Source organism: Vulpes vulpes, chromosome 8 (assembly GCF_048418805.1).
Source record: "Vulpes vulpes isolate BD-2025 chromosome 8, VulVul3, whole genome shotgun sequence".
Classification (NCBI taxonomy): Eukaryota; Metazoa; Chordata; class Mammalia; order Carnivora; family Canidae; genus Vulpes; species Vulpes vulpes.
In genome coordinates, this window is record NC_132787.1 from 2,245,568 (window position 1) to 2,299,553 (window position 53,986).

Genomic DNA, 53,986 nt, shown 5'->3' on the forward strand with positions numbered 1-53,986 from the left:
GCAGGGTGATGTTGGAGCCCAGAGCCGGCACAGCACCCGCTGAGAGGGACCTCCTGCACCCTGAGGCCCCAAGTCAATATTTATTATTATTATTATTTTTAATTCATGATAGTCACAGAGAGAGAGAGAGAGAGAGAGAGGCAGAGACACAGGCAGAGGGAGAAGCAGGCTCCATGCACCGGGAGCCCGACGTGGGATTCGATCCCGGGTCTCCAGGATCGTGCCCTGGGCCAAAGGCAGGCGCCAAACCGCTGCGCCACCCAGGGATCCCCCCAAGTCAATATTTTAAACGGTGCCCCACCCAGTCCTCCCTGAAGCCAGCCACCTTCCTTATCGGGCCCTGCCCCTCCGTGGTGGGCATGCTGGAGGCAGCCAGCCAGGGGCCCCACCGATAGCCTCCTGATACTTCCACACCCCAGGTGTTTGCTCAGGGAAAGGCAGGAAAACTCTAGAAAGAATTCTTTTCCTTCCCCATCTTTGTTTCCAGATTGCTGCGTGCCTACTGCGTGATCAGGACGTTCAGCATCCAGGAGACGCCCAGTATGGGAGCCCGACAGCCAGTTCTCATTGAGACAACGCTGAGGAAGGATGGACGCTAACATTTCTTTTTTTTTTTTTTTTTTAATATTTTATTTATTTATTCATAGAGACAGAGTGAGAGAGAGAGAGAGAGAGAGAGGCAGAGACACAGGCAGAGGGAGAAGCAGGCTCCACGCAGGGAGCCCGACGCAGGACTCGATCCCGGGACCCCAGGATCACACCCCGGGCTGCAGGTGGTGCTAAACCGCTGAGCCACCGGGGCTGCCCGACGCTAACATTTCTTAAATACCTACTTGATCCGCAGACGTGGCGCTTCGTCACATTCCAACCTTCCGACGACCCTGTGGGGCAGACATTACAATCCCCGTTTTAGGCACCTTGCGTAGGGTCGCATCATGTGCCGTGATGCAGGTGCTGTGCCAGGCTTGGGCTAGGGCTTTTGGGCCATGCTAGGTTTTTATCACGTGTACACGCGACCTGCACAGCTGAGAATTTTTAAGCTCGTTTTTTTGTTTTTGGATAGATGACGCCCCCGCACACAATTCTAAGTGCAAAGGGCCTCCTTCCTCACCAGTTACCTGGTTTCTCTCCCAGAGGGTAACGGATGTTACCTGTGTTTTGTAATTCATCTCAGGTAGAGTTTCTGTATGCAGCATCCCTCAGGGACGGACGTGTGTACAGGTGTATGTTCACAAAGGGCGTTGTGTGTGTGCGGGGCTGTGTGTCATGCTTGGCGTTCACTCAACAGCTGTTCCTCTCACACCAGTATGTAAATGGCTGCTTTTTGCTTTTTCTTCTTCCCTTTTTTTAAAAAAAAGATTTTATTTATTCATGAGGCAGAGACCCAGGCAGAGGGAGAAGCAGGCTCCATGCAGGGAGCCCGATGCGGGACTCGATCCCGGGTCCCCAGGATCAGGCCCTGAGCTGAAGGCAGCACTAGACCACTGAGCCACCCAGGTGTCCCTGATTCCTGCTTTTTCAAAGCATTTTAATATTCTTCTTATGGATGAGCCACTCTCATCTGCATTGCGCTGCTCTCTGTAGGATGGTGGAAACTCCTAGGTGTGCGCGGGAAGCGCCGTGTTCCAAGAAGACAGAACTGGTGTGCAAGAGCCCGGTGTGCAAGAGCCCGCAGGGAGGAAATGGGATGGGACCCAGGCTCTGAAAAGCCCGCGCCACCCGCTCACCGAGACCACGGGGAGGGGCCCCCGGGGAGGGGGGGCCTGAAGTGCAGGCGAGGCAGAGCTGGCCCCAGACTGTGGGCCAGGCCAGGCCGTGGGGCCTGCTCCGCGTGCCCCGGCGCGGCGTGCTGCTAAGTAGGAGAGCGAGCAAGTCCTCCTCGTACCTTTACAAGTGCGCCCTAGCAGGGGACCCACGGGACTCTTCTGTGATGCAGGAAATGTTCTCTGTCACGGGCAGGTAAGCGGAAGCCTGCAGGCGCTCTCTGCCTTTCACCGCTTGTGCCCCAGCAAGAAAGGGACGAAGGCTTTGTTCTCGAGAGCGCCCGAGCCTGCTGGCTCCGCCACTCCTGCCCCGGGACAGGCCCTCCAGCCGCGGGCTGCAGCCCCGAGGGAAGCTCCCGAAACACAAGGGGGACCCTGTGCGTGCAGTGGCCAGGCGGGGGAGGGCCCTGTTGGCAGGAGGAGGAAGGGATGCTGGGCAGCCGGGCAGCCGGGCAGGTAGCTACCACCCGCCAGGACAGGCAGAGAAGCAGCCCCCCGCCCCCCCCCCCCTTCCACCTTGCTCATCCCCAGGCCCCCCTTCCCCTCCTCACGGGCCGCTATTCCCAGCAGCCTCCCCGCTTCCCCCCGCCCTACACTATCGGCTGTCTGGCCCTCGTCCTGAGCTTACGTTAGCATCCCCGACGAGGGTGACCGCGGGTCATCCTAGCCCCGGTCACCCTGGGCAGGCAGAGCAAAACCTTAAAATGACAATGTATGAAGAGGGGCCCGCGAATGCTTGGAAACTCATTATTTTGTTCCTAGAGGGGGGAGAGCTGATTTATCAGGAACAGTCAAACATGGGCCTGTTATACCCATAGATTGTATAGAAAACTAAAATTTGGTCCCATAAGAAAACAAGTTTCTGGGGACACCCGGGCGGCTCAATGGTTTAGCGCTGCCTTCAGCTCAGGGCGTGATCCTGGGGTCCCGGGATCAAGTCCCACGTCGGGCTCCCGGCATGGAGCCTGCTTCTCCCTCTGCCTGTGTCTCTGCTTCTCTCTCTCTCTCTGTCTCGTGAATAAATAAATAAAATCTTAAAGAAAAAAAGAAGAAAGAAGAAAGAAAGAAAGAAAGAAAGAGAGTAAGAAAGAAAGAAAACAAGTGTCTTTTCTACTGTCTATCAAAGATTTAAATGTCCATATACTTTGACTCAGCAACTCCAGGAATTACCCCACGTACCCAAGGTTATTAACTCCAACTTTGTTGTCACAACAGAAGATCAAAGAGACCTACCGTGAGGATTGGTTATATACACTGTGGCACTTTACAATGGAATTAATATCAAAACCTTAATTAAAATATCGTTTTTAATATGGGGCACCTGGCTGGCTCAGTCGGTAGAGCATGGGACTCGATCTCAGGGCGGCGAGTCCAGGCCCCACATTGCTGGCTTACATGCCTCCCCACTCTCCTTGGTCGGGGTCGTCGGGCTGCGCGGCTGCCAACATACCTTCTGGCCCTGCCATTTATCCTCTGGATGTTTGGGGGAGTCACGGAAGCCCCGAATGCTGAGCTAAGAAAGTTGTACTTGATCTTAGCAGCGTCACTGGAGATTTTCCCTGGTGGGGGGCAAGGGAGTGAACTGGGGGGGGTACAGTGCTCCAGGAAGGCGAACCTGGCGTCTCCTGATCGGGACCGAGGCTAAGCCGGGGTGGGTGCTGGGTGAGGGTCAGAAGCGTGTCCCCATGGGACTGTGGGCGGGCTGCCCGCCTGGGGCCACCAAGGCCGCCCCGGGGCTTGAGGCTGGAGCACCGTGGAGCACGTGAGGGGCTTCTGGGGACCCTAAGCGGGGCTGCTGGCTCCTTCCCACGGGAGCCCTCTCCCTGTCTTCCCTTGGGCACCCGCTGCCCCCAGGCCCGGAGCCCCTCGGCCCCACCGACGCCCTTTCTACTTTCTTCCTCTCCTGCGGGTCCAGGTGCGCCGCACCTGCACCTGCACCTGCTTCCCCGCGGGCCCTGCGAGGAAGGGTCTGTCTCACTGTCTCACTGTACAGGTGAGCGGGGAGGTCTGAGGCCCCGCAAGGCGAGGCCACTCTCGGGGTTGCCTGGAGAAAGAGGCCCTAAGCCTGCGGCTTTTCCCACATCATCTGACCTGCCCGGCCCCTGCCCCCCCGAGCCTGGGGGAGAGGTTGGCATCGGAGGAGAGAACCGAGGAGTGGGCCAGGCTGGTGGCGGGGGCACAGGAGGGCTCGCCCGCCCTGGGCGCCTGGATGCGGGCTTCGCGCGCCCCCTGGAGGGCACAGCCCATCACGTCCCCACGGTCCCGCGCTCCTGGCTTCTGGATGGTTCCCTGACCCTACCTCTGCTTCCGGCTACTGGTCTACCTGTGGGGCCCATTGCAACGGTGGGAATGTCAGCAACGTGGAGGTTTTTGTTTTTTGGGTTTGGGAGGTTAAAATTCAAATGCCAACAGGGGCCAGGCAGCTAAGGTAAAAACAGAGAAGTTGGTGTGCAGTGAGAAGTTGTAGACACTCACATGCCGTTTGCACATAAAAAAATTATGAAGGGACATACTTTCCCTTCATAATTACACTTTCCCGTTTTTTTTTTTTTTTTTTTTGAAACAAGCCAGCCTTTCATCCTCCCACTGCAGACTGAAGGATCGGCACAGGGGTAGTTTACTTTTTTAATTTTCTTTCCTCTGTCTCATCTTTTCTCATTTTTCTCACTCTTTTCTCTATTTTATCTTTATCAGAAGATGGCACTGGTATAGAAACGACGTTCGGCCCTTGGCCTCATTGTAGGGGCAGTAAAAGGACGTGGTGAGTGCAACGGCAAACCAGAATCACTTAGAATGCCTGGGCCCGAGGCACACCTGCCAGGTGTTTTAACAACCCTGCTCTGTTACCCTCTGGCTCTGCCCCTGCACCCCAGTTGAGGAGCCCAAGGGGCCGAGGGAGTGTGCCCACCCACAAAGCCTGTGTCTCCCCGTCCTGCCCAGTAGGCCCTAAGCTCACTTTGAGGAGCCGCTTGGGCTTCTTCCCTGGGCCCTACCTCCTTTGCACCTAGTCCTGGCTGGGGGATGGCGGATTTGGGGCCAGGGGGTCTCTAGAGCTGCCCTGTCCAATCAGGCAGCCAGTAGCCACGTGTGGCCGAGAACTCTGAATGTGGCTGGTCTGAACTGAGACGTGCTGTGACTATACGACACACCAGCTCTTGAAGGTGGCAGGAGAAAGGACGAATGTAAAATACAAATAATTTTAACAACTGATTACACGTTGAAATAATATTTTGCATATATTGGGTTAAATAAATAGGCTATTCAAATTAATTCGATCTGTTTCTTTTTCCTTTATGAGTGTGGCTACTGGGAAACAGAAAGTTCTATATGTGGCTCGCATTTGGGGCTCACAGTATATTGCTGTTGGGTTGGCACAAACAGCCCTTGGAAGAAGAGATATCCTGGTATTCAGGGAGGCTCCTGCGGGTGTGGGATGAAGTATGGGATGGAGCTGGGAGAGAAGGGGAAGGGAGCTGTGGGTCTCCCTTTTTTTTTTTTTAAAGATTTTATTTATTTATTCATGAGAGACACACACACAGAGGCAGAGACACGGCAGAGGGAGAAGCAGGCTCCATGCAGGGAGCCCGATGTGGGACTCGATCCTGGGACTGCAGGGTCATGTCCTGGGCCAAAGGTAGACGCTCAACCGCTGAGCCATCCAGGCGTCCCTGTGGGTCTCCTTTTGCACCCTTCTGTGCCTGCCCAAATATTGGGGCCTGGCCCAGGGCAGCCTCTTTACTCAGCTCCCGCCTGCTTGCAGGTATGCAAGGTCTAGAACTTTCATCCAGAGTTTCCGGAACTTTCAACTTTGCAACAGAAATGGGAAGTCTGAGTTTTTACAGGAAATTTCCTGATTTTTAAGGGTTGACAGCTACTTCAAATGTCCAGAAAAATTCCTCTCCTGGCCAAGACCACGTAAGCCAGGGAAAACGTATCATTGGGCTCTGGTTCAAAGCAGGGAGACTGAGGTCAGAGAGACAAAGCTTGCATCGCTTTCCACAGCAAAGGAGCGCACACCACGGTGCAAGGGACTGAGGGAAGGGGACAGATGGAGCTGTAAAACCTCCAACACCAGCGTCCACCCCCGGTTGCCAGGATCTGAGAGTCCAGGATCGGTGTCAGGGGCCAGTGCAGGGGTGGGAACCCCGGGGACACAGAAAGCCTTGGCTTTTCATCTCTCCCTGAAGCCTGCTCAGCAGGTGTGGACCTCCGGACACCAGACACCGGGCGGCCACTAGGGCTGGGCTGTGGCTTGAGGGGAGGTTGGATTTGAGCGACTAGAAGTACCTCAGATGCCCACTGGGGGACAGCAGAGGAGCAGGGAAGAAGCGGGTCCGCGCGCCCTTCGGAGCAGAGGACCTGGCGCTGCATCCTCCCTATCCCAGGAGCCAGACCAGGGAGGCCCCTGGGTTGCGGGGTCCCCACAGGCCCACAGGGTGCTCCCGTGCAAATCAGAGGGAGCTCCCATCCTCCCGGGGGACGCGGCCCTGGGTACGGCTTGGGGAGTGGAGCTTGGGGTGCGTTTAAGCCTCCATCCACCTGTGCTGTGCACACCTGACAACCCAGGGGCCAGTGCCGGGGGCGGGGAGCTGGGGGCTGCGGGCACCCAGGAGCTGAGTGGGGCAGCCCTGCTCCTGCCGGGGTGTGTCGCCGGCTCCAGGGCCCTGGAAGTTTGAGTTCCCGTGGAGGGCGCCAGGCTGCCAGGGGCCGTCAGCGGGCTCCCGTCCTTCCAGCAGGTGGCGGGCTCCCGGCTCCAGCAGCCAGGCCTGGGGTGGGGGGAGGACCATGCTGAGGAAGGGCCCCAGGTGAGGCTGGGCGCAGGACCGGAGGGTGTGCCCCGCAGGCGTGGTGGGGGTGTTCTTGGCCCTGGAAGAAGGGACACCTGCCTCATGAGAACACAGTCGGCACCAGCACGGGCCCGGCCCTGTGTTGTCTTGGAGGCTCAGAGAGGGAGGTCACGGAGTGTCGACCTGGGGTGTCCGTGCTCCCAGGCGGGGCTCCTGCTTTCGCAGCACTCCTTCGGGCTGGTTCTGATCATGTCACGCCCTGGCTAAACCCCTTCCTCGGCGGGGTGGGGGGGGGTGGGAACCAAGCCCCTGAACCTGGCCCTCGAGGCCCTGCCTGACCTGGCTGGAGACCACCTCGCAGGCAGCCTCGCCCCCCACCATTGCTACACCCCCTGCCTCCGCCGCAGGTTCCCAGAGCCCCCGGGTCTTCGCGTGCCCTCCCTGCCCCTCCCCGCAGCGTGGGCCTCCCGTCTGGCCCGTCTGTCAGTCCCCCTCGGCCCCTCCGAGCCTGGGCTCCCCGACTGCCCTGCCCTGCACCGCAGGGCTCTTTCCACTGGGTTGCATCTTCCCCAAGGGAAGGTGGAGCTGGCGGGGCCACGTCTGCCCGGAATGCGTGGTGCGCCCCGGGGCCTGGCACAGAGCGAGTGGTCGGAAGGATCTGCTGTTTGGACGAAAGGGAGGCCTGCCCACGTCCCTCGCCCCGCCAGCCGCGGCCTTGCCGGCATAGAGGGAAAACGGCGGGGGGGGGGGGGGGGGGCTGGCGTGTGCACGCGTGTGTGTGCGTGTGCTTGGGTGAGCCCGCTCGTATGTGCTGGGCACGCATGCCCAGGCCTCGGGCAGCAGCGATAAGGAGCAATTCGCAGGGGAGGTTGTGCGTGCACAGGCTCAGACAGGCGCCGACAGGCATGGGCAGACTGGATCCACCTGGAAGGACGCACTCTGAACTCGGGGGGGTTGCAGGGGGATTTTCTTTGCAAACAGTATTTGCATTGAAGTAAGGACACCAGCATGCAGCAGCGCTCATGTCTTAAGTCCCCAGCTTGGTGAGTCTTCACAAACCGCACACATCCCACACCCAGCGCCCGGATCAGGAGAAGAGCAGGGCCAGCCCCCAAAGGCCTCAGTGGGAGCTTTTAAATGCCTGTGGCTTGACTCTCAGGCCAAGAGAGGGGGAAAGGGGGGTGCGGAGACGAGAGAGTCTGGGGCCTTCCGACCTCTGTGTATCTCCCCCGCAGGGTCTGGGCCTCCCCAGTGTTGCCTTCGGAGCTCTGCTGCTTTTGGGACCCCGGCCCGTCCTGTCCTGTCCCTCTCCTCTCCCAGCAGCCCTGCGCCAGGCCCTTGCAGGCCCCCTCCTTGGGCAGCAGGCCCACGGCCTATGCTTCCCTGTGCACCTCAGGTGCCAGAGATGCCTATGGTCGTGTGTGCAAAGCAGCCACTGGCCAATTCTGCTTTTCGTCCTCACGCCTGGGGGGCCGCTGTGAGAGGGCCCCGCTTCTGGGGCGACCCCTCCCAGCCTTCTAGCCAGGCTTACCACGGCGGCACATAGGAACCGAGCAGGGATAACACGGAGCCCCCCATCCCCCCATGTCTTGGCACTGCGAACACAGGGGTGTGCACGCAGATACCTGCACCCCCAGAGCTGGCTCTCTCAGGGCCTAGCTGGTGCGACCGTTGGGACCATGATCAACAGCTACGGGTGTCGTGCAAGTCTACGTGACCGCCACGTGCAGGGCACTGTTCCTCTGGCCCTGCGTGACGCCGTGTGCCTGCGACGGGGCTGCGTGGCGGGCAGGGCTCGGGCATAGGGTGTGATGTGCTGGTAGTAGAAGCCCAGGTGGTGGCATGTGCAGGGCCGCGTGTGTGTGGGGTCGTGACAAAGAGCGCTGGTTGTGCGTGTGCTTGAAAGCCGGGATGTGGGGACAGCTGTCTGTGGGTGAGGGGACCGTGTAGCTCTGGGCGTGTTTGCTCACCGCAATCAGGAAGCTCCCGGTTACTGGGGGATCCGGGGTTGGGGAGGAGGGGCCAGTCTGCAGAAGGAGAAGGGGCCGGGGCTCTGCGGTGGAGGCTCTGTATGGGCTGCGCCTTCCCCCAGGGTCTGGCCAGCAGGCCCCTCCGCTAAGCCCCAGCTCTGGGGTCGGCGCCCTGCCTGCTGCCTGCAGGAGCGGGCTGGGTGGAGCCCAGGCTGGGGCCCAGATGCTGATGTGGCAGGCCCAGGAGGAGGGAGCGGCGGCCGGGGGCCAGGGCACCCTGCCCTGTGCTGAGCTGGCCGCTGGCGCTGGGAGCGGGTGGGGCCCCACCCGAGCAGGCCGGGGCAGGCAAGGCAGGGTCTGTCTCAGGCCAGGGAGAGGATGGAGCTGATGGGGCACGCCTGGGCCTTGCTCTGCCAAGACGGAAGGTGGACGGACCGTGGTCTCTGCTGGGGAATTCCTTTTGTGGCGGGGTGTGTGTGTGTGTGTGTGTGTGTGTGTGTGTGTGTGCCTGTGTGTGCACACACTCCTATTGCATGTGTGTCTGATTTGCATACGTCTTCATGTGTTCCCCTCTGGCTGTAGACGTGTATCCGTGAGCCTGTGCGAGGGCCATGGTGGTGTGTGTGTGTGTGTGTGTGTGTGTGTGTGTGTGTGTGTGTGACTGGCACCCAAGCATGCTTGTGCGACCGTCTCCTTGGCTGTGTTTGCGGGAAGGCTTTGTGCCCGCATGCCTCCTGCGTGTGCCCCCCTGTTGCAAAGCCTGCATGGCTTCTGTATGTCAGGTTTCGGGAAGACACCTGTGTGAGTCAGTGCGAGCTTTCTCCGAGGCCTGTGCGTATGCACACGTGTGCCCGTGTGTGTATGTGATTCAATCTGGTTCTAGGTGCAGGCGGCAGAGGGGCAATGGTTGGCAGTGCCCTGTCCGGGGGTGCTGGGTGGGGAGTAGAGGGGTCTGGGCTTCCTGGGTTGGGGTTTGGCCAGGCCCTGGAACCAATTTGCTTCTGCAACAAATCCACATGCCATTCCTGCTCCCCCATCACCCGCGTTCTAGGGGTTTGGACAGTGTGTGCACAGCGACCTACAACCCATTTACCACTCTGTGTAACCGCGTCACTCACTAAGTGTGTTTCCCCTAAGTGCCATGTGTGTAGCACGTGAAATATGCGTGTGTAAGTGTGACACATACTCCTGTGTGTCTACGTGCAACACCCCCCCCAACATTAGGCACGTGCATTCGTGTGCATGGGACAGTCGCTGTGCATGTGTGCCTGGGTCCCAGGAAGTGCATGGAGCTCGCGGACGGTGTGCCTCCTCGGCCCTCTCTCTGCTGGGGCCCCGGCGCATGCATTCTGTTGCCTCCTCCGAGGCCCCCATGTCCTGACACTCAGCTGGGACGAGGAAGCCTGGGTGACGTTGAGGACTGGGCCTTTCCGGGGTCAGTGATTTCCCCCCACATTTGCTATCGCAGAAAGGGGCCAAGTGGAGGCTGCTGCCAGCTTGGGCGTTCGAGGAGCAGCCACCTCCAGGCGGGAGAGCATCTGTTTTAAAGAGAGACAAGAGGGCAAAGAGGGCAGCCCAGGTGGCTCAGTGGTTTAGCGCCGCGTTGGGCCCAGGGCCTGATCCTGGAGTCCCGGGATTGAGTCCCACGTCGGGCTCCCTGCATGGAGCCTCCTTCTCCCTCTGCCTATGTCCTTGCCTCTCTCTCTCTCTCTCTCTCTCTGTGTGTCTCTCATAAATAAATAAAATCTTAAAAAAAAAAAAAAAAAAGCCAGACAAGACCTGGGGTTAAATTCAGACTCTCGAAAGCTATACGGTGACTTGCTAATGCCTCAGTTTCTCCTCTGCTTATTTTTGGAGTTGCTGTGAGAAGCAATGGATGAGATGAACATACAGCCCCTAGCACAGGGCTTGGCACCCAGTCGTCTTTGGACCCGGGTCCTTTTCTGTTCAAGGGATGGCTTTAAGATCACTGAGATGTTGCAGGTAAGGCCCAGGGGTTGGAGGGGTGCCTGGAGCCCCAGGCACAGGGTAGCACCTGGTCTCTGACCTGCAGGGGCCCTGCAGTGCGGAGGTGGGCAGAGCCTGAGCTGGAGAACTCTGCAAATGGAGCCCCTGACAGAGGGTTCTGGGCCTTTCTGAGCCTAGGCCTTGAAACTGTTTCTGAAGAGAAGCAGGGAGGTGGCGTCCAGGAAGCATTTGGAGGGTATGGGGGTGGTGACGCAGCGCAGAGATGATCTTGAAACGGGGGCCAGAATGACACCCCAAGTGGACCAACATGCACACTTAAAAAAAAAAGGCCGGAGTGCATTAGCTGGACCTGCAAAGATCCAGGAGAGGGAGCCGCAGAGACGCTTCCAGAAGGCTAGGACCAGCTTCCCATGCAGAGGGACGGAAGTCCCCGCCACCCCAAGCACAGAGACTGGGATCCCCCAGGAAAATGGACACCAGCCTGGTCCCCTCCAAGCTGCCCCTCCGCCCTCCCGCCCTCCCTCCCTGCTGAGTCAGGCTGTCCCAGCGCAGCGGGCGGGTCTGGGCTGGAAGCAACTGGCAGCCGGCCAGCCCGGGCGGGGGTGGGGGTGGGGGGTGAGTCACCCGAGGGCCCCAGGCTGCCGTGGGAGCGCGGGGCCCAGCCAATCGGTGGCCGCCACCCGGCCTGGAGCCCTGGCCCCGCCCCGCCGCGCCCGGCTTCCCAGGCCCGGGAGGGGGGCTCTGACCCGCACCCACCCTGAGGTCTGGGCTTCCCAGGCCCCAGGGGACTCCTGATCTGCACCCACCCTGCACCCCGGCTTCCCAGTCCCTGGTGGGGGGGACCCCTGACCCGCACTCACCCCACGCCCCAGCTTCCCAGCCCCCGGGGAGCCCCTGACCGGCACCCACCCTGCATCCGGGCTTCCCAGCCCCCAGGGGACCCCTGACCCGCACCCACCCCGTGGTCCAGGCCCCCCAGGGAGGAGAGTTCTCTGCTGGGTGGGCTGCCCTGCCCGGGGCTGCCTGCTGTGCTGTGCCCCTGGCTGCTGAGGGGCAGGGGGGCCCTGCGGGGAGGGGGTGTGTCTCTGCAGGGTGCTCAGCACCCCGGGAAGGGGCCAGACTGCCGGCGTTTCCCGGCTAAGGGGCCGAGCTGGCTGTGCACAGGCATTTCCTGAACCGAGTTCCTGGCCCTCAGTCGGGCACGCTGGTGTCTTCAGAAAATGCAGGCACCTTCTCTGGAGGGTCCTGGTTCCCAAGGCTCTGGTGACACCAGCTCCTGAGCCTGGCCTGGCCGGGCCCCGGCCTGGGCACAGACGCGCCTGCGGACCTGCAGAGACCCACCCGGGCAGACGCCCGGACCCGCACAGCTGGGCCTGCAGATGCCATGCCCGGAGCCTCGCAGGTGCATGAGACACGCACACAGACCTCTGCAGGGTGTCCCCGCTCTGTGCCTCACCAGTCATCTAACTTCGGGTTGGTCATCCAATCTCTCCGTTTCCTTATCTGTAAGATAGAGACAGCAAGACTGCCTTCCCTAAAGGTCGTTGGGGGAATTAAAGGCAGTAACAGCTGGAAAGTGCCTGGAACACTGCACTAACTGCATACAGGGCAGCTGCGATGATCGCCCGGCCCCACAGGGTATGTCCATACAAACGCACTCGTGGGCACACACCAAAGCACACAGACACGCCAGACCCCAGACATCAATACACACACAAGCACCAGGTGTGTTTGCACACGGATACACAGACACAAACAGCACCCCCAAGGAAAACAGCAACCCCCACAACAACCATAAAAGCCAGTTTTACTGCTCTGGGTGTGATGGGAACAGTCAGCCCAGCTGGGTGGGGGGCGGAGGCCTCCGCGTCGGGCGGCGCCTGCTCTGCTCCAGCTCCCACTCAGCCCCAGGGAGAGGACGCTTTCATTCTTCCAACACGCCCCTCTCTGCCCCCCCCAGAGCAGTCACCCCATCCTTTTTCCACTGTCGTCTGAAACCAAACCCCACCTTTTCGTCACAGCCTGAGTCCCAGGGTGGGGCCCCCAAGGACTTGGGCTCTGTGTGGTTGGTGGTTGGTGGTTGGTGGTCGGGCTCTACGATGGCCTGGCTCTCTGGGGTGGGCCTGGGGGTTGTCAGGGGTGGCGCCGTCCCCACACTTCTCTGGGCTGGTGGATTCTGGAGGGTAGTGGTTGTGGGGATTTGGCTGCTGGGCCCGGGAAGCAGCCAGCGGGGACCACCTGCAGCTGGGGAGATCCCCCTGGGACCTGGACAGATTCAGACAGCCTCTCTCTACTTTTTATTTTATTTGTATTGTGGCAAGAACTCTTCCCTGACCTTCAACCCCCACCCCTGGGGACATTGGAAAATGGGTCTTTTTCTTTTTTTTTTTTTTAAGATTTTATTTATTTATCCATGAGAGACACACACAGAGAGACACAGGCAGAGATACAAGCAGGCTCCATGCAGGGAGCCCGATGTGGGACTCGATCCTGGGTCTCCAGGATCAGGCCCTGGTCTGAAGCCGGCGTTAAACCGCTGAGCCACTGGGTTTGCCTGGAAAATGGGTTTTTAGTCTCAGGAACGGCTGAAAGGAATCCCTGGCCCCAGCTTGGGAGGGGGGATCCTTTTGTGTGGAGCCATGGCCCCACCAGCCTGGTTCCCCACCTAGTGCTTTGCCACTGCCCTGGAGTTCTCCTCGTTAACACGTTTGGATACTGGATCACTCCAGGGCCACAGGCCATTAGAGCTGGCAGGGACCCCCAAGGTTACTGAGTCGCAACCTGAGATGGAGGGTCCCACGTCTGAGTTTGCACAGTGATTCTGCAGAAGTAGCAGCGGATGGAACTCAGGGCTCCTGCCTCCTCATCCAGAGGAGCCCCATTCCTCAGTGCTCCCATCTCCCCTACCCCTCGTGTCCATTTTCACAGTGAGCAAGTCTGAGCCGCTCTCCTGGGCCCCTGGTCCTAGGAGCTGGGGTTGGAGACTGGAGGAGTGAGGGCCCTGGAACTGGGCCTGATGGGGGAGGAGGGTGTCAGATCCAGGGACCAGGGGGCACGAGCCACAAATGGGACCTGAACACACCTGCTGGACTGGAAGGGTCTCGGCCTCTGGGAGGTTTATCATGCAGGTGCCTGGAGGAGGATTTTGGAGGAGAAGAGGGACATGGACAGGTCTAGGGGGTGGTCTCCAGACGGGGCCGTTGGAGGTGGTGCTGGACGTCTTCAGGGAAGATGGATGAGGCTTGTTCTAGCCCCTTTAAGGAGGAAAGGTACTGCTTCCACTCTGGGGACTAGATTTTGGGGATTGGCTACGAGTGACCAGGTGACTCTCTGCTTCCAATGGTTGGCACGACTTAAAATGGCCAAAGAAAGGCCTGAATGTCTTACCCAGGCCTGGACCTGGGTGTAATGCCCTATAGTGTAACCTTCGGGGCAGGGACACTGGCCACTCTGGGGGCTTGGTCTCGCTGGGGGAGCTGGGGGGGCGGCAGGAGACGACAGGCCCAGCAACGCCTTGCCAACCTCCACACCCCTGTTCCAGAAGAAGCCAGTCCCAGCCTCTCAGAGGCCAGCTGGCCCTCGAGTGTGTGGCCCTGCCCCGCCGATGGGTCCTCAGAGGACTGAGAAAGCCTCTCAGATGCCCAGGTGTTCACCAGACCCCTTCCTTTCCTGCTCGCAGATTTCCTGCCCCCTTCTGCCCCCGGGGCCTGGATGAGCCAGAAGGGTGGGGCTCTCAGTTGGCAAGCCCCTATTTTGCTGGCTGGGAGTTTTTCAGGGTGCTAATTAAAAGGAGCCACCCAGAGAGAATGACTTCACTTGTTCACACACACACCCTTCTGCCCTGCCCTCTCTTCTGCCCCCATTCACACGCCCAGCCAAGGCAGGGGCGGCGGGCAGAGGAGCCCAGCGGCGAAAGCAGGGGCTGTGAGTGTGCGTAGATGTCAACACGCAAACTGCAGGCTCAGGGCATTTTTGACATTTTTTTTTGAGAGTCAAATGTTGCAGTCACTGCGTTTCTCGGTGGTTCCCCTCCCAGCTGAACTGAATGGGGAGGGATCTAGGTGTTGCTCAGAGGCCCCGAAATAGCCCCACGGAGCGGGGGACACCCCTGCTCGACCTCAATCCAGCCGGCTGCGGGCCCTCCTTGGTGGCTTCGTCCCCCGGGGCCTGAGGCCTCAGCTGGCCGGAGAGGCCTTGGTGACTCTGCCCTTCGTATCGGCTGAGGTTCTCCCCACTTCTTCACGATTCTCTGTGTTCCCTGAATTCTTCCACCAGTAATACCACCGCCCCTTCTGTGGCCGGGCTGCAGGATGGGGGTGTGGTGGCGAGGTGGGCACTGGTGCAGATCCAGTGGTATCTGGGGGGACGGGTGTTGCCCAGAGCGCAGAGCTGCCAAATATTTCTGCTTTGGTGCTTGCTACAGCCCTCCCTGAGCCCTTGGTCTTGGCTAATTGGGGGCGGGAGGTGAGGTTCCAGGTTCTTTTTTTTTTTTTTTAAAAAAGATTTTATTTACTTATCCATGTGAGACGCACAGAGAGAGGCAGGGATGCAGGCAGAGGGAGAAGCAGGCTCCCTGCGGGGATCAGGATGCTGGATTTGATCCCAGGACCCCGGGGTTAACGCCCTGAGCTGAAGGCAGATGCTCAACCGCTGGGCCACCCAGGGGTCCCTAGTTTCCAGATTCTAGTAAGACCTGGTAGGGGACGACCCTCAGACTCCACCGGGGGAGGAGTGGGGCACCCAGGAGGCAGGGCGCTCCGGGAGGGGAGGAGGGAGGGGAGGAGCAGGCGCCCGCGTCCTCCCCCTCTATTCTGGGAACTCCCTGCAGGGGTCGCCCTAAGCCAGGCTTCCTGGTCGCGGTGGGAGAACAGGTCCTCCTGGGGAGGCGGGTCCCATCTCAGCCCTGGGTGGCCCACAGGGCCACCTTGTCCCTCTAGGGTCCGCCAACCCTCGGGAGTCCAGAAAGGGCCAGAGGAAGGGCCAGAGGCTCCGAAGCGACGGAGGGACAAGTGTCCATGGCTAGACAAAGTGCATGCAAATGACATGCAAAGGAGCCTGGCTGGCCTGCGGGGCCTGAGCCAGAGGCTGTTTGGGCCCAGACCCCTCTTCTGTGTCCCAGGGGTGTGGAGAGAAGTTGCCCGCCTGCTTTCCACCGGCTGTGGGTGCTAGGAGCCCTCCTGCTGTTGCACCTCCAAGGAACTGACTGTGCCAGGCACGAGCTAAGTGCTTAGTTGTCACCACCCTGCTCGCCCCCCCCCCCCCCCCCCCCCGCCCCGGCCCCCACCTGGCAGGGACCCTCATCCTTGTTTACGCGTGGCCCCTGCGGGGTTGGAGTACTCTTTCCCGTCTATCCCTTTTTCTTCACAAATCACCAGCTACCAAATGGGCCTTGCAAAGGAGGTGATAGGACCCCACCCCCACCCTCTGGAGAGCGGAGTCCTCCTGGGAGGTCCCTGAGAAGGGGGGCTGGGGTGGGGGGCTCTGGTTTGCAGTTTGCCACAGAAAGACTGCTGGGAGTCAAGCCTGGGAGGGGCCTCTAAAGAAGTCACCTGATGGTCCCACCCCTCCCCGACCCACTGGGTCCCAGCCTGGGGAGCTTCGGGTGGGGCTGGACGCAGGTTCCCCGGGGCACTTGGCTGGGCCTGGGGACAGGGGGTGAGGCCAGGTGAGGTGCATCCTCCCCCACCGCCACCCCGCACCAGCAAGGAAGCTGCGCCAGGCCCCGTGGGCACCCCAGACCCCAGTCCTCCCCCATGTTCTCCTCCTCCTCCGCTTCCTCGGTGGCCCCCGTGGCTGTCCCCCCTTCCCGCCTGCCCCTCTGGGCGCTTGGGCCGCTTACTCCGGAGCCCTCTGAGTTCTCTTCCCCACAAGCCCAGGGCTCAGGCGCGCCTCCCGGTTGCTGGGAATGGGGCGGCTAGAGGAATGAAGCCCTGGCGCATTCCAGACTTGGAGAGCGCTCAGTTGCTCAACGCCCCGGCTCTCCGGGGGGGCGACACCCCTGGCCCGGCAGGGCTCAAGAGGCAGATGGCCCAGGCCTCCGTGGGGACACTGACAGCACAGGGAGACAGGTGCTGTGGGGGCTCAAACCCCAGGCCCCAATTTTTACCGTCTCTGTTCCCTCTGCCCCGCCCAGCCAGGTGTCACAGAGGCCGGACTCCCCCTTCTCATCCCTTCTTTCCTCCTCTTACAGTCTCTGCCCCTTGCTTCTTGAGCTCCCTCCACGCCCCCATCCCCTGGAAGTCTGTGCCAGCGGCCCCAGCCCACCATCCCCCCGACCGGTCCATCTAGTCTGAGCATGTTCCTTTCTTCGGATTCCCCGGCCCCCCTGGTGGGGGAGGAAGAACAGAGGTGCCCATCCTGGCTGAGGACAGACAGGACGGTGCAGGCACAGACCTAAGAAAGGGTCCAGACCTTATAGGCAGACCTGGGATCGAATCCCGGCTCTGTGTGATCTAGGACAACTTACTTAACCTGAGCGAGCCTCAGTTTCCCCATCCATAAAATGGGGGTTAATTAGAGGTCCCATGTGTAAAGCGCCTGGCATGGAGTGGTTGCGCATTAAGTGCTGGTTATTGTTAATATGTACAATGCGGCTAACAATCGAGACAGCTTCCGGGTTGAGAGGTCTTGTCTGGAACCCGCAAACGAAAGGACGTCCAGCCTCTGCGTCCAAGAGGCCCTGCTCTCTGAGATACCCTCCCCACCCAGTCCTCTACGCTGGTTTCGCCTTCTCAGGAGCTGCAGGGTGGGGTGGGGCGCCTGCGCCTGGGAGGGGGTTGGCTGTGGGCTTTGAAGTTGATCCCCCCGCTGCACCCCCAGCTCCCCTCCGGCAGGGAGTTGCCAGCTGCCCCTGGGTAAGGCCTGCCTGGGCAGGTAGGCAAGTGCTCCCCCAGCGTGCAGGGGGGCTTAAGCCTCGTGTCCAAGGCTGGGAGCTGCCCCAGGCGCCCTCCGGGGGGCTCGGGAGAGCGGGAGGGGTGTGGGTGCCGGAGGTGGAGGGCGGCGAGGTGTGGGTCCCCGCCAGGAGCGCTCGGGGCAGGGCGGGGGGTGCAGGGTGGGGACGGCTGGCGCTCGGCTCCTTCCTGAGTTTCGATCAGTGGGGCGGGTTTAAGGCCGGGCCCTGGTGAGCTGGCAGGTTTCTCTAGGAAACTCAAAAGCTTTAGAGGAGGAAAAACATCAAGGCTGTTCTCCCCCCACCTGCACCGGGGATCTTTGCCTGTGGCAGCCCCCTCCCCGGGAGGTGTGTGCGGGCGCGGGCCGGGGAGCACGGACCTGCACACACAACCTTCCTGCACACCCGCACCCTTACGCATTCACAACATACAAGCCGGGACACGTTCACACCTTGTCCCCCCCCAGCCCCGTGCACACGTCCTTCTCGGGTACACGTTCACGGGGCCACGCATCTGCACACCCACCCTTATGTGCACAGCGGGCCCACATTCACGGATGCACCGCGCTTCCACTGCCTGTCCACGTGACTCGTGCACACACACCCACTCCCTCGTGGGCATCTGATCTCTGCGCATCCCACTCGTTACCCCGCATCCCCCTGGCAGCGCCCACAGCATACTCCCCACGTGTACCCACGCACGTTCACATCCGAGTCCCGGCTCTCCGGGTCTCTTGCCCCCCGCGCTCAGATGACGGCGGGGCAGGAGCAGGGCCAGGAAAGTCAGCCTCCAGTAGGCCGGGCCTGGCTGGCGCCGCGGGCCTGGGGAGGTGGTGGTACTAAGAGCTGGTACACAGTACTCTGTGCCAAGTGCTGTTCTGGGCACTGCCCGTATCGTCTTGTTTGACATGCACAGCAACCCTAGGAAATAGGAATTATCTCTCCCTTATTGCAACTGTGGACATGGAGACACGGGGAGGTCAGGTCACTTGCCTGAGGCCACCAAGCCAGGGGGTAGTGGAGGCAGAGTCGGAAGCACCCCCTGCAGGTCCTCTCTCCCCATCCTCAGCCTCACTCTGCCCAAGGACCCCAGGACCCCAGGAGCTAGCTTCCCCGGAGCGTGCGGACCGTGGATCTCCCCAGCTTGGCCCCGGGGGCCAGTGGGGGCTTCACAAATCCAGAAACACACTCAGGAGTCCCTGGTGTTCCCGTCCCCGTGGGAGGCCTGTTTGGGGGCTCTCGCCTGTGAGGCCGTCAGGTGCCAGGGAAGGGTGGTCGGGAAGGCACCGCAGGCAGGTCCTGACCAACCCAGCCCCTCCGGGTCAGGAGTTGGGGCAGCGCAGGGGGGGCCCCAGGTCCCCTCCGGGTGTGAGAGCTGTGGCAGCTGCCTGCAGGGGGAGTCGAGAGCGGAGAAGCCAGACTCCAGGCGGAGGACTTGGGGAAAAGCCCTGAGAACCGGGGCAAGGGAATACGCTGAGCCACTTAGAATAATCTCGTCTGCACTTACTGATGCCGACAGGGTGGAACTGGTTGTACGTGCGTGTGTGTAATCTGATCCCACGCCTGGGAAATACATATTTACATGCGTGGGTGGTGCTTGCACCGGAGCAGCGTGTAGCGCTGTGCCAGAAGCGTGAACATGCGCGTTACACACGTGTGCATCGTTATAAGACGCACGTTCCATAAGGGCTTGGATATTTATCTGTTTCTTTCTTTCTTTCTTTCTTTTTTTTTTTAAAGATTTTATTTATTTAGTCACAAGAGACACAGGGAGAGGGAGAGGCAGAGACACAGGCAGACGTGGGACTCGATCCCGGGTCTCCAGGATCACACCCTGGGCCAAAGGCGGCGCTAAACCGCTGAGCCACCCGGGCTGCCCTATTTATCTGTTTCATCGGCTACTTTATCCCTGGTGCTAGGACCATACCTGGCCCAGAGAAAGCATCCAATTCCAATAAATACCAGTTGAATGAATAACGAAAAGATATTTACACGCAGAAAAGTCTGGAAGGTCATGCACCAAACTGTTGATAGTGACTATTCCAGGTTGTCGTTTTTGGAAAGAGCTATACTGTCCCTATTTTATTTTATTCCCTATGTGTTAAATTTTTCAACAATGAATTTGTATTATTTGAACAAAGAAAAGGAAGTGCCGCAAGCCTTAGAATCGTCTTCCTCTACATCCTGGAATCATCAGCCTAGACTTAAAAAAAGCGAGACCGCAGGTGGGATCTGTGTGTCCTTCCCCGTCCACTGTCCACGTCTTCCCCCAACATCTTCCTGCTGGACTTCTGCTCTCTCTGCCCCCTCCCTGCCCACAAGCTCCTGCTGGCACAGCTCCCTGGGCTCTCATGCCATCGTGGAGATCATGGATGGGCCAAGTCGGGGGCCAGGAGAGGGCCGTGGGGAGCGCAGGTGGCCTCCCCCCTTTCCAGGCCAGGTCAGCGAGCAGGTGCCTTCCGAGGCCTCGAGAAACTGGGCCCGATGTTGCAGCAGGAAGGAGGGGGGTGAGGCCTGAGAACTTCCAGAACGCAGGTGAGGGGGACGGGTCACAGAGCCGGCTCCTTCCCTGGAGGGCCGCAGATGCGCTCCCTTAGGTGGAGGGGATTATTCCCCGTAGCTGAAGCACCTCGCTGAGACGCGCCCCGTAAACGTTATGGGTGGGTGACAGCCCTCATGAGCTTGCTGGGATGGGGGAGGCGGGTGGGCGGGTGGGGATTTGGGGTCCTCTTCCATGGGCCTCTATCCTAGTCTCGTGGCTCGTTATGATGCGGGGCGAAATGTGTCCAGGCTTAGGGGTTCTAGTCCTACCCTTGCTCCCCCCCCACAACCCGCACCCAGTTTCTCGGGTTGCTGAGGAAGGGTGTCGACCAAGATGACCTCTTAGGTGGCTCTGCTCTGACATTCGGGTCACGCTCCGTTGTGCGTCACCGTGGTCTTCCCTGGAATAGCCGGTCTCCGAGGGCAGGTGCACAGTGTGCCGTCGGGCCCCCGGCCCCGCCCGCCCTCAGCATGCTGCTGTCCCGGGCTCTGCCACCCTTGTTCTCTCCCCGCACCTGCCTGCGGGTTCCTGTCCTTGCCACTGTCAGGACTCAGTGGTTCACCGGAGGAGGGGGCCCCTGGTTCTCCCCTTTGGGCTCCTGTAGGGCGGAGCATGCATCTGGGAGCTTAGAGGGGAGACTAGATGTTAGGAGAATTTCCTGACCCTTAGGGTAGATCGGGAGAGCGCCTTACCCTTTGCCTTCCCCCTTCTCAAACCTGCTTTCCTGGTCTCTCTCTTCTGGAAAAGCCTCCCGGAGGAAAGCTCTCGTTTTCCCATCCTCGAGTCCCGACAGCTTATGCTGCTCCTGGTTCTGGGCATCTTTGTCGGGTTTGTACATGTTCAGGTGCGGGACCACTTCTTACATCAGAGGGTTTCTTAGACTTTTTTGGACAATGCGCTCTAGGAAGAAGTTCATTTTATTTTATTTTTAAAAGATTTTAAGTAATCTCTACACCCGTGTCGCGGGGCTGGAACTTACAGCCCCGAGAGCAAGAGTCGCATGTTCCCCCAACCGAGCCGGCCGGGCGCCCCAGAAGCTCATCCCACATCGCAGCTCTGCACACACGCACATGGGCACACGCCTACGGAACGGAACGTCACCTCGCTCCGGTGACACAGGCCGAGAATTCCGGCTGGGACCCATTCGGTGTGTTTCACGACTTACTGCTGGGTTGTAACTTGCGGTTTTGAAAATACTGTTCTCCCAGACTGAAGGTCCTTGGGGATGGGGGCAGAGGGTCAACCCCCACCCCACCCCACCCCACCCCACCCTACCCCCAGGCACAGCTCTTCAGATGCCTCCCCAGGCCCGAGGAAGGATGCTGGAGAGGGGGGATGAGGGTCAGGGAGCTCGTCCAGGTGACCCCCCTGCCAGTCCCGGAGGTCCTGCGGGGCCTTCCCTTCCCTTCCGAGCATGGGAGGAATCCTGCGCACTTTCCCCTAGAAATTACCCTATGGGCCTTTCACCCTCTGGGGTGTCGGGAGGCTGTCCTTAGCAACGTGCCTCACAAATATTTGCCGTCTGGGGAGCAGCTGCTAGCAACGGGGCACCCAGCTGGCTGAACCTGATTGGGTCAGAGGGGCCGTGCTGCGTGCCGAGCCCTGGCTGAGCAAGTCTGGACTCTCAGCTGCGCTTTTCTGGTCTGAACACTTCCCTCTTCTCCCAGCCCAGCCCAGCCCAGCCTCGCTTCCCTCTCCCAGGCGCCCTCGCTTGGCTCCCAGATAAGTGTTCGTGGCTCCCACGTCCTGGAGAGTCTCTTTTCACAGAAAGACTCCTACAACCACCCCCCCCCCGATCCCCCCCACGTCCCTCGCATCCCCCCCAGCCGGTGTGTGCTGGTGCCAGGTCTGCGGACTCGGGGGAGCTGACCGTGGCCCTCTCATCCCAGCTCCGCAGTCAGGGGCAGCTTGAAAGCAGCCGGGTGGGGTATAGATACACCCCGGAATGGGGCCGTGTCCTCTAATCGTGCAGGGATTCGGCTGTTCCACGGCAGGGCAGGCTGCCTGGCCGCGCCCGAGTGCTCCCCCCCCACCGGCTCTCCCCTGCACCTGGCTCCTGGAGCTCCGCTGGATGGGGAGGCACGTGCTGGACGAGGGGCTCCGGGGGGCTCCGGGGGGGCTCTGGGGGGCTCCGGGGGGCTCCGGGGGGCTCTGGGGGGCCGCGGGCTCCTGGACAACCCACATTCTCGTCCTGGCCCGGCCACGTACTGTCGTTGAGATCCCGAGCACTGGCTTTCGTGTCTGCGCCCGAGCATCAGTGACCCTGATACCCACTTCTCAGGTTGTGACAAGGAGATGAAGCAAAGGCTGGGCAGAGGCACAGTGAGGGCGCCCGGAGGGCCCCCGGTAGACGTTCTAAGAGTGCTTCGTAGGGACGCCTGGTGCCTCAGTGCTTGAGCGTCTGCCGTCGTCTCAGGGCGTGATCCTGGGGTCCTGGGATCGAGTCCCGCGTCGGGCTCCCTGCAGCGAGCCTGCTTCTCCCTCTGCCCGGGTCTCTGCCTCTCTCTCTGTGTCTCTCATGAATAATAAAAAAATTAAAAGTGCTTCGTAAAACACGATCATGTTTTACACGTTGGAATTTAGTGTCATCCTTCACTGCTTCTCTCAACTTGGACCTTGGGGACAGACGTTTAGGTTCAGAACTCCCAGGCAAAGCTTTGCAAACCCCTGCTCTCCCAGGCCTCTGTCTTGGGATTGCTCCCTGTGGGTTTTGGGGGCTCATTACCTGGGCTCGGAGGGGCTGCAGAGGCAGCAGCTCGCCCCACCCTTTTCTTGTTGCCATCAGCTCATTCTTTTATGAATGAATAAATAAAATCTTAAAAAAAAGGAGAGAGAATGTAATGAAAAAAATGTGACTAAGTGGCATTTGGGTAAAAAAAATAGACCGTGCGGACAGGACAGGCTTGAGTGAAAGGTTAGGGAATCACAGCTGTGACCGGGGGTGAACTAAGGGTGAGGCAGGGAGGGAGGGAGGGGGAAGCCACAAGAAACCACCCCAGCCTGGCACTTTCCTGAAGGGGAGCCCAGGTGGGCAGGGGCTGCAGAGCATGACGTGGGGCTGATGGTAGCTACCCCGGAGCTGGGGACACTGAGGACGGCCATAACCCATGGAGCCATGTGCACTTTGGCTGCTGCATGAATTGAGATCCCTTGATGCACCTTTGTATACAGGGACACGTCAGTCCGCCAGTGGAGGCCTAGCATTCGAACCCCCAAACTGTTTCAGCGTTCTCTCCATCACCATACGATTACTTATTTATTGATCATTCATCTTATTTATTTATTTAAAGATTTTATTTATTTATTCATGAGAGACACAGAGAGAGAGAGAGAGGCAGAGACACAGGCAGAGGGAGAAGCAACCTCTATACAAGAAGCCTGATGCGGGGACTCGATCCCGGGACCCCAGGATCATGCCCTGAGCTGAAGGCAGGCACTCACCACTGAGCCACCCAGGCGTCCCACATGTAATCATTTAAAATTTTTAATATTTATTTAAAATGTCCCAGAATCATCTTATTTGTTTATTTATTTAAGTAAGCTCTCCGCCCCACATGGGGCTTGGACTCGCTGCCCCCGAGAGTAGGAGTCATCTGCTCTAGCCACTGAGCCAGCCAGGTGCCCCTGATTTATTATTATTATTTTTTTAAGCAGAAGGAAACATGTTACGGCAGCATTAGAGAACCTGGTGATTCAAGAAGTTCCCTGGGTGTGACTGTCGTGGAGAAGAATTCATCTCTTACCACAAATACCTGTTGATGCCTGGTGGATGCCTGACCCTGAGCCCGATAGAGTGGTGGACAAGCTATAACCGGGGGCTTAGAGGGCTGCTCCGTGGGGCAGTGGCCTGGGCTGGGTGGTGGTCCTGGCTTCAGCCTAACCAGCTGTGTGGGTGGCCTTGAGCAAGTCACTCAGATCACAGGCTTAGAGGTCACCTGGTGCAATGTCTTAGGTTACCCAAGGGTGCACGGTCTCTGCACCCCGCCCTACACCCTATGGGACCTCGGAACCCTCAAGTGTAAAATGGGAGCACTGGACAGATGACCTTGAGGCTCACTCTGGCTTTAATGTTCTATAACATTACAAATAGGAAGAAGTTCCAGGGAGAACCTCCTCCTGTGATCTCTGTCATCCACCCTTAACACTGGGAGGAGGCGTAGTCGAGTCCAGGCCACAGAAATGTTTCTCAAACACATTCATGGTGCCGGGAAGGAAGGCACCTGGTCTTCCTTGATGCTGCAAAGTGGTCCCCAGGGAGCAGGGTTGGGAGGTGGGTCCTCAATGGGATCCAGCCCATTTCCCAGATTCTTTTTCTAACTCTTATCCTTTTTTTTTTTAGGATTTATTGATTTATTTGATAGAGAAAGAGAGCAAGCACAGGCAGGGGGAGGTGCAGAGGGAGAGGGAGGCTCCCCACGGAGCAGGGAGCTTGATGCGGGGCTCGATTCCAGGACCCTGGGATCATGATCTGAGCTGAGCTGAAGGCAGATGCTTAACGGACTGAGCCCCGCAGGCCTCCCACCCCCAGATTCTCTTTCTAGACACTGAGGCTGCTCCACACTGCCTCTCCTTCCTCGGTGCACTCAGATCTCCTGCTTGGATCTTTCCTCTCTTCCTCCTCACCTGGCACCTCAGTCCCTTGAGCTCTTTTGTTCTCCCCATGGAAGGCCCAGTCCTCTTCTTCCCCTTGAGGCCGTCTGTTGTTTGGCTTCATTCAGGGTGTGCCAGGTGGGGCTAGGAGAAGGAGGAAGGGGCTTCTAATCCTCTGGAGGGAGGGGAGACTTGCTCAGGCTGTGTGGCCCGGAGGTGCATTGCTACGACCAACTTCCTCATTGCAGGTCTCTTGAGTGTTCATGACGTTGAGTCCCCGTTTGCTCTTGCTTTGAGCTGCATTCGCAAAGGCCCAGTATCCTAGTTTCAGGGGCAGAATTTTAGAAATTTCTAAAAATCAGAGCTGCCCAACCGTGCTTGCCAGCAGTGGAGGAGTTTCAGCAGTGGTGGCTGGCCGCCTCCTACACGGGGTCCCGTACTGGTGGGGGGCTCTCGGCATACCAGAGGGCAGAGCCTCTGGCTCACCCTGGGGGGGAGTTCCTGTGTCTGCTCCACCCTGGGGGGGAGTTCCTGTGTCTGCTCCCAGCACCCCAAGGGAGTATCCTTCTAAGTATATATTTTACTTCAGAGGCCAGGCGCCCCTGCTTGTAACGTGACACATGCGGTGCGTGATCCAGGCCTGGCAACTGCGTGTCTGGGGAGGGAGCAGGGACATAGGCTGGGCTTGGAAATGCACCACTCGCCCAGATCCTGGATGCAGAGGCCTGGTTTGAGCGGGGTGGTGCCTTGTGGATGATTGCTGGGTTGCGCAAGAGAAGGCACTTGGACACCCTGTTTTTCTGTTTCATTTCCAAATCCTGGGGTGTCTTTTAGCCAACGAGGACAATAACACCTCCACTAGCCTCGTAGCTTCTCCTAGTACTGCCAAGTGCCTTCCTTAAGGTAGAGTCCCCTTGAGAAGCTCCACACCCCTCAGTCCTGTGTCTCCAGGCACTCAGACGCCCCATCTGGACCCCCCTTCTTCCCCATCCCCCCATCTGCTTCCCTGGGAAGCCTTCCTTGGGTGCCCCCAGCGACCGTCCTGGCCTTGGAGTCCGGTCTGGGCTGCTTCCTTGCTTCCGGGCCGTGCCCAGCTCTCCCGCAGCCTGGGGGCTCCGAGGGCAGCATCTGGGCCTCCTCTCCCCTGGCCTCTGTCCTCCAGGCGTGTCGGACTAGGTCACCTGCCAGTGACAGACACAGTCAGGCTGAGAGCATCCTGCTCCCCGAGGCCCAGCCCAGGTCCAGGAGGGGATAAAAGTCTCGTGCTGGGGCCTCGGGGCAGGAACTCACACACCCGGATGATCCTCTGTCGTCTGCACTGTCTGCACTGTGTGGCCTTGTCTCCAGCATGTCCGTCCCCTCAGCCCGGGCCCCGAGGGGCTTCAGCGCCCGCTCAGCCTGCTGCGCTCGCTCGCGGGGCCGCGGGGGCCGCTTCAGCAGCCGGAGCTGCACTTCCTTCGGGGGGAGCAGGGGAGGCTCCCGAGGGGGGGCTTGGGGGTCAGGGGGAAGGCCGGGGGTGCAGTCTGTGGGAGCCCGAGGTGGGCCTGGCCTTCCCCTGTGCCCTCCCGGGGGCATTCAGGAAGTGACCATCGACACTGCTCTGCTGAGCCCGTTGAATATTGGGATCGACCCCCAGTTCCAGGTGGTGAGGACTCAGGAGACCCAAGAGATCCGGAGCCTCAATGACCAGTTTGCTTCCTTCATCGACAAGGTGAGGGTCAACTTGGCGAAGCCCCTGTCTCTGCCTCCCTTGGAGGAATGTTCTCGTTGGATTTGGGAATGGAGAAGTCTGCTCAGCTACCATTTTCCTTCCTTCCTTCCTTCCTTCCTTCCTTCCTTCCTTCCTTCCTTCCTTCCTTCCTTCCTTCCTTCCTTCCTCTCATGGGAGACAGAGAGAGGCAGAGACCCAGGCAGAGGGAGAAGCAGGCTCCGTGCGGGGAGCCTGATGTGGGACTCGATCCCAGGACTCTGGGATCACGCCCTGAGCCAAAGGCAGATGCTCCACCGCTGAGCCACCCAGGCGCCCCTGCTAATACTTTCCTAATCACTTCTGCAGCCAAGAGGTCCTTCCGTGGTCTCACTGCAGTCTCTCTGATGATGCTGAGGCCCTGCTGTTCTATGCTAGGGGCTCAGGAGCAGAGGATGGTCGTTCGGCAGGGGGGAGACCCTCCCCTGTTAGCCATTCTGATCATTTTGATATGCTCAGAGCCTCCTGGGAGGGCCTGAGGCTGCCCCTTCCCAGGCTGGGTTGGGAGGTAGGGGAAAGGTGGGCTCACCAAGGAGCCCCTGAGGCTTTACTTGCCAGAGCCTGTGGCCAGGGGTCCCACGGCAGCCTCAGGGAGCCTCCGCTCGGGCTGCAGGTGCGCTTCCTGGAGCAGCAGAACAAGATCTTGGAGACCAAGTGGCAGCTGCTGCAACAGCAGGGGGTGAGGGACAGCCCCCCGGACCTGGAGACCTTCTTTGAGGGCTACGTGGCTCAGCTCAGGCGGCAACTGGACCAGCTCCAGAGTGAGCGAAGAGCTGTGGACGCCGAGTTGAAGTCTTGCCAGGACCAGGAGGAGGAGTATAAGGCCAAGTAGGCAAATCCCAGTGCCCCTTGGGGCCCGAGTGGGGCCTGGGAGGGTTTGGATCAGGACTGTCAGTTGGCGGGTCTCCCACATGCTGAGCTCCCAGACACACGTGAGTGGCTCCTCTGTGCATCCCCTTCCCTCTGATTCTCAGGGTGCTCCACCTGTTGCAGGTAAGGAGGCCCCACAGTCCCTGATGCCCAGGTCTGGAGAGCCTCGGTTCCAACAGACCCAGCTGTGAGGGCCTTGCTTCGGGTCAGGGCCGGGAGGGGCCTATTTTAACAATGCCTCAGTGGGTTTTTCCTCGATAAATTCCTGTTGAGCAGGCTGTGGGCCAAAGTGACTCAGAGGTTCTCTGGTCCCGGTGTTGTGGAAGGGAACCCATTCAGTGGGACCGTCCCCGGGCTTGTGGCATGATTCACAGCTGGGCTGTTTTTGGGTTCCCCACCTAGGTCACCCGGTGGTGTGGAGAGAGCCCTGGGTTAACAGGAGGCTTGGGTTTGGCGCCTGTGAGCAAGGGGGAGCTGTGTGGCCTTTCAGCTCCGCCTATCAGCTCCTTATCTGGAAGGTGGGAACATGCCACTGCCCTTCTTACCTCCCAGGGCCATTGGGAGGACGGCGTGCGAGGTGGAGTGGGTCCTGGGAAGAGTTCAGGATTGGGGCCAGGAGACCTGGTTTTAGATCTGCTTGGGCCACCTATCGATGACTTGGGCAAGCCATGTGATTGCTCTGACAAAAGCCGAAACGGCCGCTTCATCACCTGATGGCTGTGAGCAGCAAGTGAGGAAAGGTGTTGGGATGTGCCGTATGGATGCGACGGAGAGTGGTCTCACGTGGTTGGTGGAGTGAAGACGGGCAGAGCCAGGACGCAACGATGACTTCCTGATAGGAAAGGCAGAGGCGAGGGCAGCTTATGTGTCCGTTGGGAGCATCTAATGGCCGGGGGACCGTTTCAGGGAGGTCGTGCTCGGAGGAGGGGCACGGGCTCCGATCTCGCCACCCCGGGCAGCGGCCTTCTGTGCTTACCTGACAGGTATGAGGAGGAGGCCCACAAGCACGCCACGGCTGAGAATGACTTTGTGGTCCTCAAAAAGGTGAGGGGGGGTCAGGGGCTTCCCTGGGATCCTGAGCACCCACCATGCACAAAGCCGAGTCCTGGGCTGGGACAGCAGGGGGGTGGGAGATCCTAACGCAGCACGTGATAGTGCACTGCCTTCGGGGGGCTCCCAGGGGGATGGGACACCGGTGTGGACACAGGCGCCCCGGAAGATCTGATGGAAGGACCATGTGATGAGCTCTGGGTGTCACTGTGGGAGAAGGTGGGGAGGGAGTGGAGGACGCAGAACCGGTTGGGAGTCCTCGGGGAAGGCCTCCTGAAGGCGGTGTGTGCCAGGGTCAGGGAAAAGGAAGAGCAGGGTGAGAGGGGGCTGGAGGGGGAAGGAATGGGTCCCCGGGGTGGCCGTGGGTGAGTATTGGGAAGTGGGAGAGCAGACCTCGGGAACCAGAGCGGGAGTGGGAGTCCATGGCTTCTGTGTCCCTGTCCCCAGGATGTGGATGGGGTTTTCCTGAGCAAGATGGAGCTGGAAGGCGAGCTGCAGTCTCTGCGGGAGTACGTGTGCTTCTTGAGGCGACTCTATGAAGAAGTGAGGGTCCGCCAGGGGCAGGGTGGTGCTGGGGGTGGGGGGTGGTCCGGAGGCGAAGGCCGGTTAGTGCAACCTGGAGCCGTCACTCAGTCATTTGACAAACAAACGTCGCGAACGTCCTGTGCGGCTTGCTGGGCAGAGGGCTGCGCTAGCGACCCCGACAGAACTCACGACGCTTTCTGCCGGGAGACGGCGGGACACACCAGCCCGAGCAATAGCCCGAGTAGACTGTGTGGCATTGAGAGGGCGATGGATGCGACGGCAAACAGGAGAAGTCAGAACAGGGCCGGGGGGCTTGGGAATGTCGCAGGGGGTAGGGCAGGTGGCAGCTTCGCATGGGGTGGTCAGAGGGGGCTTCATTAGGAAATAAAGATTGGAAGGAGGCGAGCAGTGAACCGGGCAGGTGGAGTCGGAGATTCCGGGCAGAGGGAAGCCCCTCGTCGTGCGCTGGTATCTTTGTGGAAATGAGGCGGCCTCGGGGATCAGAGCAGGAGGAGGATGGGGTGGGGTGCGGTAGGGGGTCAGAGGAGTGGCGGGGACCAGGTGGTCTGGGGCTCGCAGGACGTTTACCTTTAACGTCCAAGCTGCAAGGGCCATTAGGCACCACCTCCCACAAGCCTCGTCTTCAGGTGAGGAGAAGCAGGGGGCCGGGCCTGCTCGACCGCCCAGCGGACTGAGGGCTGCCCCCGATGGATCCAGGGGGGCATGAGGCCGGGCATTGCGCCCACCGCCCCGGCCCCGGGGCCCCAGGGGAGAGGGAGCGGGGGCAGCTGGACGCTGACGCAATCGTCCCTGCAGGAGCTGGGCCGGCTCCAGACCCAGGCCGGCGACACGTCCGTGGTGCTGTCCATGGACAATAACCGAGGCTTGGACTTGGGCGACATCATCGCGGAGGTCGGCGCCCGCTACGAGGAGATCGCCCGGAGCAGCAAAGCCGAGGCCGAGGCGCTGTACCGGACGCAGGTGCGGGAGCCCCGAGGCGGCCTGGGCGGGCAAAGCCTGGGTCTCGCTGCCCGGGCCCCGGGTGCTCGTCCACCGCGGCCCCCTTGGGGCAGGTCTGATAACCTGCCCGGGGCTCCGGGGCCGGGTGGGCACGGCCACCTCCACCTCCGGGGGGGTGGCGGGGACAAGAGCAGCCCGACTCCCGCAAGCTCATCCCGCCCTGTCCTGGCTTCAGTGTTTAAGCCGCGATCCAAGTGAGGACGTGAGAGGCACAGAACGGGGGACATGGTGTTTCTCACGGTCTTGGGGTCAAAGGTGAGGGTCCTGTCAACCGGTGGTGTCACCCGTGTCCCTCTCAGTACCAGGAGCTTCAGGCGTCTGCCCGGCTTCACGGGGACAGCATGAAGGGAACTAGAGTCCGGATCTCCCAGCTGCAGGAGGCGAGTCAGAGGCTGCAAGGTCAGATCGAGAACCTCAGGACGCAGGTGAGGCTCCCAGAGCTCCCCAGGCCCTCCCTTGGGCCACCTTTGTGCCAGGGTCCCCGCCAGGTGTGTGTGCAGGTTTGACAACCAGCTGGAGCTCTGGGTACTTTGGGGGGAGAGCACCTGAGGCCCCGTTTTGGAGGAACTTGGCCTCCCTCCTGCGGATTCCAGCCGAGGACAACTGCATTGAACAACTCCAGGGGGCGCTGTTCACGCTGCCTTCCGTGGCCTGGGGTGCACCTTGCTTTTGGCTCCTCGGGGAGAGGGCCGATCCTTCCACTTTCTTTTGACTCTTACTCCTCAAGCGCAGTGGCGACTCTAGGGCCGGGGGCTGACTTTCTGGGTCCCGTGCTGGGGAGGGTGAGAGCCAGGACCCAAGGGCACAGGCGTGATGGGCAGTGGCGCTGGGGCTGGGAGTGAGCCCTCCTTAGGCAGATCTTTGTGCGGGTTGGAGGTGATGCCTCTGGGGCCTGGCATGCGACGAGAGGGGAGCGCGGGGTAGAGGATGGCAAGGGCGGAGACGCGGTTTCTTGCTAGTCCTGGAGCCCTCACTCCTGGATGTCGAGGCTTCCAGACCCTTCACGCTTTCAAGTCTCTTTGCACTCCCTTTCCCCAAACCCAAAGAATCGATTTTGGGATCAGCAGAGGGTTGAGAGCTGAGACTAGAGTCAGGCGGTTTCCCCACGCAGTTCGGCTTGACCCCCGGGGTGTGCACGGCCTCTGCATTCCCAAGCGGGGCCCTCCCGGGAAGCCCTTGGAGCTCAGGTCATTGGAAGCCCGGACTCAGTCTCCACCCAGCCCCACCTGGCCTCCTTCGGAATGTGACACGGGACCGAGATGAAGGTGCCCAGGGCCTATTATTCAATTTGCTGCCACGGTGTTTGGGCCCCTACGTTTGAATTCCTTGCTTTGGAATTCCCTGGGATGTCTATTAAAATGCAGATTCCTGGGCCCCTCTCAGGCTAAGGGCCTGGGTCTCTAAGGGGGGAGCTGAGAAACCCACTTGCTGAGCTCAGCTCACCCAGGTGATTGTGAGCAGGCAGTCTCGGCCCGGCAGGCAGCACTTAGGAGGCCACTGCGTCCCCACATCTGGAACCGCTCGCCACACTGCAAGCTGCCTCTCCTGCGAGAATCCCTCTGGGAGCACAGCCCCCCCTAGTCCTCCTTTACAAATGTACGGACTGGACTCCCCTGTGCCAGACCCCGCGCAGCCCCCAGGACTGGAAGCGGGGGGCCAGCTGGCACCTGTCCCGGGTTAGGGACCCAGCTGTGCCACTCACAGCTTCTCTGACTCTCAGTTTCTTTATCCGTACAATAGAGACGATGCTCCCCATCAACAGGTGCTCATGTACAGAGTAGGATAACGAGGCTGGAATGGGAATGGGAGGGAGAGCCCCCAGGGGATGCCTTCTTTCCTGATCCCGAGGCCGAGTCAGCGGGGTGTCCCGTTAGCTGGGGATGTTGCTCTCCTTTGGGGAGTTTTCTATCAGATCAGAAAGGTGAGTACGGAGAGCGAGAGCGTGCTCCTCCAACCAACAACTGAGGCACGTGGCTTGATGTGGTTTGATAAGAGGACAAAGTATTAGAAGTGGGGCTGTCCTAGAGCAATCAAGTGCCCTTAGGAGGACACTTGTAGGTAACGCTCCACGCAGCGGGACGGGCAGGAAGACCAGTAAGTGCCCGGGCAGAGGTGGAGTCCCTCGAGTAAGGTGCCAAGGGGTGCGTTTCCTAACAAAGTGCCACAAACTTAGAGGCTCGAGGCACCGGACCGCGTATCCCCTCACTTCTGGAGGCTAGAAGCACGAAGTCGGGTGTTGGCAGGTGCAGCCCCTCTGAAGGAGCTGGGTGGGGGCGTCCTTCCTTGCCCTTTCCCGGCCTCCGGTGGTCCCGGGCATCCTTGCCATTCCTCGTCTTATGGCTGCATCGCTCCATCCCTGCTTCCGTTGTCACGTGGCGTCATCCCCCCGTGTCTGTCTCTGTGACCTGTCATCTTTTTCTAGGGACACCACTCATCGGGGTTAGGGCTCATTCTACACATAGTATGATATCATCTTGAGATCCTTAGCTAATCACGCCTGCAAAGACCCTATTTCCAAATAAGATCACAGTCTGAAGTTCTAGGTGGACATGACATTTTTGGGGACACTATTCAACCCACTGTGAGAGTTAAGGAAGCAGAAGAGGCAATGCTTTCTGTCAGAGCGAGAGGAAAGGGGCAGGGGGTGGCCGTGGATAATTTTGAGCTCATGAGATTGTGGTCTAGCCACAGTAGATTCCTTGGGAGGCTATACCGGGCTTGCAACCACTCTCCCCTTTGTTTCCACCACCCCCCCCGCCCCCGCCCCAGAATGCCAACCTGCAGGCCACCATCACTGATGCTGAGCAGCGCGGGGAGCTGGCCCTCAAGGACGCTCAGACCAAACTGGCCGAGCTGGAGGCCGCCCTGAGAGCCGCCAAGCAGGACCTGGCCCGGCTCCTGCAGGAGTACCAGGAGCTCATGAGCACGAAGCTGGCCTTGGACGTGGAGATCGCCGCCTACCGCAGGCTGCTGGAGGGCGAGGAGAGCAGGTGGGGGCCCGGGCACACGGGAGAGGTGGGAGAGGAGGAAGGACAGCCACCAGTGTGGCCTCCTCGCCGAGGGACATTCTGAGATTCCCTAGTGCCCCCACCCACCCTGCTGGGAGGGATTGACAATCAGGACTGGGGATTTGATCTGCTGAGAGGCTAAGAAGCACCTGGGGACCTATTCTCCGCAGCCTTTCTGAGCATTTTGTCCTCTTCTCCTTTCTCCCCCAGGATGTCTGGGAGGTGCAGCAGCCAGGTCATCGTCTGTGAGTATCGGGGAGCTGGGGAGAGTGGTCCCCTGGGGAGGACCCTGCTGTGACTCTGGTGCATTTCTTGGCAGCCGTGGGTGGAGGCAGCACCGTCCTGTCTGGAGGCGCTGACAGTGGCCTGGGGGGCTCTTGTGGCCTCGGAGGCGAGAAAGGCAGCTTTGGGTCCAGCTGCTCCAGCGTCGTGACCGGAGGCTCCACCATCACCCTGGGCTCCGGGCAGGGCCCTGTTTTGGCCTCCTGCTCTGTGTCTGGCTCCGGCTCCGGCTCCGGCTCCGGCTCCAGCTGCCGCACCATCCTGAAGAAGACGGTGGAGTCAAGTCTGAAGACGTCTGTCACATACTGAGTGACCTCGCAGCCACTTGCTCCTCATGCCTTCCCGAGCCCCCTCAGCCCTGCGCCCCCCTCCACCACCCACCTCCCTGCATGGCCAGCTCCGTGCGCGTTGCCCACAGCGGAGCCAGCCCACGGGGCGCTCGCAGAAGCCAATAAAGTCGTGCCTGCTGGCTATTCCTGCTGTGTGCCCAGGCTGGCCTTGCTCTGCGTACGATTTGCGTCTCACTGGCCTGCTGTCCGCCCCAGGCCCCAGGTCCACGGCGCCCTGTCCTCCAGCCCTGGTGGGCTCGGCCAGCCAAGTATTGTCCTTTGTGGGGAGAGGAGGGGCCTGAGGCCCAATGACCAGAGCCTGGGGGCTGGAACCAAGGGCCACCACCCTGGTCCTCTTCCCTCCCTCTGGACTTCTCTCTTGTGAAATGAAGCAGCACCCATTTCTCCCTGAAGGGGTCTTCCTTTCTCTCTCCCCTCTCCCACTCTTTCCCTCCCACAAATTTCATCGAATTGCAAACCGTACTGGAGGCACCATGCCAGGACTGGGCTACTCTGGCGACCAAGATCAACCCCATCCTGCCCTTCTAATGGGCTCCGCGTCTCTCTTTTTTAAAAAGTAAGCTCTACACCCAACGTGGGGCTCGAGCTCACCATCCTGAGATCCAGAGTCGCACGCTCTACAGACTGAGCCAGCCGGGTGCCCCTGGGTTCAGTGTCTCTCCCGCTCCTTCAGTTTCGGGGTTCTCCAGCATAGCCCCTCCCACCCATGAAGACCAGATCTTTCTGGAGCCTGTGGTAACCAGGGCCAGAGGCCAGCCTCCGGCGGCTAAGTCAGCAGCCCGTGCTAGGAGATGGGGGTTTCTGTCCTTCTCCCAGTCCCCTCCCAGGGCTGCCCTGGCTCCAGCTCCATCCAGGGTAGCAAGCTGGGTCTTTTCATGTCAGCCCCACTTCATCTCTGAGCTCTAAGCTGGCCCTTCTCCTGGACAGGGGTGCCCCCGGCAGGTTAATAGTTCAGCACTGATGCTAAGCAACAGCTCTAAATGCATGTTCCGAGGGGATTTAGAGGGGAGGCTGAAGGGCAGAGACGAGGGATCCCTGCGGCACCGTGCAGCTTCTCTGCCGCTCCTTCCAGCAATTCAGCTCTGCCCCGGGCTTGCACCTCACCTAGCAAAACAGAAGCGGTGCCACTGCCCAGCCCACTCTTCTCAGGGAATTCGTCGAATATCTATTAGTAGATCTAATTTGGGAATCTAATCTAATCTAATCTAATCTAATCTAATTTGATTTGGGAATTTCCAATGGGCATCTCACCCCTCATCCCAATCTGCTCATCAGGGGGCTCCTTCCAGCCTTCCACTCTGCTCCCTGGGATGTCATCCATCCCCTCCATCTCCATTGATGCTTCAGTATCTCTTTTAGCTTGTTCCCTTGTAAAGTACTCTGGACTGGAGATAGCCCCTCATCCCTGCTCCTCCTCCTCCTCCTCTTCCTCCTCCTCCTCCTCCTTCTTTTTTTATAGATTATATTTATTTATTCATGAGAGACACACAGAAAGAGAGAGGCAGAGACAGAGGGAGAAGCAGGCTCCATGCAGGGAGCCTGACGTGGGACTTGATCCCGGGTCTCCAGGATCATGCCCTGGGCTGAAGGCCGGCGCTAAACCCCTGAGCCATGCAGGGATCTCCAACCTGCTCCTCCTTCTTCCCATGTCTGCACCAGATTTATCTCCTCCTGGAAACCCTCCCTAATTCCTCAAGTCTGAATGTGCCAGACCCTTTCTGTGTCTGGCACAGCCTGGCTACACCTGTCCTTGGCTCGGTCTCTGGCTGGTTCTGGTCTGGGATCCAGCTTTCCTATTAGCCTGGGACCAATGGGCAAGTTCTTCTCCTGCACCCAGGATGGGGCTCAGCTGCTCAGCTTGTGCAGGGCTCTGATGAGCCCTTGGGACTGGAACTCTGTCCATCCCCTTACCTCTTGGCTCTCACCCCACCACTGGGCCTGTCTGAACACGAGGCTGGAAGCGTCTCCTTCCCTTTTCTTCAGGAAGCTCTGCAGGAAGCCAGGAGTGTGGGCAACAGGGCCAGTTGCTAGGTGGGTGAGGAGGGTCACCTTCTCCATCCCAGCCCCTATCCCATCAGCCCATTGGCTCCAACACTACTCCTGCCTTCTCCCTCCTGTGTGGCTCAACTCCAAACTCTACAGCCTAGGCCACGGGAGGTCATGCCATTGCCCCCCAGCTTTGAGGGAGGTCACCCCTTTTCTCAGACCCAAGGATCTCTCCATCAAAAGTATCCAAGAAGGGAGCTTTTCAGCCATCTGTAAGGGAGACAGGAGTTGGGGAGCACATGACCCAGGGACCAGGATCCCTGGGTTTGCATCCTGGCTCTGCCACTTACTAGTGGAGTGACTTTCACCAAGCTCTGTAACCTCTCCAGTTTCCTCATCTGTGAGAAGAAATTAATAATAATGTTGACCTCACAGGGCTGTGTGGTGGTTGTGCCATTCAGGATCCCAGCAGGAAACACAATTCACCCGAGAAAGTTTAATTACATGGGCTTTGATGCGAGAAGTACCTACAGAGTGTGGACGTGGCTAAGGGAACACAGATAGGATGGAGGGGCCACTGCCACCCCCAGAGCTGGAGGGGCCAACCTCTGGTTTGTCCAGGGTGGGGTGGTTTTCCAGGATGTGGGACTTTCAGTGCTAAGCAGGGAGAACCAGGAGGAGGAGGTCGCCCTGTGTAGAACTGAAAGACAGGACGAAGTGAGTGGCAGGTGAGAGAGGAGCGGGAACTCATGGGCCTGCATCCTCTGGAAGAGGCTGTACTCCTGGAGCAAAGCAGGGAGGAAGCCGGGGGGAAATCCCTGTCCTCCCTTCCTCCCTCCTGGATCTCCTGCTGGTGCCCTCCAGCGCTGGCCAAGCCATGAAGCCAGAGAACAAGGGAGCAGCCTATGGGGCCTAGGAGGTGGGTGGCCGATCCGGGGCAGGAAGGAGGTGGACGGAGCCTGCCCAGCGAGGACATCGCTGTTAGATTACCCTTGCAGGAGGGCCCCACGGGCAGCCCCTGTTGTCTTCACCCCGTTATCTTTCCTATGGCTCAGTACCCAGGCTGGCTTGGGTTGGGTGCTGTTGGGTACTCGGCTGACACCATCAGCCGCCTTGCCTTGTCCCCCCTGCAGCAGCCTCCCATCCCCTCGGCTCTTGCATCCCATCCTATTGCCGGGTGAAGATGGGGGGACCTCAGGCAGGTGACAGTCTCCAGATGCAGAAGTCCTTGGTTGGAGCAGCAGCAGCGCAGGGGAGAGGGCTGCTTCTCCTGGGCCACCGAAAGAAGGTCTGAGCTTGGGTGTCCTGCGTGAAAGCAGAGAGGAGAGTCAGGCCCCCGAGGAGGCAGAGTGGCTCCCCACCCTCTGTCTGGGCTGGGACCCTGGAGCCCCTGCTAGGCTGGGAGGGAGCCTGTCCCCAAGCAGCAGCTCGCAGGGCGAGCCCTGGCAGCCCGTGCCACTGTATGCCACTAGCTTCCCCACAAAGCCTGGCACAGATTGCCACGTCAACGCATGTGGCTGTCATTCCCCAGGAGGGCTGGAATGTGCGGAGACGACTCTACTCCCACCCCCCACCCCCCCACCCCCACCCTGACTCAGAGGGCTGACATCACTCCCTTCCCCAGAAGCCCCACTCCCGACTGTTTCCCTCTCCTTCCCACCCACCTGCGGGGCGAGATAAGGGCGGCTGAGAAAGTGATCACAGCCGCAGGGACAGGAGACAAAAGTCAGTGGGAAGTGACGGCTCAGTCCTGGCTCAGTCCTGGCTCAGTCCTGGGAGGGCAGGCCAAGGCTTCCTGCAAGGGCTTCCCCTTTCGAAAAGGCAGAGGCGAAGGAGGCCCAGAGAGGTTGAGAGCAGCCCACGGACGCACAGCTCAGCGGGGATTCTCCTCCCAGTCTGGCTGGCCCCAGTGCCTCGGACCCTGCTGCCGCAGGGAGGAAGATCCCCTCTTGGGCATTAGGGACTAATAGTCTGGGAGAGGCCCTCACCCCATCCCTCACGGGCATTCTGACTTTGGGGCTGTGTTTGGTCCCAGGAGCCCGAGGTTGGGCGACACGGAGACGACTGTGTGAAGGAGCCCCCGGCCCCTCTGGCTCAAGCCCCAGGCTCCTTGGGGGCTGGGAAGATGAGAACGTTGGGGTGCCCCATGGGCCTCTTGGGGCCTTTGTTGAGCACATACTTCCGAGATCTGTACTTATGTCCAATCAGAAAGGGAGGTGTCCTTGACCCACCTCCAGCCCCCTGCAAGGTGGCCGGGGCCTTCTGGGGTGCTCTGCTGCGGCGCAGGGGGCTGGGGGTCTCGGGCAGTGGTTGGAGCCTTCTGTTTCTCTTCAGCCCCCCGAGTGCTTTACTCCACTCGTCCCCCCGGCCTCAGGGCGCTGCCTGAGGCGCCCGGGCCCTTCCATCTTCTCCAGTGCCCCGGCCCCACGTTGGGCAGACAGCCCCTTGCTGTCCTTGTGTCCACGGGGTCTCCACCCAGCAGAGCATCTGCCAAATGTGTGACAGGAGAACAGACTGCCCCGTGCCCCCCACTCTGGACCTGCCAGGAGGCGATGAGGCCGTGGGCCGGGAGGGTGGCACTGGAGCAGGCCTGGGCACCCTCTCCCCAGCCCGTTGCCCAACCCTCCCTCCCTTACCACCTGTGCAGCCCTGGGCCCCGGGGCCTTGGCTTGCGACAGGTGCCTGGGCCAAATCCCACAGAACAGAGCCCCATTGATGGCGGCCATCGGGGCTGGGTGGGAGGAGACCAAGCCAGCCACCGGGTGGGGGGTGGCCGTGGGAGCCCGTATCATCCCGTTCCAAGTCAGGAGAGCCCCAGGGGGGAGAAGGTGGCATCCTGCCCCACACAGTCTCGGCTCAGCCCCAGCTCCGGAGCACAGGTGATACCTGGGAGCAGCCCCTCCCTCCCGCTGGGGGAGAGGGGACTCCCCTGGCCCACGGGGCCCCTCCCTCTCCTCCTGGGGCAATGGGGCAGGAGTGTCTGTGGAGCTCAGAAGCCAGCCCAACTGGGAAAAGATAAAAAGCCCATCGGTGGCGCAGCAGCTCACCGCGCCCCGTCTCCGCTCTCTGCGCCTGCACCCCAGCTCCCCGACGGCCATGAGGTCCTCCGTGTCTCGGCAGACGTACTCTACCAGAGGGGGCTTTAGCTCCAACTCTGCGAGTGCGGGAGGCGGGGCCCGGGCCCGCAGCAGCTTCAGCTCTGTGACGGTGTCCCGGAGCAGTGGCAGTGGTGGGGGGACGCGCTGTGGCCCCGGCAAGGGTGGCTTTGGCAGCCGAAGCCTCTATAACCTGGGAGGCAGCAAGAGCATCTCGGTCAGTGTGGCTGGAGGGGCCTCCTCAGGGCGGGCCCTGGGAGGCTTCGGCTTTGGCAGTGGAGCCTTTGCAGGCCTGGGGGCCGGCAGGCAGGTGTTCGGGCCCGCCTGTCCTCCTGGAGGCATCCAGGAGGTCACCGTCAACCAGAGCCTGCTGACCCCCCTCAACGTGGAGATAGACCCCGAGATCCAGAGGGTGCGCACCCAGGAGCGGGAGCAGATCAAGACCCTCAACAACAAGTTTGCCTCCTTCATCGACAAGGTGAGCCGGGGTGGAAGGAGGCGGGGAGGGGCCCTTGGAGTGGAAGCAAGGCCCCTAAGAGGCTGGGGGCCGGACGGAGGCTGTTGCAGCCCGTGTCCACTGTGGCAGGGCTTGACCAGGTGACTGTTGGAGCTCCCTGGCCTGGCGACAGTCTTCTGGGTCTTACCGTCCTTGCTCCGGTGAATCTCGGTTCTGCTCATGAGGCCTGATGCCAAGCCTGCCTCGACTGCGTTGTGCCTCCCCCTTGGCCGCCGCTAGCATGGTCACACGGCAGCCTGCGCACGATTAAGGAGTGGACCCTCCTCACCGTTCCTCTTAACAGGGTGGTCCTTGGTGCCGCGTGTCATGTCACAGCTGGGGAAACCGGCTCAAACATCTACCGGGTTATCCCAGGAGCCCCATCTCCTCCCTGTTCTCTCCGTTTTGGAGAAGGCCTGAGGACAAAGATGTGATCAGGACACGACGAGGGCGTTGGCCCAGGAGAAGTTACCGTTTTGCTTCTCCTATCCCTCCCTGCTATTCTGGTCGGGAAGCTCAGTTTGGGATGGACAGTGACGAGGGTGGTCACCTGGGGGTATAGTCTGGTGCATCCCGGACGGGGAGCATGCTGGCTCCTTCCCTGGGCTCCGGGCCGACTGGGTGGCTCTTGTGCTGCTCTCTGGCACTTCCAGGTCCATTTTGCTGCATTGTCTACTTCTGCCCCAAATCCCCAGGTAAGGGGACTGTGATGGGGAAAATCTTGGTGGGTAACTGTATCTTAGTTCAGTGGTCTGGGGGTTCCCAAAGAATATCCTCTTTCTGAACCCACAGCATCCCATGAGGAATCAGAATAGGTGATACTGTGTCCATTTTGAAGAAGAGAAAACAGAGGCCTAGAGAGGGCAAGTGATTTGCCCAGGATCCTACAGGCACTTGGAGGCAGAGGTGGGCCTGGAACCCGGGTTCATGGGCCCCACGGTCCTTGGCATTAAGAGGTCCGGTCGCTGCTCGTGGCAGGTGCACCTGCTTCACGGTTCCCAGGCCACGTGACTTTGGGCCTGGGGTGCTGTGGGGGTGGGATCTGCAGGAACCAGATGGCAGAGGGTGAAGCAAGCTGTTCCCTCCACCCCCTCACCTTCTCCCCTAGTGACTTTTGGTTCCCTGTGGAATTGCCCCAGAGGTCAGACAAGCAGAAACCCGTCTCAGGTGCTCAGCAACATGCGGGGGTCCGTGAAGCTGACCCGGTCCGGTGTCTGTGCCCAGGCAGAGACTCCCCCAGGGGACCTATGAAGCCCAGGCCGTGAGCCCCCTTTTAAGTCTTTCCAGATAGGGCTGGGCATCTATATTAAATTTTTTTTTAAAAGGTTAAATTTACAGAAGAGTTGTCAGAACAGTACAATATATTCCTATATATATATTTTTTTCACCCAGATGCACCACATTTAAAATTTCAATGTAATTTATTTTAATTTCATTTAATTTTAGTTCCAATACAGTGTTATATATTTTAGGTTCCGGTGTATACCATGGTGATTCAACAGTTCCAAACATCAGCCCTCCTCAATCCCCGTCCCCGATTTCTCCCACCCGCCTCCCCTCCAGCAGCCAGCAGTGTGTTCTCCAGAGTTACGAACCGGTTTCTTGGTTTGTCTCTTTCTCTCTTTCTTTTTCTCTTTGCGTGTTTGTCTCTTCAACTCCACATTTGCGTGAAATCCCGTGGTATTGGTCTTTCTCTGACTGACTTAATTTGGCTTTACATTCACCAATTAAAAAAAAAGAAAAAGATTCACCAATTTTTACATTTTGTCACATTTGCTTTCTCCTTCCCTGTGTGTGTACGTATGCGTGTACGTGTTCGTGTACCTATGCACACATACACTAGACGTGCACCTGCATTTTTAGCACTTGACTTTGATGTAGAATTAGGGTTCAGAAATAATGATCTAGTCTGGTTTACCCCGGACAAGTGGGAAAAGGAGACCCAGGGAGAAGTAACTTGACTGTCACCAAGGAGCAAATGACTGAGCTGGGGTTTTATGGTTTATTAACTCTTTAGAGTCCTTGTCATTGGATTGGACCATCTTTTCCAGCAAAGACTGTTCCCGCAGGGACACCTCCCCTCAGCAATGCATTGACCCTGCACTGGCCTTGTGATGTCCTGGTTGGGGGCTGGTGGTGATGATGGGCCCAGTCCTGGGTCCCTCCTGGGTCAGAGGAAGGGCACCAACCCACCACCCTTCTTGCTCTGGTTTAGGTACGTTTCCTGGAGCAGCAGAATAAGGTGCTGGAGACCAAATGGGCCCTGCTGCAGGAGCAAGGCCAGAACTCTGGTGTCACCAGGAACAACCTGGAACCTCTCTTTGAGAACTACTTGGGCAACCTGCGGAGGCAGCTGGACAACCTCCAGAGTGATCGGGGGAGGCTGGACTCAGAGCTGAGGAATGTGCAGGATGTCCTTGAGGACTTCAAGAGCAAGTGAGGAAGACTGGACAGGCTGGGGCCATGTGGGGGTAGGGAGGGGACAGCGTGGGAAATATCCCCAGAGAGTCACCCCATTCCGAGGCTCCTAGGCCCTACCTGGGGAAGTGCGCAGACTGAGCTGCTTTCCTCGGGTGTCCAGGCCCTCGACTCATTGCCTCCTGGAGAATTGTCCCACTTATTTGCACATTGTGCATAATTGGAAAAACCCTAAGGTAGGGATAATAGTATAAGGGATCTCTATGTTCTTATCACTCAGCTTTAATAATTATTAACTCATAGCGAATCTTGCTTCATCTATAGGCCTATTTGACTTTTCTCCTCCCTTATGTCTTGAAGCAAATCCCAGCCATCGTGTGATTTCATTCTCAGATATTTACTGGGTATATTCATGTGGCTTATCTGCATAGCTCGACTTAATCAAATATAAACACTACGCCATAACCACATCTCAGACTTTTTTTTTTACATCTCAGATTTTTAAAACAGTAATTCCTCAATATCATCGACTATCCATTCATTCTGAATTTTCAATTGTCCCATAAATGTCATGAGTTTTAAAAATAGTTTGTTTGAATCAAGATCCAGATAAAGGTCATATATTATGATGAGTTGATACGTATATTTATAATTTTAGGGTATAATCTTTCATAACTTTTCCGATAACTCGATCCTGGTGCTTTCTAACCTTTAAAATCTCAGCAAAAGGGATCCCTGGGTGGCACAGCGGTTTGGCGCCTGCCTTTGGCCCAGGGCGCGATCCTGGAGACCCCGGATCGAGTCCCACGTCGGGCTCCCAGTGCATGGAGCCTGCTTCTCCCTCTGCCTATGTCTCTGCCTCTCTCTCTCTCTGTGTGACTATCATAAATAAATAAAAATTAAAAAAAAAATCTCAGCAAAAGTGGTTGGAGAGAAGTAAACTGTTGTAAATGACGTCCTACCTGTTGAAAGTGAACGCAAAGATAAACCACTGTTGACACATCTTTGCCTCCAAAGGGCCCCGATCCAGAGACAGCTGCTCTGGGTGCCATATTATTGTACAAAACCTGTGCCCGTTTCCTCAAAGCGGGTGGGCAGGAATATGTAACAACTGCCCCCAAGCCTCTTCACTGGGCGCCTGCATTACAAACCTGCTTCTCAGAGGTGTTCTTAGATAATGCGGGACCCAATGGGGCTTAAAGCCAAGTGGGTTAAATGTCTTAAAAGGCAGAACTAGGCTGAGCCTGGCCTACGTCTTCCCGTGTAACAGGTACGAGGATGAAATCAATAAGCGCACTGCAGCGGAGAATGATTTTGTGCTGCTCAAGAAGGTGAGCAGGGGAGCAGGGAGTGGGGGGGGGAGCGGTTCTCGGGCTCGCCGGGGTGCTGCGCTGACTCAGAGGGAGGCGACAGCCCCGGGGGCTGAGGCGTCTGCCCTGCTGTCTCTCTTTCCCCCAGGATGTGGATGCTGCATATATGAGCCGAATGGATCTGCAGGGCAAAGCGAGCACCTTGACTGAGGAGCTCGACTTCCTGAATCATCTCTATGAAATGGTGAGATGGCCAATGGACAGGGACAATTGCATTTCCCTATAGCCCTGGGGAGTCCCCCCGGAGGTCTGATCTGAATTCACCAATGCAGTTTGTTTTTTTGAAATTATTTAAAAAATATTTTATTTATTTGAGAGAGAGAGAGAGAGGGAGAGAGAGAGAGAGAGAGAGAGAGAGAGAGAGAGAGAACGCACACAAGCAGGGGGAGCGGATGCAGAGGGAGAAGCAGGCTCCCCACTGAGCAAGGAGCCCCATGCGGGGCTAGATCCCAGGACCCTGAGATCATGACCTGAGCTGAAGGCAGATGCTTAACCACCAGGCGGTCCTTCACCAATGCAATTTAATTGAAAAAAGATAGAACCCGGACCTTTCATTAATACCAGCTTCCGTGTATTAGGTGCTAAGGGTGGGCCAGACACTGGGCCAAGCTTTACACAATCCTCTCAACAAAGCCACAGTATAGGTACTTATTTTTTTTTTAATTTTTATTCATTTATGATAGTCACACAGAGAGAGAGAGAGAGAGAGGCAGAGACACAGGCAGAGGGAGCAGCAGGCTCCATGCACCGGGAGCCCATGTGGGATTCGATCCCGGGTCTCCAGGATCGCGCCCTGGGCCAAAGGCAGGCGCTAAACCGCTGCACCATCCAGGGATCCCTTATTGTCTCTATTTTATAGCCAGGGACACCCGAGTTGATCCCTGACTCGGCGTCCTGGATTGGGACTTGGTAGGGGCGTCACGGCCCGCCTTCCCCTCCGTGCTGGAGCCCTCCTCTAACATCACTGATAGGAGTCATGGGGCCTCGGATTGGATCCTCCTGGGGGCCGGGAGCTCATCATTTTTTACAGCAGGCGTTTCCATTGTTGACCAAATTAGACACTAACTTCAATCTTCTTCCCGTGACTTCTGCTCTTGATTGGCCCCGATCCTGCCTCGAGGCAACCAACGCAATTGTCTTCCGTGTGGCATATATCTTTCACAGGGGGACCTTTTAGAGGTCAAGAGGCATCTGAGGAATGTCAGAGAACTGACATCTGAGGAAGTTGAGGAAACAGTGTTCTTAGCCCAGACTTTGGAGAACAGCAGGGGAGGGAGGGAGGCTGCAGACTTGCATTCGTGCTGCCTAATGTTGCACTAGTTTGTCATCTTTAGAAGCCATTTCACAATATTTGCTCCTTAAGAAACCCTCCCGGAGTTTTTCACACGAAAGTTTTCAAGCCATGCACGTATCCATTTCTTTTCAACTTTCTGTTTTTGGGTGGTTGAATTTTGGAAACCAAATGCAAGAGTTAATGAGCCCTGATTTCCCGTGAAATGTTATTGTGGTTTCATCCCATTGTCCAGGTAACTGTGGGCGCTTTGAAACTCGATGTCTCCTATCTATGTGTTGGAGAGACCCAACTGGGTAATGGGATATATTTGGTATATTCATGATACCCCAGCTTGGGGTTCTCTGCACACCTGCTAAACTTTCCACGTAGCATGAAAGTTCATTTCAGGGTACGTGACCAGTAAGCACGTTAAAGCCAGTATGGCCAAAACCTAAGTCTCAGTGCAGGAGCGAGGTCTTCTGTGGTACCTTTCCCCCAGGCTGACCTCACTCCACAATCAATAATTTGTGGTTCAGGTGGCTCAGCTACTTTAAACGCGAGTTGACCATATCATCATCTGGTCTGCATCTTTTCTTGCGTTCAAGAATGCCATGGAAGCCTTGGTCATGTGATGTCTGTGATGGTCTGTTCGCATTTTAGTAATACAACCATAGGGGAAAATGAAATCCATTTGGCTTGGTCTTTCCTTAGGGAAGTCTTGCTGGTTCCAACCCTCTTACATTTTGTGATTCTAGAGGCCCATAGGAGGTTGACGGCAAGTCTAATCTGAAAAAGTGTGAATATCATCCTCTTGACAATGAGGACATTTGCTGTATCTGGGGTTCTGGAATCTTTCCTACTCTCCACATTTCTTATGGGTCTCTGGGAGTATTCATCCCCTCGGCAATCCCATGGCCTCCTAGGATGAGTTCCTTTGGCCTGGACCCTTGACATCCCCAACAAGGCCAAGGCCTCTCATACTCTCCGTGTCTGTCTTGGCTTTCCATTTCTCCTCCAGCATCCTGCCCTTTCTAGTCTGAGACTGTTCTCCTTGATGGGAAACAGCTAGTGAATGGTGGGCTGGGGACTTGAACTTCGCCTTGCCTGTCTCCAGAGCTCATGCCTTTTCATGAAACCGCGAACATTTCAGCGATCGGATGTTAGCTCCTTCCTCTCCACGCATCCCACCTTGTAAAAGACAATGTAACTTAGTAAATCTAAATCTATGTTAGCATGGGCAGCAGGTCCGGCTTTGGTAGCTCTCTTTTTCTTGATTTCTGTCTCTCTTTTTAGTCTATGTCACCTCAGTTTCTGGTGTCAGACGCTCTAGCCTTGAGCCTGGGCCCTCCGCTTATTAGTCTGCGATTTGGAGCAGGTTACCCTTTGCGCTATTGGAAAGTGCAAGTACCGAGTTGGCACCTGTCAGGGACGGCACCTGCCCACAGCGTCTGCCCAGGGGAAGGGCTCAGCCAGGGAGAGCTGCTGTTACGATGCCGGCTCTATCTGTTAGAATCCCACTGGCTGCAGGGAAGCTGGAGGCAAGCCCAGAGCACACAAGGCGTTGACTTTTAGAAGGAAGACTCTCTTCTTTGGGAGCCACTGAGGAGCACTGAGGGGCTGAGGGATTTGATTGGAGCTGGGGTTTGGGCAGCTTGTTGGCAGCTCAGGGCAGGAAGGACCACGGGAGAGTTGGAGGCAGAGCTCAGCTGGGAGCCCGTGCAGATGACCTAGCGATAGAGCTGAACTCAGAGCCAGAACACAGAGACCCAGCCTGCCGTTCGTGGCATCTTTAAAGGCCTGTTTATATGTCAAAGCGGATGGTCTTAGAAACCCAGGGAGGTTCCAAGAACATCACCACGGTCTATATATGTCAGTATATTCTAGGGGAAACCACTTGGGATTTGTTGCTCAACTGACTGGTTCCAGTCTGGCTCCTAGGACTGGACTGGAGGACCTTGGATCTGGTGACCTTGGATGCATCACTTCTCTTTCCAGAGCCTCTTTCCTCACTAATCTGTGTCAGGACCAATGTGAAGGGGGTGCAGGTTGATCGCTGGCTGAGTGGAGAGTGAGGTTTGAATCACACCCATGCTCAGCTCTCTAGGCCCCACCGTCTGCCTCCTATCAGAGGGGGGACTTTTCCCAATTTGATAAAAGTGCCCCGTGTACCAGTCATGGCCCGGCCTGCCTCCCAGGGTGTTCTGAGGATGCAGGGACTGGTGGATGTACTGGCTGTAAGCCTAGCACCGGGTTTGAGTGCAATACGTACACATTCCTTCTCCTTCTTTAATCCCTTGGAAACCTGTAAATCCACAAAAAGAAAGGATATTTATAAAAGTGAGAGCCCCATTTCACAGCTGGAGACAATGAGGCCTTTCCTTCTAGGCTGGAGCCTGGACCAGAGCACAGGCCTCCTGATGCCACCTGGGGCCCGTCCTTCACCCCTCAGCCGTCTCCTGGGGGCCTGGAGCAGGGGCTCTGGTGGCAGCTGTCTCATTTTCTGCAGGAGCTGAGTCAAGTGCAGACACACGTGTCTGACACCAATGTGGTCCTGTCCATGGACAACAATCGCAGCCTGGACCTGGACAGCATCATTGCTGAGGTCAAGGCGCAGTATGAGCTGATTGCCCAGAGGAGCAGGGCTGAGGCTGAGGCTTGGTACCAGACCAAGGTGAGAAGAACCGCGGGTCAGGTGTGTGGGTGGGATGGACCCAGCACATCCCCCGTGGTGAGAGGCCTGGGCCAGACGCACCCAGCCCACACGGGGGACCTCTAGCTGTGAGGTGGGCCTGGGGCCGATAGTTACCCAGGAGGGCCTAGAACTGCCACTCACTGCCCCTTGTTTGGTCTCCAGTATGAAGAGCTGCAGGTGACAGCTGGGAAGCATGGGGACAACCTGCGGGACACTAAGAATGAGATTGCTGAGCTCACCCGCACTGTCCAGAGGCTGCAGGGCGAGGTGGATGCAGTTAAGAAGCAGGTGAGCCTTTGATTGGGAGCCTGGGGGTCAGACCTGGGTTGGCAGAGGTGGGGACTTTCTCACTGTCATACTGAAGGGTGAGAACTGCTCCTTTCCTGGTGGATGGGACACACTCAGAAGCTGGACTTTAAGACCAACACACCCCTTTTACAGGATAGAAAACTGAGGCCTGGAGAAGGACAGGGCTTGTCCAAGGTCACATAGTGTATCACGGGGGGAGCAGGTGGGATGATCTCCAAAGAGATTGGTCCCATCTTCAGGAGGTCAGAGCAGGAGGCTGACGGTTCGAGGGGCCACGTCATAGGTGCAGATTCCATCTAGGATATGGCTAAAAAGCCTGGGCTTTTCCCCAGATCAGAGTGAAGCGTCTAGTTAATGATGAGCTTCTATTACTTATTTTATCTCCTGTGAGGCACTGCACTGAGGGAGGGAGTAAGATTAGACTTCAGTAAGGACTTCCCCGCAGCGCTGACTCCGCCATGTAGTGGTAGCTCTTCTCTGAGAGGACTATTTCTGCTTCCCTTCTTGCTCAGTTGGCTGGGGTCGGGAGGGGGCGGGGAGTGGCGATGTCTGGGTCGGGGCAGAGAGATGGATGTGATGACCCTGGAGGGTGTTCCCAACACCTCTCATCCCTTGGGCAGTGCCAGCAACTGCAGTCCGCCATCGCAGAAGCGGAGCAGCGTGGGGATATGGCCCTGAAGGACGCTCAGAAGAAGCTTGGGGACCTGGACATGGCCCTGCACCAGGCCAAGGAGGACCTGGCCCGGCTGCTGCGCGACTACCAGGCTCTCATGAACGTCAAGCTGGCCCTGGACGTGGAGATCGCCACCTACCGCAAGCTGCTGGAGAGCGAGGAGAGCAGGTGGGGCCCCTCCTGCCCTGGGAAGAGAGCTCCGAGCTGGGGGTAGGGAGATAAGGGGGCAGCCAGGGAGCTGGGCTCCTGCCTCTCCCCCCCCAGGGACTTTCCACTGTGCTCACTGCCTCTGCTGTGCGTGTCCTCAGTCGGCACAACTATCAGTAGCCTCGCGGCGGTCGGCAGCCCTGCAGGACTGAGGCTGCTTCCACCAACCTTTGAAGCTTTGAAAAAATAAATCATTTCTGTCCTTGGGAAGGCATGAGATGTAAAAAAAGTCACTTTAACCAGAAACCGGGAGGCTTTGTTTTGGCATGAGCTGTGTTTGCTGTCACGACGTGCAGGAGGCGGAGCGGGGAGGGGACGACAGGGCAGAATGGGGCCATTTGGCCTCCTATGGCTCTGCTTTCTCTGTAGCGCCTGCTGGAAGGGCCGTGAGGCCCAGGGCAGCCACGTGCACACGTTTCTCATGTCTCTTGGTCTTGTCTTGCTGGCCTGGCTTGAGAGTTGGCCCACTGAGTTGATCCACCATGAAGGCAGAGAATGGGACAGGGGAGGGAGGGAGAGGGTTTTGTCACCTGGGCTCCGGGAAGCCCTGACCCTTCTCCCGGTCTTTCTGTTTCTGCAGGATGTCTGGAGAATGCCCCAGTGCAGTCAGCATTTGTGAGTACTTTGCCTCCTTGCCCTGCCCCAGGCCCAGCCCTGATCCTCTGCTCAGTCCACTCAGTCTGTCCTTGGCCAGGAGCACATGTTCCCTCCACCTGAGCCCCTGGAGACAAGTTCGGGGGTTCCCAAAGAACGAGCTTCCTGCCCCACTTTCTCCATCAGTTTCCCATGGCTCCACGCCTCCGCCTCCTTGTGTTCCCGTCCCTCACTGGTTTCTGCAAGTCCCCCTCCCTCTTCCAGCCCTGCCTCACCCAGACCCTTTGCCTTGCAGCGGTGACCGGCAACTCCACTACTGTGTGCGGAGGCGGCGCGGCGGGCTTCGGGGGTGGCATGTCCCTCGGCGGGGTTGGGGGTGCTGGCAAGGGCGGATTCGGCACCAGTGTGGGCTATGGCACCGTCAAGGGAGGGCCCGTCTCTGGGGGCACCTCCATCCTGCGGAAGACCACCACGGTCAAGACGTCAAGTCGGAGGTATTAGCTGCCCAGACTTGCAACCTGGGGCCCCTGCAATTTTCTCCTTGTTGTACTCATCCCACCCCTGCTGCCCTCCCCACCCACCCCCATAAGAGAGGGAACAGCCCCAGGACCACAGGTCCAGTGTATTTGCATGCCAGACCCTGCAGGTGATCTGCATTTGGGGAAGGTTCAAATGTACCCACATTTTCTCCTTGCTTCTACCCACATTTGCTCCTTGCATCCCAACGTGATGGGGGGGGGGGTTAAGGCCACCTCCTTGAGCAATGTATTTGAGTGACTTGGGGGTGACCTTTTGACCACTGAGAGGAGACTGGATTTCCCTTGATTCCTCTGCTCCTCTGCTCTGCACTCAGGGCAGGCTGGGGGAGGAAGGAGGGAAGTTGGGAGTGGTCCCTGAAGGCCTTTCAACCTCCCTGGTCTCTCACTAGACCCGACCCCTCTCTGAATCTACCCGCCTGCCTCCCCTGTCTGTGCCTGTGATGTATCTCAATAAATGGCAACTGCAGCTACCTGTCTGTGCCTCCCGTCTGTCCTGCCTGGGGGACTGAAGTTGTCAACCACAGGCTCACGATGCTCCATGCTACTCACCACGCCAGAAGCACAGCGGCTGATACCATCACCACTGCAGGCCTTGGTTCTTACTCTCCCTTACGGAGTTCACAGGAGAAGGCTTGAGGGGATATAGAAGTTGTTCAAGGCAGGACCCAGCCAGTGAGCAGCTGCCTATTACCAGTCCATCCCTTGATGCTACCGAGTCCTCTGCTAATTCTGTGGGGCAGGCAGCATGATTGTTCAGTGGAGAGATCTTGGGCTTCAGAACTGGGCAGACTTGGGTTTAGATCCCAGTTCTGCTGCTTACTGTGTGACCTTGGGCAAGTCACATAATCTCTCTGAGCCCCTTCATAAAGCAAAATGTGATGAGGACATGTGTAAAGTCCCTGGCTAATGAAGGTCTTGACAGAAACCAGTTCCCTTTGCTTCCCTTCCCTCTGGCTCCTGGTTTCCCACCTCACCAAGGAGTCTGATGACTTCTCTCTTAGCCCTCACATCTGGTCGTCAATAAGAATCTACATTTTCCCAACAATAACAAAATATATATTTTTCTCAAGCACACATGGGATGTTTTCTAGGATAGGTTATATGTCAGGCCATAGAAAAAGTCTTAGCAAATCCAGGAAGATTGAAACTATATCAAGTATCTTCTCTGGTCTCAATAGTATGAAACTAGAAGCCAGTAACAGGAGGAAACTGGGAAATTCATGAACACATGGAAATTAAACAGCACTTTCCTCAACCACAAATGGATCAAAAAAGAAATTAAAAAGGAAATAAGAATCTTGAGACAAATAGGAATGGAAAAATAACGTGCTAAAACTTATGGGATGCCATAAAAGCTGTTCTCAGAGGGAATTTTATAGCTATAAACACATATATCAAGAAAATAGAAAGACCTCAAATGAACCACCTAACTTGACCCCTCAAGGAACCAGAAAAACAACAACAAACTAACCTCAAATTTAGCAGAAAGAAGGAAATGATAAAGATTAGAGCAGAAATAAATGAAATAAAGAATAGGAAAACAATAGAAAAGATTAAACGAACAGTTGCTTCTTTGGAGAGAGAAACAAAATTGACAACTCTTAGCTAGACTCACCGTGGAAAAGAGAGAGAGGACCCAAATTAACAACATTTTAAATGAAAAAGGAGGTGCAATCACTGATAACATAGAAATGCAAAGGATCATAAGAGACTCCTTTGAACATCTAATGACAACAAGCTGATTCGAACATCTATATGACAACATCCTACGAGAAATGACTATACTCCCAGAAACATGCAACCTACTAAGACTGAATCAGAAAGAAATAGAAAATCTGAGCAGATCAGTTTCTAGTAAGGAGATTGAATCAGTCATCCTTCCTGTAGAAAAGGAAACTACAGGCCAATATTGGCTTTTTTTTTTTTTTTTTTTGCAAAAGTAGAAAGAACAATAGTAAAGTATTATGGAACCACAAGAGACTCCAAATAGTCAAGCAATCCTTTGAGAACAAAGCTGGAGGCATCACACTTCCTGATTTCAAACTGTACTATAAAGCTATACTAATCAAAAAGGGATAGGACCAGCATAAAAACACATACAGAGACCAATAGAACATAATCGAGAGTCCAGAGATAAATCCATTCATGCATACATGGTCCCCTAATATTTGAAAGGAACCAAGAATACGCAGTGGAGAAAAGACAATCTCTTCAACAGTGGCGTTGGGAAAATTGGTTATTCACAAGTCAAAGAATAAAACTAACTTATACCACTTAACGAAAATTAACTCTTTAGTGGTCTAAAGACAAGTGTGAAACCTAAAACCATACAGCTTCTAGAAGAAAACATAGAGAAAAAGCTTCTTGACATGGGTCTTGGCAATGATTTTTTTTTTTTGATATGACACTTACTGTATAAGCAACAACATAAAAAATAAGTGGGACTATATCAAACTAGAAAACTTCTGCACAGTGAAAGATATAATCAACAACATGAAAAGGCCACCCACGGATTGGGAAAAAAATATTTGCAAATCATATATCTGTTAAAGGGTTCGTATCCAAAATATATACATAACTTATACAACTCAAAAGCAAAAAAAATCCAAATAATTCCATGAAAAATGGGAAGAGGATCTGAACAGATATTTTCCCAAAAAAGATATTCAAATAGCCACCAGGTGCGTGCAAAGGTGTTCAATGTCCCTCATCATTAGGGAGATGCGAGTCAAAACCACAATGAGATACCACCTCATGCCTGTTTGGATGCCCTCAACGAAAAGTCAAGAGAGAACAAATGCTGCCGTGGATGTGGAGAGTAAGGGAGCCCTGTGCCGTGTTGATGGGAATGCAAATTGGTGGAGCCAATATGGACAACGGCATGCAGGGGCCTCAAAAAGTTAAAAAAAAAAAAAAAACAGAACTATCATATGATCTAGTAATCCCACTTCTGGGAATATATCTGAAGGAAACAAAATCACTATGTTGAAGAGATCTCTGTGCTCCCACGTTCGTGGCACTCTCGCTTACAATGGCCAGTGACACGCGGAAACAACCTCAGTGTCCGTCGGTGGATGAGTGGGTGAAGAACCCCTGGTCTATAAGGCGTCAAAGTACTCTTCAGCCATAGGAAAGACGGCAATCCTGACATTCGAGACAACATGGATAGACCTTGGGGCATCACGCTAAGGGAAATAAATCAGGCAGAGAAAGATAAATATTGTATGCTCTCGCTTACTTGTGGAATCAAAAAAAAAAAAACCTCATAAAGAGATCCCATGTGTGGTTACTAGAAGTGAGGGCTGTGGGGAGGAGGAATTGAATGAAGGTGATGAAAAGGTACAAACTTCCAGTTATACGAGCAATATACTGTGGGTGTGTAATGCACACCATAAGGACTAGTTAACAGTGAGCGCTGTATGGAAGGTGCTAAGAGGCTCAATCCTGAGGGTTTTCATCAGAGGGAAAAGTATTTTTGGTAACTATGTAGGTGATGGATGTTAATTGATCCTATTTTGATAATCACTTTGCAGTATAACATATGCCAAGTCATTATGCCGTACACCTTAGACTTCTATAGTGTTGTGCGTCAATTATATCTTAATAAAACTGGAAAAAAGCTATTTTATTTTATTTTTATTTATTTTTTAAAAAATATTTTATTATTTGTTCATGAGAGACACAGAAAGAGAGAGGCAGAGGCAGAGACACAGGCAGAGGGAGAAGCAGGCTCCATGCAGGGAGCCCGATGTGAGACTCGATCCCGGGACCCCAGGATCACGCTCTGGGCTGAAGGAAGGCTCTGAACTGCCGAGCCACCTGGGGATCACAAAAAAACTATTACAATTGGACTTTATGGTTCACATATGCACTACTTTTTTAAAAAAGATTTTATTTATTTATTTGAGAGAGAGAGAGAGAGCATAAGCAGGAGGAATGGCAGAGGGAGAGGGAGAAACAGGCTCCCCGCTGAGCAGGGAGCCAGAGGTGGGGCTGGATCCCAGGACCCTGGGGTCACCACCCAAACTGAAGGCAGGTACCTACCCGACTGAGTCACTCAGGCGTCTCACAAATATCCTACTTTGCCTGTGACCTTCAAGCAGTCCCAGAATTCAGTAGGGGGACACGTGATAGCCCATTTCACAGGTGAGGCAATCAAGGCTCGCAGGGGTCACGTCCTACACCAGCGGCCGTATAGCTGGTTTATGGTGCGGAGGGCTGCTGACTCCAAGCCCTACGCCCTTTCTCCGTGAGTCACCTCTGTACCCCCGCTCCCCTTTCTCACCAAATCTCAATTGTCCTTCTCCCATGGTGTCTCTCTGAGTCACCCCTTTTCTTCTTCATCTCCACAGCTCCCTGCTCTGAGCCCGGACCCCACTCCTCATTCCACACCCAGCTGCTCTGTGCCCTCCACACCCCAAAACCCTGCTACCAAATCAGTGTGTCTGAGTCGAGCCTGTCATGGTACCCACCCCCTTCCCGGGCAACCTTAAACTCCTGTTGGAATGGACTCTTCCCTCGACACCTCCTGCTCTGAGCCCGGTCACCCGGTCCTCCTTGGAAGAGCCCAGACATGCCCCGTGAAAGCTTCCTCGGGGGTTACGGGAAGGCCAGCACAGGGATTTTGAGCCAAACCCTAAACCACAGCTTAGGAACACAAACTCCTAGCGCTTAGCAAAACCAGCTCCACCTCACCCACCTGAGTGGTGTCCAGCCTGGGAGCCGATCACACCTGCAGCCGGTGCTTCTCTTCTTAGGGGTGGAGTGTCGCCCCCTCCTGACGTCGCCGCCTTCTAGGAATAATAGCCCCTGGGATTGGGTTCTCGCCCTCTAGCTGATTCGCTCTCCGGCCTGGAGAGAAGTAGGTCTCGCAGACAAGTAGGTCTCGCAGACGGGGAATCGGGGAATCGCAGGCCCGAGTGGCTAAGGAGCTTGCCTGAGGTCAGCAAGCCGCGGCCGAGCTGGGCGTGGAA

General features: G+C 57.4%; 2 protein-coding genes across 2 annotated transcripts; both read left to right on the plus strand.

The window, feature by feature from the left end:
• Positions 1–25,857: 25,857 nt before the first annotated feature.
• KRT78 (keratin 78) lies at positions 25,858–33,484 on the plus strand. Its single transcript, XM_026000052.2, has 9 exons — positions 25,858–26,220; positions 26,870–27,084; positions 28,110–28,170; positions 28,624–28,719; positions 29,518–29,682; positions 30,021–30,146; positions 32,491–32,711; positions 32,940–32,974; positions 33,049–33,484. Exons 1-9 carry the CDS (start codon positions 25,858–25,860, stop codon positions 33,318–33,320), a joined length of 1,554 nt encoding a protein of 517 aa, XP_025855837.2. The 3' UTR covers positions 33,321–33,484.
• Positions 33,485–38,398: 4,914 nt separating this feature from the next.
• KRT79 (keratin 79) lies at positions 38,399–49,483 on the plus strand. The gene is made up of 9 exons (XM_026000051.2): positions 38,399–38,920; positions 41,154–41,374; positions 42,627–42,687; positions 42,815–42,910; positions 46,506–46,670; positions 46,854–46,979; positions 47,621–47,841; positions 48,461–48,495; positions 48,770–49,483. Exons 1-9 carry the CDS (start codon positions 38,444–38,446, stop codon positions 48,973–48,975), a joined length of 1,608 nt encoding a protein of 535 aa, XP_025855836.2. The 5' UTR covers positions 38,399–38,443; the 3' UTR covers positions 48,976–49,483.
• The last annotated feature ends 4,503 nt before the right edge of the window (positions 49,484–53,986 follow it).

Coding starts and splice junctions, on each gene's coding strand:
- KRT78 (XM_026000052.2), top strand. CDS start 25,858: ATGTCCGTCCCCTCAGCCCGGGCCCCGAGGGGCTTCAGCGCCCGCTCA. Junction 26,221..26,869: donor TTGCTTCCTTCATCGACAAG/GTGAGGGTCAAC, acceptor CTCGGGCTGCAG/GTGCGCTTCCTGGAGCAGCA. Junction 27,085..28,109: donor GAGGAGGAGTATAAGGCCAA/GTAGGCAAATCC, acceptor CTTACCTGACAG/GTATGAGGAGGAGGCCCACA.
- KRT79 (XM_026000051.2), top strand. CDS start 38,444: ATGAGGTCCTCCGTGTCTCGGCAGACGTACTCTACCAGAGGGGGCTTT. Junction 41,375..42,626: donor CTTGAGGACTTCAAGAGCAA/GTGAGGAAGACT, acceptor CCCGTGTAACAG/GTACGAGGATGAAATCAATA. Junction 47,842..48,460: donor CTGGAGAGCGAGGAGAGCAG/GTGGGGCCCCTC, acceptor CTGTTTCTGCAG/GATGTCTGGAGAATGCCCCA.